Genomic DNA, 72,089 nt, shown 5'->3' with positions numbered 1-72,089 from the left:
CTCTCCTAATTTAAGGGAGAGCCCAGTCGTCTGCGTCATTTCCAAGCACGTAATCTACTTTTAACGTCGATACATCACATCGAAGGCTCCGCAATCTCTTTGAGAGGCCTTCCTTGACAAACGACGATCGTATCGCCCACTCTGTTACGTGAAACATGATTTGGTGAAGTTCAAATTGAAAAAGTTACTCTGTTAAGTGCGTTACAGTGATAGCCGATAGACTCAAAAGCCACGAGATGGAATCGCTTTTGCTGAAAATAGAGGTGTTAAGCTTGTTGATGCTAGCCGGAAGATTTAAATTTGCCGAACTCGAGCAATTCTGCTTTCCTGAAAATATGCATAGATGTAAGTGTTAGAAAAACTATTCTATTAAATGGGTACATTATATTAGATACCCTGAAATAGGATCGAGTAAAGAGGCCTCTATTCAAAGTTGACCAGTCGCAGCTCGGGCAAAATCTTCCTTCCGAACCAAACACATCAGGGACTTTAGTATTTTCCTTTACCTAAGGCGCACCAAAGCATTTATTGTTACGCATCAATTATAAAAGCTGGCTAGTAAAAGTGCCGGGGCACGAACCAATAGCAGCTGGGTTCGCCAGCCTTAGCTTCCACAGTAACAGCATACGTGTGACCCTGTTTACTTTGATAAGAGATTTTGAGACTAGATCGGAGTACATTAAGAGTCATGAATCAACAACCTTTGCTTCCCAAGTATATAGCTTCCCACTTACAAACAAAAATACCATCATCACATTATTACGAATAACGTAACTAAACGTAATTTCTGAGAAACGTCGTTTCACATTGACAAAGACATTGACCTTTTTCAGCTTTGTAGAAGAACGCATACTGTAACTAGCCTGTTTATGTTGTTAAAAAAAGAAAAGACCTTTCTAAAAGATGTTTTCTGGGACGACACTTAGAGGAGTTGACGCTCTGGAACAACGAAGACGATTACCACATTATCTATTTCCGATAAGTAAATTCCGCAAATGTATCGAACATTAGAAAATCTTCGGCAAAATATCAAAGAATGTAGGTTTTTAAGTCAGCACGTACCCTTTACGTATCCCGCACTTCGGATACATAATTTAAAAGGCCATTAAGACAATTCAAAGTATTTCAGTTTAACCTACTACCCAAAACAAATTATCGATAGCCAATAGATATAATGTATAAATAATTCATATATTATATCTTATATATATACATTATAGCATCTACGAAATTTCTGTACCAAAACTTCTAATTTTTCAACTACATGCATGCCAGATCTATATGAATTGGGCAACTTCAAATGTAACGTTAACACCTTTTACGATCTAGCCAGAAGCGCAAACATTCAAATTAGTAGAAAATAGTTTTAATTATACGCATCGTCTGGCCCGACTATGGAAAGTAAGCCTGATTTTATATCATAGCAACACTTTTGCAATTTCTGGGTATCGTTCATAGCAAACTGCGAGTCCGGTCCCGACGGCCCAGCGTATGTCTGGGTACCACAGGGCGAACTGATCCCATGTTCGCCCGTCTGTCAACTGAAATACCGTTTCACAAGTGAGAAATATCTTTCAGCTAGACGAATCTACGAGGTCTGCAAGTATCACCCGGAGAAAAGAATCTTCTACCACGCCATCGCAAATCGAGACAGGTCACGATTGCACGATGTCAACACAATAATATCACTTTAACATATCGCGACATATTTCCTTCTATTAGAAACTTCCTGCAGCAAGTCAAAGCAATGGGCAAGGTAGAAATTGCGCCAGTCCTGGCACTTTCACATTCTTATATGAAAAAAAAAACTTACTTATGGAAAAAATTGCTGCGTACGGAATTAACAGAGGAAGGTCTCTGTTCTGTTTTTGTCCCTTCATTTTTCTTGCACCAACACTAGGAGAATTGAAGTTCTAACTATTAACATTAACATTAACTATATAAATATTTGAAGCAAAAGGAAGATAATAACACTTTTTTTAGGTCACAGGTCATGTAGTATTATTCTTGTAACATAAAACAGTGCCTCAAAGGCATCTGAAGATAGGAAACAAATTCAGAGATATACGAAGTTTTGGGTTTTCATTGAATGATTGGAACAGTATTTTAGAATTCACTGTGTAGCTATCCAGGCATGGAGAAAGGACGCTTTTTAATACCGGACCAATTAATTGTTATTGAGGATGATTAACTATCAATTGGTCACGAAGACTTATCTATTGTCATCCTTTTTTTTTTTGTACGTAAGTTGTCTTCTAAACAAGATGAATGTTTGGCCATATGAACTCGTCGTAACTGGTTTTGATTTGCAGGTGCGCATGTCGCGATTGGGCCGCTTATGAGAGAAAAGAAGATCGTTGGATCAACCATTATAACGTGACATGGTTTTGCAACCCACAATGGGATATTAAACGTACTGAATTCGTAGGAGTCTACATGGTCGACTGTGATCGGCAGGACCATATGGCTGGCATCTGTGAACAGGAGTGCACAAATGAGACGAAATGGCCACCGAAGCTGGACAATATCCTTGAACATACTTTTATCAGACCAAAATGCCAGCCCACATTGACTTAAAATCTGATCGCCTTGCTTTCTCTACAACAAACATAGCAGAAAAAAAAAATCGTCCATATAGAACAGTTTATGATCACTCTTTTTCTCTCTCCCTAATGCAATTCATTAATTACAATAAACACCTACATATTATTAACGTTACCATCGAAATTCACGAGGTTTAAGGATTGTTTGTTTTTCTTCACCCTGTTATGTGATCCTATCAACAAACTACAAATACATATATGATCTATAGTGTCACATAGAGAAAGAACTGAGGCTTAGCTGAGATAGTTCCACGAACTGACGACTCGGCTAGAATCACTACAACATATTATTTAATTTAAGACAGAAAAGAGGCGTAGGCTTGCCTCTTACGATGCCCTTCTTAAACATCGAACACATCAGTAAAGCTAACATCAAATACAGTTACCTAAATCTGTGCGTTAGGAACGAAGTTCAAAGAGTCAATAGATTGATAAATCCGACCCAGAGGCTAAATATAAATAACAATAATTAGTAACTACATGTCAACACCAATAAGGCTGAATAGATGCTACATCACTGCGCGCCGCAAGGGAACCTCGAATCTTTGAAGAATTAAGCTTGTCAGTTCAGGTGGCTCAACTCACATCGTCATGGCTAAACAACTTTTATTTTAGTTCATTACGGTGTGTATATATATATAAGTTCGTAATGACTTTTTCTTATATTCAAACCTTTGCGAACAGTTCTAGATAACGCACACACTCATCATTTGGACAGCATAGAACGAATTTCTACTGCTAGTTCCGTTGAGCTGATTCCCGTGGCCAATATTGTTACATGCTTATAGAAGCTTAGAACTAATCCCGTCACGAGTCATGCAGACACCCATCCTTCCTGAACGCTGCTGTCACGTCCGCGTTGACAGGATGGACCCAAGAACCTCCTGGTTCGGCAGTGGCTCATTGTTCTGAGAAATCCCGCACTGACTAGCTCTCCCAGCCGTTATTACTGTCACTGGAATAGGAAACGCTAAAAGTCACTCGAACAAACTATAATGCTGCACTTTGTGGGCTAAGCACAGGATACGTTATAGTTAGATTGTATAATTGGTATATTTTTATTAGACGATATATTATTCGTCTAGTTGGTACCCGAAACGTATAACGGCGACTCGCATAGCCAAATAAGCGTGAAAGACAATAACGGAGCTTATATATATATCGTTAGGCATTACTGCATAAAAAAAAAAAACAATTTATGTTGGTTACTTCTGTTTTCTATTTTTTGTTTAGTCATAATCAAGCCTTTGTGGTAAACATTGCCAGACTTTAGTTCAGATAACGAAGTTTTCGATCGAGCTTCAACGGTGGATATAGCACGCTAAAAAAAAGCTCAACCAAAAAACTATTTGGATTCTATGTCGATGCCCACAGGCTGCAGAGGTAGCCCAGTAATTAGCTCTCTATAATTAAGAGCTCTCCTAATCGATTGTTATCGTTTCCTCCAGAACGAGCTACATATTGCAACAAAGATGAATATGCCAGCAATAAACCTGCCTAATTTTACATACCTTTTTTTATGTCAAATAGCTTCGTAAAGAACGTAGGATCTTTGTCACGGACGATGAGGATTTTATGTGTAGCTAGGAAATGTAGGTTTACTTACCTGACAATCGTGGTCTCTGCTCAAAAGTGCCTTAGCGCGGGCTTCGACGATCTTAAAGGGCGTAGCGGAGTGCGTTTTTAGATCAAAAAAGCCATTTTTGAACAACATTGCGACAGGCCACTTTTAAATATTAATCTCGGCTATAAAGCCTTCATAAAGGGCATCATATCCTTCGCAAATATGTCGGTATCTCTTTGATCAAGATGTGTTCAAGACGCTGTATTGTTATTTAGTATCGTCATATCAGTACCTCAAAATATATGCAACCTGAGGTAATATCCTATGACCCGAATCGGATGATCATAGATGAGAAATAGGTTTTTTCAACGATATATAAGGGTCGGTCATTAGCAGACGAATGCATTTTTTTTTTTAAGTGAGAGACATGGTAGTGACGAGAAGATGTTTTGAGAGTCGAAGACTGTCGATTTGTACATTGCAAACCTATGTAGAGCAACAAAAACGGTAAATACTGCTATGCATATAAGATATTTACAGATGATAGCTGGCATGACGATAAAGAATAACATTAAAAGTTACATTTGGTGTTAGCTTCATATAGTAAATGTGGAGCTTCTTCTACCTTTACTCACGATGCTATGGCATATCCTGGTGACGTGATAGCGTGACCTCCATGGTCTTTCTGAGGTCTCCTCTGTAAACGGCCTTTCGAGCGTAATAATCACGTTACTCCATTCAAGCGACTTCATTTGAACTATTATCTAATTTAGAGGTGTAATTTCGTCAATAGATATTTGCCTTGTCAGTGATCGAGCGTCTAAACGGAAATATAGATGGGCATTTACATGAATACATTTAAGCATAGATATGAATGGCCTTTACATTGTGGCGTAGTACGTAACAGTAAGTCAAATGTCATAATTTCATAACGTATTCTACATTGCTATTCCTTGTTATGAATTATATTCCAAGACGTAGACGTATTTCATGACTGGCAGAAAGTGTTCAATGTGTATTCAGTTGTAGCCTTTCCCATTACGTATTAAACGACTGCTTGACCAGCGCGACCAAATGCGAAATCCACCGAGATGACAAACAATACGTTATATTTTTCCACATATATTTCTTTGTACACCTTTTCAGCCTCATCGTAGTTCTCTTTTTGCTACGTCGGTCAGCATCTTTAACCGTGAGACCGCCCTTTGGGGCTAACCTAATCAGAGAAGTCCTCAGATTCTCGAAAGGGTCAATTTCTTATAAATAGTTCACCATGTAGACTGTCCAGTAGCCAAACGATCAAAAATTTCTATTGAACTATATAAAATAAACACAGATATAAAGAGACTTTCCGAAAGATGACATAAAGTCACACGCAACGCTTCATAGCAAATGTTTGTTTTGATTCTACGAACTTTTATGCCAGGATCGAATGGGATGTATCCTTGAAAAATAACTTACTGTCACATGTGCAGATGTCAGAAATTATCCGTCAGTCAACTTTGACTGGCCTAAAATTTTGGCTAAAATTATTCAAGCAAAATAATTTCCAATGCTTAATAATTATAAAAAAAACAAGTTGCTGTTATACGATGTGTTACTTAATGTTAAACCTAATTTAAGGTCGTCTTCATGGCACCAAGGGAAGTGATTGGTAATGTATTATATTTACAATAGTGGTTTATGGAATGCTCGTATTAACAGTAGTTCTATGTTAGCCTAACTATACACTTTCTCAAGTGTCAAACTCTAGCCGATTTACCTTTTCTTTCGGACCATTCCTAGCGCCTTTCCGCTGCGGAAAGCATGTCCTCAAGCGCCAACGTAATATCCGATGAGATTATAGGGGCCTATATCAAACGTACGATGGTCTGCCTTAAACTTAGATATAGGCTAACATATCTGAAGGTAAATCTTCGAATCTTTTCGATAGCATTGCCAAAGATGATCGAAGAGCGAGCCGACACATTTATGTACGCAGCAAGCAACGTTAGGTTAGAAGAACGTATAAGTTAGTTGTATACGAATACTTTTTTTTCGTATGCTTAGTAAGCGTCGGGAACGCGTAGTCAGCATATAGTTCCTCCTATCCTCTTAACACAGTCTTATTCATTCAAAACACCTTTAACGATCTTCGCGTAGGTAAAAAAAAAGTTATGAAACGGTCTGAAACGGTCTGTGACGGTCTAAACGTTGCAAACTAGCGAAATGACAAACAACGCGGAGGTTTACCTGAAACAGGGCAATAGGAGAACTATCGTAGGGCGAATAGTTAACACAACAACAGAGCCGAACTTACGCCTAGGTTATGATGAAGTCAATCTGGATTGAGTTCGTTCGCAAAAGGTCACTACTTCATACGACTGACACGAAATGCATTTATCTACGAATAAAAAACATCAACAGCTTATCACTGCGCATCATCACGGAAACTAACATTGTAGACTTACTTTTTGTTTGCTTTAGGAACTTCGTGTTCTCGTAGTGAATTTCCAGACACAAAGTCTGATTCCTTATTTTAAGAAAGACTGGTCGTGCACCTTAAACCAATTGAGTGTTGTGTATATATATATATATATATATATATATATCAGATTTTTATCTTTGAATTTGAATAAATACTATTACTTCTGTACATTTCACATAGACTCTCTTTTTATTTTCAATACAGATATCGGATATAAGCAGTGGCAATACTTTGAGCGGGTTTCTTCAAGGGGCCACTTCAAAAGCTAAGGCGTTGTTTTTTTTTTTGTTTTTTGAGAAATCTGAGTGTGTATATTTTCGCAATAATCTAATTGGATCGTCAATACGTTAACCGCTACGTTTGGTAGACAATCACTATTAACATATTTCTTCAACAGTATAAAACTGTATTTCCACTGATGACGTTCTTAGAGATCCGCGTCAGCGCGGTCAAAAAAACCCCTGGCTTTCAGAGTTCACACGGAGAACATCGTGGACTACAAAAATGGGACAGACCTCATGGGAATCATATTTAATCCCACAAAATCATTTACTCGAACAAGCGAAACAGTTTATTAAAATAAGAATATCAGGCATAAAGGGGCGTTTCAGGCACAAGTAAGGTCGTCTTTCTGGCGGCACATTCTAGTTTGTCGAATGCCCTCGTGTTGTAAAAGGGGCAGACTGTTAGAAAGTCTTTTTATGAAAAGTCATTTTTCTATGTTACCATTCTATTTAGTAACAGTAAATAAACAATAACTCCTAAAAAAGGCTAATCCCTTTTTAGGGATTTTTGCTCTATTCTAGCCCCCAGCCAAAATACTTTAAGTTGTTTATAGTGCCTCAGAAAAAAAGTGATAACAACTGTGTTATTTAAGCCATAGCATCTTTTTCTTATTATAGTTTTAACTTTAAAAAATACATTAGAGGCGCTTAATTAAACTTAATAATTTGTCCTCTTTGATTTTGCTTATTGCTGGCGAGCAAATGGTTTGGAACTGTTCCCATAACCCCCATAACCCCAAGGCATTTAGGCCCAAAATTAAGTTCGCTATTATTCAAAAAAAAGCAAACTTAAAATCTCTACAACCACAGGTGATAAATTGTTACGGTTGACTGTTAGCTTGAACTTTGTTTCACTGGCATTACCTGAAAAGGAAACGTTTACGCCATTCCTAAAAAGAAAAAAACACTGCCATATAGTTTGTTGGAACATATCAGTATGCTATTATAAAGAATAATGCCCACGCAGTCATGGCGTCACCTTGTGCACGACGACGTTTAAAATTGCCCACCCTGATTTCATTTTTTTTTTGATACTCATAGTAATTTTGTTGACTGCACAAAATTACCGTTCCTGCTGCAGGAAAGCAGTTCCCTTTTATAAAACATTTGACTTCGATGAAGCTATTGTACTGACGATTTCATAAGGAAACAGTCTGCATATTGATAAATCTATTATAACTTTCACACGAATGGCTATAACAGATCATGCGTTACAGTTACATATCAGGATATCATTAGTACGAACTTCCGACCAATCGGAATAGAGAAGTCCTTTTTCTAATGTTGCTACTTCAGTAATTCCGCATAAGTAGCAGATCGTCATGTCCAAACTTAATAGAACTTACAATCTGAAGATAAGAGTCATTTTAACGAACGACCATAATACAATTGGTCTGTTAGGGAATCGCTGCCGTGGCGTCTCAATGAGGACAATTAAGGTTGCTTCAATAAGTGACGTTCGATATCACCTTCATTCTACAGGACTCTTGATTTAACTGATCCTGCAACCATTTTACTGCTGCTACGAGTGGATGACAGTATTCTAGACTATTTTTTTTTTTAACTTAAATTTAGAATACTGACGAACGAGATGTGTTTCAGCAACAATAAACAGAATTGATTTTAGGAAAAAAAATTAAGATGCAAATTTGTTATATATAGAAAAGACTGGGCAGCTTTATTAGATAAAACGTATGCATATCACTCATTTTTTTCATCGTTCACGTGTTATTTAAACGCTATAGATTTTACTAAAACACATCTTCTAACTGTTGTTCCTGTCATAGTAATATTAAATAACTTTGTAGGAATAAACGCCATTTCATCAACAATTTTAACACAGTTCTAAATAAATGTAATTTTAATTACATCCTCATTACAAACATTTTTACTATATATATATATAGATACTATAGTAGATGTAACGCATAAAGCTTTTCACAGAAGTTCCTATCGTTGGTTAGATTTGAACTCGGCACTGGCGTTGTGTGAACCGTGATTGCTTCAACACATATACGAGACAATTTCCCGTGGAAATTAAAATCCCTTAATTAAGTTCATTGAATACAGTTGACACGGGGGGCGTCATGTACGCCCCATGCTCTGAATATTTTAGAAAAGACAGCTGATGGCACCGATACCTTCAAAGGCATTCTGAGGCTATATTATAGTTTGTGTCGCATTTCTATGCCCGAGATATGAAGAGGCGTACTTTCCAACGAAGAATTGCAGGCCTAGCCTTTTGGTCAGCAGCAAGCCTTGTTGTATAATAGAGTTTTCTTGTGAATTATTTACTGGATTCTATATTTTTACGCTTCATGGTATCATCATAGGTATATTCAACTATGCAGACAAATTTCTACAGATACCTTTCTGCTTCTAGGCACAAGTTTTTTTTCACGTTACATACATAAAAAGTTTTCTTGCTGATAGTTCAAAAATAGTTGCTACAGCTCTTTTAACCCGTGTCTAAACATCCAAGCATGAATAGCGTCTATCACGTAAAGTACTTTACAGCGCTTAGTGTACCGGCGGAACAATGTAAACTAGCAAACACAGTTTAATTTATATGTTCAATCGTTAGTGCTTGAGATTCAGATCACTTGAAGCGACAGGAGCAGGAAATAACCTAAAGTAGATTTCCTGTTTTTAAGTTTTCTTTTGTAGAACTAATGAACATTTCCTATGAGACGGACCTAGATCTGTAATTTCTCATAAATTTTCTTTTCTATATATCAGATCAAGAAACGTGCACTATTGGGTGCTATCAGAAATCATATATTTCAATGTAATAATTTGTAGAATGAACGTTTAACTAAAGTAAAGGGCACAATTTTGACTATTAGCTGAGCGGTTCCGTCATCGGCGTGTCGAACATTGGCGTAACCCACGTCGGCTGCCCTATATATAAATACCGACCTAGGTTACAGTCACAAAGGAAAGGAAATACCACTAAAATTCCTGTCCTCAATTGTCCTGCTGCTTTTTACCAGGCAACGCAACATTTTACGCGACAGAAACAGGAAGAGGGATTTCCCTTAAATAGTAATATGTGTATATATACCTGTAACTACTCGCACAAAAACGCTATGTCTATAAAAATGCCCAATTCCATTGGGCAGATACCAGAAAGCTATCGTCGTTAACTGTTTGCTACATTTAACAATACTCCTAATCTGCGGCATGCAAGCGAGCAGGCAAAGGATGGCGTCCGTAAAAGGCGGTTAGTGATCTTCACCTTTTGCTCTCGGTCGATATTCAGCTTTCGATAACAGCTTTGTTGGATATTGTCCAAACAAAGCTCGTAAAGTCCGCCGTCTCTAGCGACATGATCCTTTAATGGCAACTTTTACAATGCCTCAACGCATATACATGGAATAATTATCGTTTTATGAGTACGTTGTGAACGTCGATAGGCGGCTCACTATTGGAATTTCGCGTAAGTACCTTAGGCCACTTTGATTACAGATTTAATAGAGGAGAATTTCATAAATCCGTAATTATTGCCATCACATGCAGCTAGCGTTTAAATATGCCATACTAAAATATCATGTTAGGTTCATCGAAAAAAATTACCACTTTTACCTACTGAAAAACACATAATATATCACTTGTATTCTATTAGAAAGTCTGCCATTTCGTACGCTTTTCTCTACCATTCATTTTAATGAATCTGTTTACTCAGCACAGCTAGAAATGTTGAATTTGTTTATATACTTTTCTAAGATCTTCTGCGTGTTCGTTCAATTCTGCAATTTCAACAATTAGCTCAATAGCAATCGGAAAATTAGTAATTTGTCGGCGAGACGCCTGGAGAATTTAGTGGATGTAAGATGACTTTTTATTCGAAGTTTTGCAAGATAGCCTTAACAGTCTTTGCCGTATATGGTCCGATTTTGTCGTGGAGAAGGACAGCTTTGCTTTATTTGCTGTTACTCTGTTGGCCAGTCCCACTTAACTGAGACGTTTTTCGTCGTCTATAGTATGTTTGTGCAGAAATCCGTCATCGTAGTTGCACGTTGCCGAGGTCACAAGAAAGAAACAATGAGTTATGCTTTCTCGCGTTTTCCACTCAATTTACGCGTCCCGAATCTTCATTCATCCATATTGAGTAAAGACGCTTGACGACGGTTAGGTGCTCTACTTTATCTTGTCGGCCAATTAACTAAATTTTCCATTTGAAGCCCTCATCGAATTTATACGACCTACCAGGACAGGGTGCCTCTTCCAGGCAAAGTACCTGTCCAAAAATCTTGACAAAAAAACAAGGACATTGTATTTTAGAATTGCCTACTCGTAGAAATATAAACCTTTATTAGCTTCGATATAACTTCACCACCATTGTACAATTCGACCCTTCATTATAAATTCGTGAGCTCTTGCACTGAACTTGCAACAAAGAAGTATTCATTCATTGGGCATTACAATGATCGGGTTTACTAAGTATGTTCACACCGGTCGAACCTGAGACTCCGAGTTTTACGGCCAGCTAAATATATACGATACTACGCTTACGCCAGTTACATCTGTTTGCGTTCACCACGAATCCCTTTCTTGTTTGCGCCAGATCTACCTAAGTATATCATAATATGCATCTGCTACTATGACTGCAAACAATGAATTTAATACTGCTACACCTGGACGTGACTGAAAACATTTTTAAGGAGTGCCTTTTCAAAGTTTTACAATGGAATTGTTGCGTTTTGTCCTTACTTCGGACTGCTATGATAGACGTGCCCCATATGCGTACGATCGTAAGCGTTAATTGGTACTATCGTGGCAAAGCCAATGCCTATCTACTTGCTCTAAAAAACACAATGTGCAATGCCATTGGGAATAGTACGACAGAGTACTTTCACCTGAAAGTCTTTGCATCTTTAAAACATTCGTTGATTTATTGGCGAAGCGAACGGCGTCTAATGTCAAGGAGATTTCGATTGTCTGGTGGGCTGACTTGAGCTGATCGTCTATCTCTAATGCACATTAGTACTTATTGTAGTTGAAAGCCCTAAGTAAACTCTCCTTAAGGTCACTATCTTTTTTTGTCTAGCTCATGACTAGCCTAAAATTTTGCAGGATTATTCTCAAATAGAAGACATTCAGCCTGTTCTGTAGAGAGCATTAGAAAAACTACAGGACTGCTAAAAGAGTCAGGACACTTCGGATTGATCATTGTCTCGCGGCATAATTAGTAATGATAAGCTACGTTATTGTCATCAATTCTGGAAAAGTTCAGTTGAAAGTGCTGACGGTAAACATGGTAAAGCCAGCAATGGACTTAAATCCGACAAGCGTACAAAGCACACCCCTTAGCTAGCTTATTCACTTGACCACATATCTAATTTTTACGTATAGTTTTCATGAACTGATCGTAATTTAAGACTCATTGCAACTTCAATACACACTATGCAAACAATAAACCATTACCGTTTTGCGAGATACGATTTTGTCAGGATCAGCCACGTGGGCTTACAATGGAGACCTTGCTCAAATACCGTTGCGCTATATGCTATGTATTGTACTTATTTATTCTGTTTTTACTATTAATATTCTATTTTGAAGGTTGTTTAATGTACTCTGAAATACAAAATACCTGATAACGTGGAAAGAAGTAAATGTGTCAGAGTGCAGTGACGCGTTCACAATGGAACATCTCAACACCTAAATAGAAATCACTGGAGAATGTTTCCCGCATATGACGACCGACGAGGTTGTTTCCATTACGCAAAAGCCCCTTCCCGCGTTTTATGATCGATGCGCCATTTTCCGGTGGGTAGTGCGCCACGTACCGTAAACCAGTCAACTGCTGATACCTAAAGTGGTACAAATAAATGGTGGACTACTAACCATCTGGTAGCGTTTCACAGTTTTTTGATGTAGATACTTGCATTTTGTAAGCCCCCTGCCAAAAATGGTGAGGCGTATTTGCAATGCTGACTGCTGTTTCGGGTAAACCACCGCTCTATACGAACGTGTGAGTAATGTCATCTTGTTATTACCCCGTCTTTAGTAAGCAAATGACCCAACAAAGCTGGCTTCTCTTCAGAGAAACAGTGTGTACGTTTAAGACTACAATCTTAGTCTAAGTACTTGTGACGGCATTACATAAACAATCAAAATCTACGAGAGTGTCGTTCACATCGTATTTTTTGCTGTGCCAAACATTTCATATCCTAATGACGAAGAGATTTCTACGCGTATTTACTCATACACAGTTTCACAAAATATTCATATAGACCCATTTGTTCAGCGGTTGAATGATGACAAGCTTAATACGCTAACAAAGACCGTATCACCCCCCCCCCCCTACTAGCTTATGACGAAAGTGTCCGAAATCAATGGCATATCAAAGCAACTAGTGTTGTAACTATTGTACTTGAATGATTTTCCTATATGAGCCTTTTCCCCTATAATTAATTATAAATTAAAATAAAATTATGATAATGGGGAAATCGTGCCGCATTTATGATTTCAAATTGACTACTGTTTCTATCAGTATTTACCGCAGTAATAGGAATAATGCAGAGTAAATGTTTGACGTCGTGAACTCTTGCTAGATAAAGCCTTTGACCATTCTGCTAATTTACCCAAGCACGTAAGACAGTGGAACTGTACCAATAATTTAACATCACCAACCATATTACAACATCGTAGGTAAAGCTCGTTTCTTTGTATTTCGGATTCTATGCCCGATATCGCCGTTAGGCAGCCGTCCATCAGACTGCTGGTTCCCAGCAGGCAAATACGTTACCCGCTAACTCGTCACGGGGACAAATGGAGTGCCTGACGGGGATGGCGGACTTAAAATTCGAAACGTAGAGATAAAGACCATCAACCAAAACATGTATAAATAGCGCACAGGCTGCTTCCAGTTGTTCAAATGTGGTCAGTTCTTGGTAAGAAACGTAGCAGTTCGACATATTGTAACCTTTTCATTGCAGTCATTTCAAGGCAGTGGGGGCATCTGGCTGATCAATGTGCACTTCTGAGGACGTTGTCATAGTAACTTTTCACAAATCTGCTTCAGACCTCAACGTTAGCAAGTAATAATAAAGGATTTGTGATAAAAAAAAAAAGGAAATAAAAGGTAAAAAAAGGTGAAAAATTACTTTTGATATTGCTACTTTTCCACATGATAATAGGGTTATCAAGGAAGCCCCAGGTAAACACTGTTGGCACTTTTTAATGCAGTACAGAAAGATGGTTTTAATGATCTGCCCAAGTAGAACTGTAGCTTAGGGTCCGCTCACATTCACATATCGTGAAATCATGGTTTCAGTCCGTAGTTTTCCAGGCGACAACTACATATCACGCGTCGAATTATCTTAGGAGATGTTCGAGATGAGCTTTTTATCAGAAGCATTAGTGAAACTTATGCGGAGAAAAGACGCTGATGGAGGGATTTTGACTACCAATCTTCGACGATGTCTTTCCACGCTCGACATCGCCTTCTTGGGTATCGGCAACATGCTTGGATCAGGTATGAAAAGCCATAGAGTTCGGTACAAACTAACAAGCAAGTTTAAACGTGGAAACGGCTGAATACCACTTTTGTTATTTGTTAGGTTTTGTTGTAGGCGTTTCGTAGTGGCCTGCAACATCCGTACTTATACGCGCCGCTATTTTTAGCTATAATTAGTAAATCGCGCTCACCTGCCCGATTAAGTGCACAGAATATAAGACCTCTTTATCCTGCTTCTATGCGAATCGACCGGATTGTCTAAATGTACGGTCCCTTCTATTTCAGGGGTATATATTCTTGCCCCCAATGTGGCTAATAAGTTAACGGGTCCTGCGATTGTACTGTCCTTTCTACTGGCTGGCATTGCTTCTCTTTTGGCTGCTTTAGCATACGCTGAATTCGGTGTTCGTTTTCCACGATCGGGCTCCGCTTACTCTTATACATACTTTGCTCTTGGAGAGATCCTCGCGTTCTTTGTGGGATGGAATCTTATCATGGAAAATGTGTTGTCTCTGGCAGTTGTTGGTATGTACACCGGCGCCATTAAAATTATTACAAATTATATCAATATTTAATTAAAAACTTGTAAATGTCGGCAAAATGCTAAGGGAAGCAATTTTTCGTATATACATATATATATAGATGTACATATGTTATGTAAAATAACACCATTGAAGGCACCATTATTTTCTATACCCTTATACCAGTTAAGATTTAAACGAAATTGAATAAAGCTCCTCCATTACTACTGGCTGCTTGATGTAGAGAGGAAGGCATAATTTCCCCCAATTGTTGACGGTTCACTCCAGCTTTAACCAAATGACCGAGGTATTTTTGCGTATATCAACTTCTAGTAATAACATCCGTACACCTCGTTATGAGTAGGCTTCAATTACAGCGAATAAGACTTCATTATTCATTCTTAAAGCGAGTCCCTTATGAGATTCATCTGAAAGCTGGGAAGTTCGCTCGCGGGAGTTTTTTCGAAGCAACAGTTCACAATGTTCTTAGTAGTAGAACCTTCCCTGAACACAAGATTTCTATGGCAAGCTACCTCCGCTGCTGTGATCTAAAGAACGACTGATATCTAGAGACTATTTGTTTTTTTTTTTTATTTTCGATGGCTCATTGAGACGGGCGTACTACAAGCCCGAGTGATGATATCTGAGCGTGCAATTTCAGCTTCAAATAGTGGAAGAGCGTTTCAAGCACGATAAAAAGCATCGTAAAACGTCGGCTTGAAGATGAATGTTTGTCGTGTTTGATACTAAGCTGTGTAACAGTTAAGAGTCCCGAAGTCAATTTGGCGCGCGCGCATTTATCTATTTTCAGGCCGAACATGCAGCGCCTACGCAAACTCGTTATCCAGGGGAATCATCGGTAATTTCACCGTTAACGTATTTGGATGGCTCACTGATAAACAAAATAGCTCGCTGTCGAAATATCCGGACGTACTCTCAGCCATTCTGTTGATTGCGTTTGTTCTTTTCATGTTACTAGGTGCTAAGGTAATCGCTTATCTATTTAATTTAATCTTAAATCAATGAGCCTTAATGTGCCATAGATTCAATATTTACACAGTAAACATTTGACGAACGTCTAATTATACTATCGCAATCGACTTTCACCAGAATGCACAGATTATCATTACGAAAATGCGTTCATTGGCACTTCCACCATCGCTACCGAGATATTCGCTTTTTCTAAATACTGCCAGACGAAGTAAATGAACTACACCTGCCGCTACGCCCTAACATACATGAATAGATTAACTACGTATGAAACATAAATTAGATTTTCGAATTGTGATAATGCTACAGTCACAAACGGGCTTCACTAGTTAGGATAAAATAGGTTTGTTGCGAAATATTGTCTGAATGTATCTATTTCTACTGCTCGTTTTCAGCAAACATCATGGCTAAACAATACTCTTGTCGTTGTCAATGTCATAGTAATGGCCATTATCTTTGGGGTTGGTGTCTTTCACGCCGACTTCTCTAACTGGCAGTACCATTGCGGCGACCACAAGCCCGATGGCTTTATCAGCGGTTTTCTTCCACACGGCTGGTCTGGAGTACTTTCTGTACGTTAGATGTAATTCTGAGTTTTCCTTAATATCGTTATTAAGCCTAATTCTGTACGGCTTTTCGACACCGTCAAGTTTCAACCGTCTTCGTTCCATTTGCGACAACCTAGTAGCTCAGATTTACTGCACGTGTCATACTTTGACTCGGAAGAGTATCTCCGCTACTGAGAAATGGTGATGTTTTTGAGATATTCTCTGGGGCTAAGAATACGTTATAGTATTATTGCTGCATATTCCTAAAGATCGAAATTCATTAGCATAATATAAATAATTTCCATAGCGACTAAACACAATATACCCTTAGATGATTGAATTAATGCCACATTTTAGTAATTTTTTTAGGGTTAATGACAAATACTACTTTATTTACATTCATTCATGTTTTTTTTTACATGCCAATGCAAATTCGGTCCTAAGAGTATCCTGCTCTTACGAATGATTTTTGGCAAAGAAATTACAGAATCCTTATTGTACTGTCGTATTTGAAGTATAAAAAATTTTGATGAAAATCTGCTCACACATGAAATGAAGTCAATAGGACTAATGCTAACTGTAGAGATAGATTTTTACTTTACTTATAAAACCTAGGTGCTTTTGTTGCAGAGCACGTGCGCCAACTGATTAATACGTAGAAACACTAACTTTTAAAAACTTACAGCACTAACGCCACAGAAACGGACGTTTTGGGACAATTTTTGGGTCGTTTAGCAATTAACAGGCAAAAGAATCCTTTCTGCTTTCACAGAAAAGTGCGATCTCTTTGGTTCGTTCGCCTTTCTAAAATTAAATCATGCTTGCCATTCTCCGGAAAGCGTTTTTGAATTCCTTTTTCGTTATTTTTTTAATTGTTTGCTTTATTGATATTCCATACCAAAAAACACGCATATATAACCCCCGTAATCACAGTACATCTATTTCTAGAAACTCGAGACAACTTGAATTAAAAGTTCAAAGGCCAATTGTCGAAGTAGAAGCCCCGAAGTCCACGGAGCAATCGCGGGATGAAAAGTCGCGAACTAACTCCGAACAATCAAATGTGCTATTCTTCAATACTAAATACATAGATACATTATACTCGTTGCAATTTGTAAGGGCAGAGTCGTACTCACTTGTTTGTAACTGTAGAAGCGCCCCATTCAGTCAGCACTTGGGTTCGATGTGAAGTAGCTGTTTCGTCTGCGTACATTATGTCTGTCTGTACGTGTGCATTAGGCGTGTGCCAAGTGTTTTTTTGCCTACGTTGGCTTTGACAGCATCGCGGCAGCCGGTGAAGAAGCGAGGAACCCTGGAAAGTCAATTCCGATCGCCACCCTTATGGCCATGTCTGTAGTTTCTGTCGTTTACATCTCGGTGTCTGGAGTTCTCACGCTTATGCTGCCATACTATGACATAAACACGGAAGCAGGTGAGCGATTTCAGCTAAAAGCCAAAACCACTAAATAGAAGATGACGACTCATGAGTAAGATGCTACCGATAGGATCGAGTTTATCGAGGTCATAGGGATTAGAAAGTTGAATGGACGCGTCTAACGGAACACAACGTTTTCATGGCAGGTATACCAGATGCCCTTAAGCATTACGACGCATACTGGGCTGTGTATATGGTCTCTGGGGGCGCCATTGCTAGTATGGTCACGGTTATCATGGGAACCATATTTGCAGTATCTCGAGTAATGTACGCTATGGCTGAAGATGGTCTACTACCAGCTATTTTCTGCTCCGTTTGCCGAAAGGTAGTATGCCGAAGTTTACATTGACTATAACGTAGTTACGGTAGGTGATCACTGCCCATTGTTGAAGTCAAAGAGGGACGAATGCAGGACATTTTTGACACGTGTCACACGCGTAAAATGGGAAAAAGCCGACAAGTCTGCTACTATAAGTGCGTTGCAGTGAGCAGCGATACACAGCTTTACCTCATTCAACAAATCAATGTTACGAGGCTTACATGCTGCACTGCCGTAAAGCACTAGTTCGGACGGCTGTCTCCTAGTACAAAATAAATCATGTTCATTATTATGAATCGTTGTGAATCTAGACTATCGCGTATTCATAGGTTTTAGAGGCAAACGTGTTTAAACTATACCGTCGTAGAAATTTTTCGCAAGAAATACATTTTCTATAAATCCCAAAAGTATCCATCGTGTGCATTATACTTGGTTCTAATCACGACTGTATTAAATCAATGAATATGGCCTTTGGTTTTATTTTGTGCTAACTTAATTTGCGCTGTATATAGCATTTAGTATGGGCGTCTTTTCAACTTCCATATTTACACCCTCAAAGAGCTCGCAAGTACTGCATGCCATACGAAGTTTTTATTTATTCTACAGGTTCCGTTCGTTTCGATGATCACATCTACGTTTGTCGCGGCAATTTTGGCTGTCTTTTTCGATACCGACGCCATCATTGAAATGCTTTCCATAGGAACGCTCTTTGCATATCTGATCATAGCGTTTGGTGTGGTTATCGTGCGATATTCACCAACGAAGGTGCACGCTAAGGTATATAGTCATTCATATCTCCAGTTTTGGCTAGTTGTCTCCTATTCTGATAGTCCTGTATATATTGAAACGACAAATATATGCGTAACCATTTACGGTAGACCCGTCATTTATATTTTAATTAGTAGAGATTCAAATGCTACCCGAAAGGCTACATAGGTTCCTTGAGAACTGCGTTTTACAAGTCGTTGGAGCGGACATCCCCCTTTAATGAAGCATAGGGCAATCTAGACGACGGAATAATAGTCACTTGAATAAAACTTTGGTGAAAGTACTTCGGAATCCGTGAGTTCAAGAGTTTGCTTATATGATGAGGTCAATTATAGCATACGACCATTATTTAGACGAGAACAGAGACGAGAACAGGACTATGTTTTTGCATGCATAAAGGTCGACTTGCCAATGACACAGCGTAACAGCAGACCATCTAGTTCAACGTTACTAATTCAATAGGAATAACAATATTTCAGGGTGAAATAGGCCCGCGAGTGACGCTACGAGTATGGGCAGCGTCATCCTTGTACTCTCTGTATCCATCTCGAATGTCTCATAAAACTCTCATCGTTATCACGCTAGCTCTAGCTACATTTTTTGCTTTCGCATTCGGCTTCTCGGTGAACGTCAAAGGAACTCCATGGGACGGACAGGTAAAGGTTATCCCTAGCAGAACCCTTGTGCTATGACAATTGGTCTAAGTCTCGTTATGTTATCCGTCCACTCAGTGATCCCTATTTTTGTACATACAATTCGCTCAACGCACTATCGTGCATTGCTACATAGAACATGATTTGTTCAGTTATGAATTTAACCAGATAATTAGATTTATATTCTTTATTAGATCAAATTTGTATGATCATATCGGGAAAATCAACTCCAAACAAAAGAAATGGCCTCAGATTGCAGAAGCTTATTTTTATGTGTCTTTGTTGTTGTAATTTATAGATCGGGCTTACTGTGGTGTGTGGATCTATGATTTTAGTGGCAGTGGCATATATCTATCCGCTCAAGGAGCTTCTCGACGACGAAAACTACACGGTGAGGGTAGTTAAATTCGCTTGCTGCATTTCCTCACACTAAGTTCTTATTGCATTGGGCGATTCGATAAGTTCGTAGCGTACTTGAAATTAATTCATGTATTCAAAGTTAGGCGAGGAGGAGCATTTTCTGTTTGACTTAACGTAGATTCCCAAAGGTAGAGATCTTAAGAGGGTATTTAAGGTGTTAAGGGCTGAAGTCTTGTTTGTAAAAAGGAGTGTAACCCAAACATGTAAAGAAGTTTGCTAAGTGCGGGAACCCAGTACTAGCGCCGATTACATGGTCAGAAAGTGATCCACTAGTTTTCGCTAAGCCCACCTTTCATTATAACATGATGGAAGGTGGTTTTAGCATCAAAGGGAAGGCCTGTGGTGCTCAGTCCTCTGACTATGAAAATACAGAAATTCCCATTATGTTTCCACCAAGGTCCACCTCCATCAGGTTGCAGAAAACAAAGGAAGATTCAACTAGATTCGACCGTTCAGAAATATTTAACAAGCAATGTTTAGGTCAATAGAAGAGGCATCTGAGTTTCTCATGACGTCAATCAGCGCAGATCGTGGTCGAAGCATGGTAGTGTTCCTTAGACAAGGCTTAAAGCCGTTTATAAACTTCTTCCGAATAACCAAACTTTTACCTCAGTTAAGTACTATGGATAATTAGCTGTCGGTATGCATCCGAGAAAAACGTTCGGCTAGGGCAAAGAAAGGGTCATGTTTCGTTACTTCGATGACGACCTTTTCCGATCGTTGCAGAATTCTCTTAATGGGAAAAATGTTGTGCCTTTAAATGGTGCAAAAAGCCATATTGACCAGTTTATCACAAATAACGATATTCACTTCTTAAGAGATAGAATTGATAAGCCATCTAAGAGATGGCCGGCCATCATCGATAGTAGTGACCAGCATACTACTGACTGAAATCATCAGGGCAGAAAATGACTTCGTACAACGTTAGGTAATACTCCGCTGCGAGTTTCCGAAATTAGCCAAGATACTTGTAATAACCACGCTTTCCAGCGAGTCACTTTACGATCAGACGTTCGAACGTGGTGACACCGCTTTGTGGACAGCCGCCTACTAACCTTAACTTACAGTTTTTTTTAATTCTGTACTACTATAGATTTTCGATTTATGTTAGTTGTGTTATATTTCTACATATAATAGTTCCAGATGCCGTTAATGCCTCTTCTGCCAGTTATCAGTATGAGCTTGAATGCTTTCCTCATGACGACAATGGAAGCGGTGACATGGTACCGATTCATAGTATGGCTTGTCTTGGGTGCCACGGTCTACTTCGCCAACGGCTACCGTTACAGTAAGCTGAACCAGGTTCAACTTAAAGAGAAGTTGGACCATAGCTAGATTTGACAGCGATCATATACGTTTACTGTCACCACAAAAGAACAAAGATTTTTTGGTAGTATAAAAGACAAGGTGCGTTACTTAAGATACCTTTACTCATGCTGCCACAGGTCATTTGTACATAAGAGCGACACATGTCATGTTGAAACATTCATAACACACGAAATATAACATTTTCATCGTGATAATAAAAAAAAAACGTCTTCTTTCTTTGGAGAAAACGGTGACCAAACATAGCAACTTTACGAAATTTTTCATTTCACCTATGTAACGCAATTACGGTATTCGTCGAGATATTCTTCAATCGAAAAACACATTTATATGATCCTTAACAAGACACTGCCCTCAAGGCTCTTGTTTGTGATTACCCATCAAAGCTATTACTAGTTATTGTATCCACTTGATTCTAATGTATTCTGTACTGTGCGTTTGTATAGGAAACTGAAAGCTCAAGTATTACTTGTTTGGAATTTCGGTTTGTATGGTTATCTTTGGCACTTCTTGACTTACCACTGGTAATTCACTGCTTCCCTTATGCAGAAAAATCGTCTCCATTTAATTATTGCTTTTTCTGCTTAGATCGAAAGAAAAAATTTTCTTCGATGCTGTAGCAATGTAAACAATACCAAGCCCGAGTTAATTAGAAAATTAGCCTGTGGCCTGTTACAATATAGGCTTAGTGAAGTCATGACTGCAGATGTTTGCGCGCCACGTTCCATGGGCGTATTCGTCGAATCGAACGAGTAAACGTGCCACAGTGGAAAACGTATACATGTTGACCAGCCGTATTGTTAAAGAGTGGTTGTACCCTATTGATACTTGTACTGCTACATACATTCAATTTCTTCGCCATATCGGGACTATCACATGGCAGTTTTGCTTCATTTACAGATACTTCTTATCTCGCAAATCATCTCTTCGACGCAGAAAATGTTGTTAAAAAGTACGCAACATTCAATTATTGTCATTATATTGATAGTAAACGCGGTTTTATTATTGTGTCGTTCAGCCTTCCACGGTGAACTTAGTATTCTGTCGGGTCCATCAGTCATTTTGTCGTTATGATTTGGAACAAAGTCAAATAAAGCTCTAACGCTATCACACTCACGATTCATCGATGGTGTGATAGTATTATGATATAGAAGTTAACAGTAACACAAAAAAACGAAAACGATACAACTTTAAAGTGCGCTTACGTCATATCCGGTTGACTAGATTAAGTTAGCCAAACCTTCTCCTAAATAGGGTAGCGCCAAATCGCTGGCGGATTCCTAAACGGCTCGCAGTCAATTACAAGAGGAAAAGGATCAAGTCAAAACGTATCAAAGGCGAAGTTTCGAAGATGTCGATATCGAAAAGATGCAAACGTAATATTGACGTGCCAATTCCTTGGCTATTTCCTAATATGTCTACTTTAAGCAGCTCATCCCTATCGACACTGAACACACAAGCTTACGTGGACACAAGCTGTAATTCGAAGAAATGCATCGTCTCAGTTCGAAGCAGTTGAAGTTCCACACCAGAAAAGCCATAATGAATGTTCCAGTTATTCCCTATCAATGGAATGGCAGTAAGCGAAAGCCTTAAGCACGAATTTCACAGTGCCAAGCGCGTGCTCTACACTGAAGACGGTTTAATACTGTCATAGGACATGGAAAATCTCACATACGCAATACCACAAAATCTCAACCCTTATCTTAAGCTAGAACCTTTGTTTTAGATTATGATATTACAAGTTTTAGCTGTACTAATATAACATCATCAAATCTGCCATCATCCTTAGCTCGTTTGTATTAAGTATTCTATGGATCACAGATCTTACGAAAGCGGCACATCCTGTTGAATCGTCACCTTTGATACCTACAGGCCGGTACATCCTACGAATAATTAGCTCACCAAAAAGATTTATGATGTTCACCGTTTGTGGTACATACTCTCCTAGGAATATGCATTCTCTCGACCGTAGAAGCAGGCTAAAAAACTGCTCCGCAGATTGTCTGATTATTCTCACAGTTGATGGTACGTAATTTAGAAAAGTTAACTTTTGACTAAATGTTCTACTAGAAGTGATGACATGTGTATACTGAAGCGCCACGGAGCTCTGCTTCATCAACCCCGAATACTACATTTCTATTTCGCGCATGCGCTGCACGTGCAAACTCTGTATCACAGAATGGGACCAAAAAAATTTACCATCAGCATCTTTGAAACGTTCTAAGATTCGAGGGATAGCTATTCCGCTAACCACCTGGATGTCTTACCTGTCATTATGTTATGTTTCTTTTTTCCTCACGCGGCTTGTGGCAAAGATTTTCTGCCATGAATCCCAATTCTGATAGTTTTTTTTGTTGTTGATAAAGCTGCGAGCTTCGCTCTGTTATACATCGCTTGTAGCGTGGCTATGATGCAACAACAAACCTGTCATCATTTCACAGTATATCCTAGGTCTTACCGGAAAAATGACTCTGTTACACATTTCGTTGAATGCAAGTATTGCCCAAATGTCAAAGCAGATGGTACAAAAATATCATGCTCTGTCTATAGAACACATCTCGACGCCGCCTCAATGACGCCCTCGTCGTCGTAGGTCTTTTTATAGTGTTAACTTTGCTCATCATCAGCGAAATCTCTACTAGCTTATTCAATTAGGAAATACGCTTCGAAAAAGACGATCCCGAAAAAAAAGGGATTTTTTGACGGTTGGCTACCACACGGCTGGTCTAATGCCTTAATTGTGTGTGTTACACAGCCATTTTTATATATATATGATTAAAATCTTATCATCTTTGGACCTTTTGTGACCGCCTTAATCTTTCTTCGTCATGTAAATAATCGAAAACTTGTTTTCGTAACTCGGGGAAGATTGGTACAATTTATCATAATTGCACGTGATACGTGTTCACCCATATCGCTGGGACAGTGTATATATTGCATTCAGTCACTAAAAGATATTTGGACGCTAATTAAGTAAATCAGACAAGATCAAGGAGATCGTACCAACAAGACTAAAAAGATCACGTTCGGTTTTATAAGACACCGCAAGGTAATGTCAATAGCACCGCTCGCTAACGATAAGTCCAATTTTCAGGCATGTATTTAGTTTTTATTATTTAAAAGTTGTGGCAGTTGGTGAGAAAACACAAACCCCACGAAAAAAGATTCTAATTGTAACGTTGATAACAATAACCGTTGTATCATCAAGCGTCTTCGTATCAGTGGCGTATGCTTATTCTGATGGAGCCCTATTATAAACTTAACTCTGAATGAAGTACCTACATCAGCATAAGATCACTAACGAAGAGCCGAACTTATTGTGTCGCTAGGGCAGCGTAAGCCGGTGTGATTTTCATTTTTAAAATCAACTGTTTTAAATACTCAGCATTTTAAGATAGTATTTTTTTCACTTATTGATTGTTATTAAAGTTGTATTGATGTTTGAGTCTTGTTCGCGCTAGCATGCGGTACATTAGGTAATCCTCGCATATTTTGTGAAACAGGGAGAGAAGGTAAAGCAAAAACATAGCAGACAGAAAAACAAATACACACATGAACGATTTCTCGTTTCCGGCCAGGCATCGTTCCCGATGAACTTCGTTACCGCGAAATGTATTGATACAAGTAGATAGGATCCGGAGGTTCTATAGCCAGTATGGTCGCATTCATCAAGAAAGCCATCTTTTCCATATTCAAAATCATGTTCAAGCGGCAGAGAACGGTTTGCTTCTTCCGATATTCCAATTCACTATTCAGCAAATAACGAATAAGACTGCGCTTCTGTTACTCGCCGTAGTGGGAAGCATAGTTGTCAGATGACAGCGATGCCGCAAAAAATGTGCTTATTTTTTCGTGCCTATTTCGTATTCGCTAGGCTAATCAATACATATTTCAATGTATGTCTGCTACAAATACGCAACATTTTAACTGTTCAGTTTAGAGAACTCAGCGTTGTTTTCTCAGAGAGTTAACACACTCCGGTCAATCTAAACATACATTAATATATTCCATTCATCTTCATGAACCTCCGTGAACATTGACCATTTTTCGAAATGAAAACACTATCACGAGATGCCCTTCACTGGAGCTCCTTTTACTTATTTCAGTATTTCAATTATTTCGGCTTACGGTGTAGTAGTCATCAGACATTCGTTGTCTGACCGATAACCGGAAACAGTAGTACGCGTTAAAGTCGCTCATGTACGAATCAGCTGGAACCTTTAACATAATTGATTATTTTATTGAAATGTCTTTTGAGGAAAAGTCGTTTATGCCCTTATCTAACTTGAGCTTTTATTAGGTGTAAGTGAAACCTAAACTTTAGGCCCTGTTATAAAAAATATCGTTATGGTCAATAAGGATAGTTAATGGTCCAAGAAGAGAGCTGTTATATAGTTCAACCGACTGCCTATTCCTATAGAAATATTTTAATACATGGGATACAAAAACAGCGTATATACATTTGTTTTTGTCGTGTATACGGTTAGCCATTCGCGGACTGTGCGACTTTATTATCGCATTGTTGTTTTTCTATATAGAGGCGCTCGAAAAACTGCTTAAGGATAACAGCTATCAGGTAACTTATTAACTTGACGTTCTTTTGAGGGTCAAAAGCCAAATTCCTGCTGAACAAAAGTGTTATCAAAATACTTGTTTGCCCAAAAAAACTTCATTACGTTTTTAACGGTACGAAAAAGTATTGAGAACTAAGCAAACTGGCAGAATTTTCATATTATATCTAAGTATAATTCATTTAGTGGTATATAAAACAAATAACAACTTGATCAGCATAGTAAAGACTCGTTTGAAAAAAGAAGCATGTACTCTTGAGCGTACATCAGATTCGAAGCTGTGACGGTATGATAACCCCTTCTTGTTGCAATGTATTAAAATCAAACGTATGTATTGTTCAAAGTTTCAAAGTAATACAAGTTTACATATATAGCTGTATATACGAACTTTCTTGAATTGAAAAAATATCACTAACGTTTGGGTACCATTGCCACAAGACTAGCATGGTACTGGACATAATCACTGAATTTATTTGAGCTTTCACATATGCCATTCGCGCCTTTGCTAGCTGTCCTCAGTATGTTTTCGAACGCCTTTCAAATGATTTCTTTCAATGAAATTGGTTACACAGTACTATTTTCTGGTAGGGCTATTTATTGAGTTGATTATCTATTTCGTACATAACCTTCAAAATAGCAGGCTGACTTTGAGGCCAACCCGGCACAACTGTAGCAGCTCCGCTGTCCTTTTCCACGAATGAGTGTATATCAAAAAAATTTGCAAACATGCTTGTTTAATCGGCCCTGCCTTAACGTACTCTGTTGTTATTTTACCGTAGATAAAACAGCTTGATGCGTAAGGCATTAACATATAAATATATGATATGATCCTATATACCTTGGCCATGCAGCACAAATGTTAGGTGATTGGTGCTTTCTATAATTATAATTAAATAAACATATGGTGGTCCTTATAAAATAAATCCTAATTTTTTTTATGTTGCGTGTTTTAAAGATAGCCTTCGTCACATTGAATGTAGAAAGTCAATACGCGTAAAAAGTTGTATGCGCTTAAACATATAACAAGAGCAATTTTTGCAGTGTTGACACGGGTCAATGCATCTTAAGTATATCTAACAGATAAGAAATTGATTTGTATGAAATGCCTACTCTGTAGTTATTGCCATTATTTATAGTAGGAAAGTCAGCACCATCCTACCAAAACTTGTCCAACTTTCTTGTCCGAATATGCAATGCAATAATGCAAAGGCACAATTATTATGCTGAAAAAATGAAAAGAAAAAATACAAAAATAAAAGTATTTTTTAATTCAGAGGTAGTCCGTTCGTACATCGTAGCTAATCAATGTTATTCTTAAACATTAAATATTGATTATATTGCCTCGATGTAAAAATGTAAGGGTTTATGCAGTCGATTAGGTTGGCGTTCGCCACAAACTTACGGTATCGAGTAATCTGAATTTCGAAGTTGATATGAGGGCCTGTTCTTAAGTAAAGGCTGTTTCCAACATTTTCTTATGGCAGTTTCTTCATATTAAAACTACTATCGTTCCCTCTTTAGTAGAAAGTGATGTAAATCCAAATAATAATCTTCTTTTAAAATCTAATACCTGTATCCTGTACGTCAAAATGGTCAATTCGAATTTACGCGCTCTAAACTGACATGCATGACGTATAACAGCAAGTATGCACTGTTTAGAAATCGTCTCTGGCAGCAAATACTGCAACAAGTTCTATGTGTCCAAAATTAGCAGCTATTTATCAAGTGTTTGCCCCCTTTAGAATTCGTTAAAAGGTCCTAAACATATTAGGCTCGTTGCTTTATGTTAATTCGGAATACAACTCTGATGTCAAAAATATAACTAAAAAGTTTTAGCACCAGAAAACATTGAGGGGCGAACCCCATTTCAGGTCCTACAATTGTCTAGCGGGCCAAAAAGTGCGAGGCTTTCTCTGGACGAAAAACAAACCTTGGGACTTCCATCATGGGATGGAAGATACTTGTTGGCAACCAAAAAGCTACGTATCAAGAGCTTCGACGGAAATAATATGCCCGTAATTTGACTTTAATGAAAACATGTATAAAAAATTCTAAATCTAACTTGGGGAATCATAACCAACAAGAAAAAGTCGTGTGCTGCATTCTTTCCGTTACTAATGAGCATGATATACATCGACTTACGGAAATATCCTGAAAGAGGCTTAGTTCAACTACGGCGTCACCAAGATGGAACTTCCAGTTTAATAACAGTACAAATATGCTTATGGCCAAAACAAGCATGTTTTATAGGTCGTCATAAACGCTAAAAAAGTTGGGTCGACGTAGCTAACCAAAGCTAGTTGATGGTTTTATTTCATTTGTACATTCGTTGTTTCTGTGATGGTGTAGTAATAACGTGCTTATCGGCTACGTTTAGGAACGCGAGGCGGTCTATGTTTGAAATCGGTCACAAACACACCCCGTTTTTTGCTGAAAGCCAGCCGTTTGAGGCCATTAACAGGCGTAGGCCTGGAAACATTTATTTGCACACTTGTGTGCATTTGCATAGGACCTTTCCATAAATTCGAACAGTGTCTTACCACTGCCCCAATAACAATATCGGTGGCTGGGCCATCATGTTGGTAAACAGCTGCGTTCCGTTCGTCGAATGAACAACCTCTTTATGTAGTATTCCAGCGACAACAAACGGCCTCCGTTTGGTTAAAAGGACAAATCGTACAAAAAGGCACCACATACAACTGGCTCACTTCGGCCGCTATAACTCAGTCAGCGTTGTAACGGCCGAAGTAACGTTCACCGACCGCTGCTCATCACTCTTTCTGCAGTTACAATGACGATTACCATCTGTACTGTTTTGTTGTTCATACAACAATAATTAGCTATACACTGATTAGCGAAGAAAATCGTAGCACTAATCTGCAGAGTTCAATTAAATACGTACGAGAATTATCGTGGTTGTCGTTATATGCAACAGCCATGTGGCCCTGGAGCCATGGCCTTAAATGTCGTTGGCGTTATTGAATAGGAAGCGCTATTATCGTCGCTTTTCTCACGCTCTCTAAATGTATTTAGATATACAAAAATGATAATTATTTGATCTCCTCTCATTGTGAGTTTTCAATAGGTTCCAAGATCGATCCTCTATGAAAAAAGGATACCGGTTGGTCAAGGAAACAAACCCTGGACACGGACTCGCATAAAAAGATGGCCCACGGTAATAACTACAACTTTGCACATACACCTTTAATAATTAACGATTTCCAAAACGGGTTTTATAATAAATATAGTTAGTAAATAATAATAATAAACTTTTTCAAGAACGATATACGGATCAAATTTAGTATGCGTGTATCTGATAAAAAATTTTACCAATGTATATGAACAACAAACGAATAGCAGCGGTAATCGGGGTTAAACAACTTAAAAATTCAGCCTGCCTCGTTCGTCTAAAGTAATCGAAATGAGTCATGAAGGCAGTATTCTGTTAAAACATATGTATACTATTCGCTTTAACTCGCCTAGAAAGTATCAAGTCTGTTTAGTCTCCCGTAAATTTTCATTGAACAATAATGATTAGGCGATAAAGTATTAACATCTTTATAACCATTTATAATTATAGCGTTATATAATTATATAAATAGGCGTTATATAATTTTGTTTTATTTGCTGACATGATTTTTTATGTTAAATAGTTTGTTAAACATTTTGATTAAAGTATCAGATCTTTCACCATTCCTCCCACATTCAATACTAGTATTGCAGCAAGTAAGTAAACTACAGAAATGAAAATATAGTTTACCTTAATAGTCAATTATATCGATGAGATAATTGAATTATTTAATTCATAAATCAGATTTAGTATATACTTGCATTAATTATGTAAATAAAGCACTTTGATCTTCTAATACAGATTATATGACACCGATATAGTCCTTTGGCGCTCTGCGCCACAAATCGTCTGCCGTCCAAAGTTGTCTGCTAGAAATTGCATTAATGTAAATAAAAACATCTTTTTTGTCAAAGTGAATCATATTGTGTTGGCACTTTGCAATTGACGTACATTTGATTCTATTCTTGCTCTTTTGGATAAAAACTCTAACTATTGGAAACGAAACCACTTATTTGTTGTTTTAGCTCTGAAATTCTAGCTCGTTTTGAAATCAGCGACAAGCAGTTATCATCCTGCCTTACAATGTTACAAAACTGGGAAGGTATGTCATTGTTCTACTACATCGATACACCTTGGGTTTCATTCGATTATATCATGGTGAATACTAAGATTAATACGGTGCTTTTTGTACTTATATATATATATATATATATATAATATATATATATATAATAATCAACAATTTTTATAATAATGACATCTCATTTTAACGGCGCGTATGTAGTAGTTGTTCTAAAGTTTTATCATAACCTTAACCAGTGGTGCATTAAACAGTGTCGCATTCGCACATGAATAGGAGAGTTTGTTACACACTGAACAGACCACAATGTGAGATGTGAAACAAAATTCGAAAAAAACAATAGTTTATTATTATTATTATTTCCCATTTCATTAAATATTGTGAGTCTTGATTGTATTGAACAATTTACTCCACAGAAACAAAAATATAACTTAGTAACTTCAATAAGTAATTGCATAGAACTTACTGTAACCAATCATAGTAATACAGGCTAATGGGGCAATAACTGAGTGATAGCTTATTTTTGAATCACACATTCATCTTTCTTCACTATCACCAATGGATATATTTACTTTCGTCAATATTACTATAATTCTAAAGATTCTCATTATTTTTATTATTACTCTCAAATCAAAAAAGTTTAGTTGCTTCAGTTACTGACAATTTTTACCGTATATTACATAAGTATGCATTTACATTATTTAAGATACCGTTAGAGAACTTAGTCTGAAAGGATTAATTTTATTAAGCTACATTCAAGTCTTGACATCAGTTAAAATTGTGGTCCGGAAAAGTTTTTCCTACGAAATTTTCGAGTGAGGTTAAAACAAGCTTGCTCATCTTGCTTGTACTGCTTTTTAAATGAGTAGATTTCAAAATTCCTAAACTCCTCGAGCAATAATACGATGATATGCTTTGACATGACATAGTCCTTTTCCATTATAGAATTACGGAAGCAAGCCCGACATCTTGAAAATGAAATCGACCTAAAGCTGGTGTCTTTTAGTAAGGTGGGAACGTCATTGGGGTCGCGGGATTTCACCCACGAGAATAGCGATACAGTTCCACTGCTAAGCAGCGCCGCCTCCGGCCATGTGGTAGATTCGATGACTGAGGAAATCGAACATCTGCTGTCGCTCGTGAGTATCTTTAATTTTGAATATCGATACCCCACAGAAATATTTTCAAGATAATTACGCGCCTGTACTCGAAAAATAGAAACAATAAACAGTTAATAAGCTACAAATAAGACATATTGTTATCCAAAAACTGCATTATTAACTTTGTATCGTCCTCTGCTGCTTTGGCCCGATGACTTATATGTAATATTACGATTAGTATGAATGCCAAGTACGTATTTTGTGATAAAGCAGTTCATGCATAAACTGCAAAATTACTCGACTTACGTTTTCGCATTATAAAATTATTTATTGCAGTTACAGCAATTGAACGATGACATGTCTGAGTGTGAAGGAGGCGGCAGCTCCCGCCAGCACACGTTACAACGACACAGAGATATTCTTAAAGACTATACTGCAGGTATCACAAACCCCTAAGAACTCTTTCTGAACATTTTTCATTATGCGAGAGACGTCGTCGCTGTTTGAAATTAATACTTAAGGTCAAATGTTAGGCTTAAAGGGAATTAATTCGAACCGGCTAATACTATCCTGGTCAGCATCTCAAACTGGAACATATTTGACTAAATTACAAACTGTGCTTTAAACTAATCGAATCCGCTCTTGTTTTTCTATGATAAAATTATATGCCGTATTTCTCTGTCCAAAAAGCATTCTACTATTGTGGCTGCATTAATATAAGGCTGTTACAAGCGAATCCGGTAGATTTTGAAATTAAAAAACTTTTGAGCCACGCCGTGAGCAGACGATGTTAGGCTAATAAATACTTCAGTTATCTTAAATTTTGCGAGTGAAAATCGGTTGAGTCTACTCTAGGACAAATGAGCATAAAAAGAAAAATATCGTTTAGTATTGATAATCGGAGCCAGCGTGAAGGTGAGCAGATGTTATCTCCAGAGCAAATGCTGTCTCCAGTTCTTCAAACGACCGTTGGCATGGCAATCGAAAGCACGCACTCTAAGGACTTAATTCCAACGTCAGACTGAAAAGCAATATTCGGGATTGCATTCAACTCGTTTATTCTCCCGATCTAAATCCCTCTGATTACGGGGCTGTCTATACCCTAAAAAGAGCACTTGGTGGGAGTATATCCCGCTACCATTTACTTTGAGAAGCCATAAAGAGAGAAATTATATATGGAAACGCAAGTAGGTATGTAGTTGTTTAAAAGCCAACAGAGCGCCCGGACATATATGTAAAAAATTAAATGAGAGTACCTATAATATAGCTTAAAAAACCATCGTTGTAGCCTAACTGGTTTAAAAGTTCCGAAGCCCGCCGGATTGTTTTCTACGTTGTATTTGTCGTATGGGGAAAAATCTACGAACGAAAGCTATGATGATCAACTGCTGGATCAAAAAGTACACTCTTCAGTTCTTTTTTTATATCTAGTTTTATTTTATGTACACGTATGTCACACTCGAGTGTAAGGTCCTTTTTCTATAATAGAAAGCAATGACTTCTGCATGTATGAAGGTGCTTGTATATAAATATGATAGCTTAGAAATAATAATAATGGTATTGCCTTGAAAGCGCTCGTAGCTAAACAACAGACAGTCAACAGGCGTTGACCATGTATTATTTTCATATATGGTGCGTACCTGCAGTGAACCTTCAGGCTCTGTCAGTGACATTATACTACACGACAGGCGTAATTTAATTAAAAAACAATTGCTTCTGTCCAGTTGCTTCTGCTATTGGGTATCATTTTTAGAGTTCAATAAGACAAGAAATAATATCGAAAGTCGGCGTCAGCGGGAAGAGCTTTTGGGTACGTCAGGCCGCGGGGATAGCGCCTCCACGGACCACAAGATGAAAGGTGCCGCTGCCAGCGGTGGCGGCGTCAATCGGAGGGCAGACTTCTACCTAAAAGAACATGAACACATACGCAAGTACGGTATCGTTCACATATGTATCTCGCGCATAACCCAAACAAGACACAATACGTTCACGTTTCGACATTTGATACAAATACTGTATAATTGTATTACTCTTGCTCTTCCTGAGCAGTGGCCCTGCACACTATAATATGCTAACTATATCGACAATTGGGATTTTACACTGAATGTCATTGTTTCAATAGTTCCGAACGTTTAGTCAGTGACCAGATCAACATAGCCATTCGGACTCGTGAGGAGCTTCGAAACCAACGAGGAACCTTGAAATCAATGCAAACCCGAGTGACGACTCTTGCAAACCGCTTTCCCGTTCTCAATTCACTCTTGCAAGTACGTTAAAAAATCTTTTCGGATTCCATTTCCATGTTCCGTGCTTTTATCTGATAGTAAGGTATGTGGGCACAGAGTTTTTTTTTGCCGCTGTAGGTTTTTTGTTTGATGTATCATTGACTTTGATTAGATTATAAGATATTTAGAATGGGTGCAACGTTAGTTGGTTGGCTTTCTATTTTCTAGAGTTGACTCCAGCAGTATAAAATGCTTGACAGTGACCGAAGCAGATGGCGTTGGATAGAAATGCACAATACATTTTAACTAAACCGCGTTAATTTGAAATCTATTTAATTATCAAATAACCCTGTTTAAGTATCGCAAAATGTAGCTGCGGCAGTGGATTATACCCTTACACCGACAATACAAAAGCTAGCGACATTAATTACTATTTACCTGGCTAATAAATCTTTTTGTTTGTGTTCTGTTTTCAGCGTATCCATATCCGTAAGCGAAGAGACTCGATCATTCTTGGTCTCGTAATTGGCACATGCACTTTGCTACTACTATTGTACACGTTTCGCTAAAAATATATAAAGGTTTTCGATATAGGTTTGTAACTCAAAGAGCAGAAATATTTTGCCAATAGGTCTGACTTTATTAAGTCCCACATGAAAATGGAACATTAATGACCAATATTTTTCTGGACCTTGTTAAGTTCTATGGAAGGATCACTCGAATGCAAAACAACCCATTAAATACCATTTAATGTGCGTATGTTTGTAATGTATGTGGATTGTGGGCTCTCTGATGTATCTATGGGACAGGTACATAAAGATAGAAAGTGGTTTCCTTGAATTTAGTTGGTGTTGGCTTTACACTTTGATAGTGAATCGCTTCAAATGGTCACTAAGAAGCGAACAGGGCATTCCAGTAGAACAACTGGTGCTGCCAAGTAATATCAAATCATCACTAAGCACGGCCGTCGGCAGTGCAGAGGAACCTCTTTTTTTGTATCCTTTTCTTTTTTCATATATATTTTTTTGTAACCACTGCAAGTGTAGTGTTTATCACAACATAACAAGAGTCGAATTTTTGTGAGATCATTCGAATCAAGTAGCAACTAAGGGATATAGAACATTTCGTTAATATAACAAGAGCTCGCTATAAATCAAAAGTGAGTGATACGGATTTTTCACTCGTCATTGGTTTAAGGAAATACAAACTAAAATGTACATAACTTAACTAAGTAGTATGTGTTAATGACGGAAAAATCGTTATTCAATTTAATCTTGCACCTAAACGCATCTCTCACATAAACCTCTTCTACAGGCTTGTGTCGCCTCAGGTGTTTGATATTAAAACAAGCAAAAGTATTCATTAATATATGCCTTAATGTTGCAAAAAACAAAAAAAAAGGTCCTTGTTCCTAACTGCTTTTCAAACATTTTAGCGCATTTCAGCAAGTAGTTATTTTGTATTTTAATGACAAGGTTGATTTTTTCCGACTCAGTCTTTCACTTCAGTACTGCTTAAAAAGATACTAGGCGTCTATCACGACTCGTATTGGGGCAGTTTATTGAAGCGTGTCCATTGCAACCAAATTCGGTCTTCAAGGCAGAACTGTAGCATGACCACGATAGTTATATTATTTACGTCTTTTTAGTTCAGCAAGAACATTTGAGTTAAAAAAAATAGCTCCATTTTATCTAAGATGTAACGGTATATTGTAAACTGCATTTAACATAGTCTGAGATCAGACTGACGCACGTCGTGGCAGCTAACCCATATATAATCAAAATTTGTTAAATTTATTCCCAATATAATAAGATGCCTTTTCTCGGTAATTAATTATTAAATGCAAAAAATATATAAGTAACTCTTTTCAATAGTTCTCGGATGGCTCGTTTAAATGGCTATTTGTCCCTTTTTATGTTGTACAGGAAGGTCTAAAGATGCGAATTTTGGCCGACCTACGGCTGCACTATCAATGCTATTTCACGGCACATTTCCCTCATTTCCTAGCACTATAGCAACCAGACTTTGGGCTTAATGTATCTGACATTATGAGACGATGAGTCATGGTATATACAAGGTTTACTTGTATAGTATGTAAAAACAAACGTTAAGAGCTTAACGTGGATTTGTTGCATTTATCAAGAGTTGGAATTACTGATAGGAACTCTACATAGTAAATCACCCACAGTATAGGCAAACCCGACCCGTGGCAGTCAGAACAAGCACTGTCGTTAGTTATCGGTCGTTCTGTGCTGCAGAACGAACGCGTTCCCGATGTTGCTTTGCTATCGTCATAAAGAAACTGCGTAACATCCAAGGAGCGGCACAGATAATCTAAATGACTGTTATACTAAAAGTGGTCATTTGACTTGTTATAACTAAAATTAACGATATGTGATGATATTAATAAAAATATGACATACAATACCAGTTGAAATTTGTTTCTATTATTACGCCAGCAGGTATTTAAACTTATGAATCAAACGCGTCAAAATTTTGAAAGTGATTGGTTATTTATATTTCTACTGACATAGCCTAAATTCGGTTCTCAGCTAAATCCAGGATTTCTAATAATGCTACAGTTGTATTTTTTAAATCAGAAATATATGTTTTATACTATACATTTGTTAAAATCCTCACTTTGAAGCCAAAATTGAGTTTGGTGTCTTTAAAATATCCGCATTGTAGATAGCCTCACATATTTTCGCAAGTTACGATAACTGATGTTATCTTTATGTCGTTATTTAGTTCCCAACTCCGGTCTACGGTGGCAGCCTGGATATTTGAGTATCGTACACATTGCTGCGTAGAATTCTATCATTTTTATTCACACCAACTGAAGTTTTTTTTGCTGGGTGCGTAAAGAATTGATTGTAAATTCGTAAAAAAAATGTGAAGTAAATAGAAATTCAGAACGAATAGTGATGAATATTTAGTACGTTGTAATCGAATTTTCGTCCTATTTTAACTATCATATTATAAAAGCCCTGACTGAATGCTTACAAAAGAGATTTCTCTGCATTTTCTGCATCCCCGTATTGGTTCTGCTTCCTAATAGTTTGGACAGCACTGTTCCTGACACAAAAATTTAGCTTTCGGTAATTTGGGCTTCACTAAAAACATCTTATTTATTATTCGTGAGCAGTGTAAGCATAAAAGAAACATTTGTTACGATGAACTTGTTTTCGCCCGGGTTGTTTTTGGCCTTCCGAGCAGACGGCAATTGCGTCATAGAAGTACTTGTTTACGCTTGGCTCCTGTGTGGGATATGTGAGCACTATTTGCCATTTTTTCTGTGCGCAGTTGTCAGAAGGAGTTCGATCGATCATTTGTGATTACTTTGTTAACGCAATTAACCACGAACGCAATGGAAGACACTAAGTACGACGGAGTGCTGTTAGATGTACTCAGCAGTTGTGGAAGACCTGAACGATTTCTGGATATAGTGTTTGGATTTCTGTACCGCAGGTGAACCGACGTATACATCTGTAGTGTATGCTTGGCGCGCACACGTCCTCAGAATTACACAGGAATATATTTTCCATTTAAAAAATAGATTGAACATGCTATCACTGAACTTATTTTCAAGTTTATTTTATCATGACGACTTAGTTGTGTGTCCAGCTGATTTGAGCTTTTTCCCGAATATTGACCTGTTGTGTAATAAATTATATATAATACAAAATTATACGAAATAATTTTATCTATCCTGTTGTACACATGATATAAATCTTTAGGAAATGTATTTAAAAAAATTGCACTTAATAACCATCAATAATATTTTTGTGTTTAAAAAAGCTCTATTTGTATGTATTTCCGCAAGCTTAGTTAGAGAAATCTCAATACTATGATAATAGAGACTTCACTGTGTCTGTCTGAATACTGTTAATATAGAAGTTCTACTGTCGTTAGCTAGTTACTTTTGTATAACAGTTACCTCTTATTTTATTGAGCCTTTATTACAACTATAAATTTAATGATGTACTTTATTAATCTCGCAGAACGGATTTTTATCGAATAATCGATTCTACGCAAGCAACTAAGGGATTTCCTCCTGGCTACGCAAATAAGGTGGCATATCAAGCGTTCGAAAAGTACCAGAAAAGAGCGACCAGTGACACCGCTAAGGTACTATCTTTCATTTGCTTCACTCCTTTTTAATACACACGAACTTGTAGAATTTGGAACACTGTGGATTTTGACTCAGAGCTGGAACCATAGATAGCTATAGCTTGGAAGCCATGCATCGTGAAAGATTCACGTTGACGTATACAATAACCTGCTCAAAAAATATTGGCACTTTCTGGCGATCTTAGTTCGACTCGAAAGCACCGCAAAACGAACCTAATAGGGCTTACGGTTTATTATTTTCGTTTTTGCCAATGCATTTGTAGTAAGGCTAGCGTTACATATACGCACTTACATGTTGATTTTCATGTGCCCTTTGGTATTCAGCGGTTTCCGATTGCAATTAACGATTTCCCCATGCTTGCATGCGTTCTCAGAAAGATGCTCTGGAATTGGTCGCGAAGCCTGCGCCTCCCGTTTCAGCCGGCATCCGTGAAGAAATGGTGGACATTGGCGGTGAGCAGGTCAGCATTAGTTGCTTGCAGCCCTTCTATGGAAGCATATGTATGTCACATAACCACAAAAGACCTGTATCATTCAAGGTCTAACTGTTCATTTTATTCACTTCGCTCGATTAATTTTCATCTTTTTGGAGGAGCATTGCTATAGCCATTCCATCTAAAAATTGTTTAAGTGCGTGAGTTAAATGAGTCATACATATTCATAAATGACCGGTCTCTGCGGCTTCTTTATATCAATATATTAATGACTCGCATGCTACTAATATCTTTGTCAATCCTGTTATTCTAGATGACTCTGCAGCGTTGTGAAGATGAAATTGTTGTTCAAGCTGATGGGGTTAGGTCCAAAAAAGGAATGGCCAATTTTGTTGCAGGGAATGCGCCACACGACAGGTTAGTATATATATAATATAAAGAACGTACCTCCTGGACCGTGTGGTCTTTTTATTAGTATTTGAGCATTATCTTACAAAAATATTATTTTGCAAGAGTTGCGGCTTTAATTAACATTTCATGTTTTTCAAACAATTTGATGAACATGGATATTCCATTAGTTCGGACTCATTCAATGGTGCTGCTCGCGATAACTACAGTTGGACTCAGAGTCATGACGACATTGACGTTAGAGTGAAAATTACGAAGGACCATCGAAAGTTTGCTGTCAGTTGTCCCGAAGGAATGAAACTTAAAGGTATAGAGTGTAAAATTCGTTAAAAAATCATTGTTTGTCGGTTATTCTTGTCTTGCGAACTTTGTCTTCTCGGTTTATCGATCATTAAGTAGGCCTTTGTAGGAAATTTCTATATACTCGAGTAGGAAACCATATTGAGTAATAAATTAAATGCCGTCACGTCAGATAAGGATAGAAAAATGCAGTTGAGCTGAAAAAACCTTTACCTTCATTAGCGAATGGCGTTGTCACATTATTTTTAAAACCATCCGGACGCCTAATAAATGTTCTTCTCTGTTCAGTAACTGCCTATGAAAAAGATGTTCCAGTAACACTTGTCGAGGGGGATCTTTCACACAAAATTAAAGAATCTGAAATGGTATGGACCTCGTCCCCTGGAGAATTCATTCATGTAAGTTGCCTGCTTTAATGTATACATTATAATAGGCATATATGATTACTTAAAATTTTAAGTTGCCTTGCGAATATCTACAACGCGGATACAATCTATATATAAGCACTGCCATTATGTTCGATCTATATATATAATCTATAAGAGGGTCCTGCATTTGTTTAGCATTTCATAAATATGTAATTACTTAAAAATGTAATAATTACATGAGCATGCGCTTTACAATAACAATTTCAGATTTCGTTGGAAAAAATTGGTAGTAAGTGGTGGGACAGCTTATTAACAAACGAAGTAAAAATTAGCTTGAACGAACTGGAGGTAACAAAACCATTTGATGAATTGGATTCCGAAGAGCAGATGAAGATTCGACAACTTCAGCAGGAGCACCTCGACAAGTTAAAAGGAACTAGAGAGACCAAAAAACAGGTAAAATTTATTCGCGGAGCGAATTCTCACATCGCTTCCATGTAGAGCGGGATAACCTAGGAATACTGTCTAGCAGCCCAGAATAACACAGTCGTCAAATCTGATCCCCCTGCAGCATATAAAAATATAAACTGTATAAGCCGCTGGTTGGTGTAGTGTATTTTCATTATTTGTTATATTCAGTAGACAAGCTTTGCAGATATGGGTGACCTATGTAAAGGTCGTTGTATGACTCGATATGGCTATTTATTTCTTCAAAATGTAGAACGAATGAAAGAAAAACTACAGTTCTTTTTACTTAGGAATAGTGCCTAATTCTAGTTAACTGAGCTAAATAGCTCATTTTATGATATTTTTTTTGTGATGTTTAAAAAACCTAATTATTAAGACCTATACTTCCCACAGTGTAGTTACTATGCTCGCATGTTTATTTAATCAATCGATTTTTGTGAAATTCCCAGTTCAGTTTTCTTACTAAATATTACATGATTTCGTGTCACTAAGAATTCAGTTGTGGTATTCATATTTGCAGAATATTGAAGAAATGTTAAAAAAAGCATGGAACGCCGAAGGCTCTCCGTTCAAAGGAACTCCATACGATCCTTCCATGGTAAACATGAATAATGGTACGACTGACCTAAATAATTCGATTTAGACTAGAGTTGCCTAATCTGCCAATCTTAACTTGTCAAAAGTATACAGTTTTCTCAGTTAACTGCTCCTGAAACTGAAGCGTACTCGTGGAACAGTAAATCATTGTTTTCACTAAAATGGACGAAGAAGGGCGAGGAATGACTCTACTATAGGACATTTATTTCATTGTAAATTGGTCTCGAACATCATATGCATTTTAAAATAGGCAAATCTTTATATATGTATTGACGTCATAATATTGTATGCACTAGGCGAGCGAAAGAGATCAGTGTAACAATAATCATTAAGCAACATTGAGGTATTAGTGTTGTTCTGTAAATATGATATCTGATTTGAAAATGACTACATCAAACTTCTACGATAACGTTCTCGCGCTATAAAGAGTACTTGTTTTTAGGTAAAACAAGTTACCCTACCTACTTACTACTGTGTGAACTGTTTGTCATAAAAAAAACATCAAGACAAATATATAAAAGAATCATTATTGTCGCTATTTTTTGTGTATATGTTTCATCAGCATTGCTATGCACACCAGTCCAAACTGTAAGTGACATAAATCGAGTTTATGTACACGTATTGAAGGCCACCCAACTAGCGAAGTCTTCTTTTTAATTGATAACATTTATAATGATTAAGTGTTGAACTAATGTAACTGCTTCACAAGCCACCTACGCTACGGCCGAATCCAGTGCATGGATGGACTGGCATTAGTTTTTCTCAGAGAGGAAAATATGAAAGCTTCGTCGAACGAAAACTAACAGACAGTTACTTATATGTGGTTTGGTCTAGGTTACAGGGCTTAAAAGTAGAGCATAACAACGTTAGATTTTAGTTGCATTTTTTATTAAAACTACACAAAAAACCTTTAATATTTTTCAAACGCAATAGCCTATGCCGGGCTTGAATTATTTTGTCGTCATATCTTCGTCTTCCATGAGACAACCGATAAGATAAATTACGTGTTTATGTAAGTGGCTTTCGTTACAGTCACTTTTTAGGAAAAAAATATGATCTCAGTAAGAGCATCTATTACATAATAATCAGTGTGGAACGAATGTAAAATAGCTTGTATAGATTAACAAGTACCATGAACTAAGCAACATCCGTATTTATAAATATTGCATGAGCTAATAGCGCTGGAAAATAGATAGTGGGTATAAGATAGCTATTTTAGAGTCTCTGGATGATTAGGACGCGGTAGTGGAGTATCTAAATAAGGGTAACAGAATAACTAACCAACTGCAAAACTGAAGTTTAAGCAGAGTGAGTCGTATTCATAAGTGGGTCTTTCGTTCCTCAAAAAGCTGCGTATTGTTGGGACAAAAAGGAATATTCCGGGAAACCAAAATAACGACTTAATATGAAGAAACTACTGTATAGAAAAGATTGCAGTATCTAAAGTGAGCTAAATTACTCTCTGGTATATCTAATACATGTATATATATATATATATATATATATATTTTTTTTTTTTTTAAGTTTATCTAAGTTGAATTGTACAAGGCACAAAACTCCTGGTAAGTCCCGAATTCATTTTAAGTGGCTTAATTACCAAAAAGATATTTTTCAAGTTCCATATTTGAAACAATTTTAGCATTCCATTAAACGAACAACTTTCATCTCCAAGAAACGATTGTTTTCCGTATTTAGAGCCGATATTCGTAGGTGCCTAAGTATCGCAAAGATGTTGTCATTGTGTTTTTGCGGAAACTTGTAGTTACTCAGCTATGGCTAAAGCGTCTACTTCAACAGCGCAGGTATTTCGCCGGGTACACGAGTCGTCCGTTAGCGTTGTGCTGTTTCCGAGGGCAGAACTATAACTATTATTGCCGTGTCGCATTATTATTATTAATAAAGTAAAAGTTATTAAGTTAGACAGATGGAAAGATCTACAGAGGCGCCGACAGCATCATCAGAATATAGAATATCTTGCCCGAGGTTTGAATATGCCCAGTCCGGTCATATAAGTCACCACCAATTTTGCAACCATGTTGTTGGTATAAATTCTGAAGGAATATATACGAGGTCATACAAAAAGGAAGAGCCTAACTAGCAGATATAGAATTTTCCAACTGGATCTAATAGAAATTACTGCCATTTATTTAATGAAAAAACGCCACTTCGTGTTTGGTAACTGTCTACTTGATAAGAAATAATTATAGTTCAAATTTTTTTTTAGACGTTGCTAGAGGAGGACACAACGGACAATTATATTTAGTATAGTTGGAATTCCTTAGAGATTTTCTTTACCTGTTACCTCTGAAACCTGTTAAAGTATATTTCGAAAATGCGTTCCCTCAGTTAGCTAAGGTCTACTCCGAATATATTTTATACCAAAAATTGTAACATCTTCATTTTCAATTAAGAATTGAAAAATTGAAAGAAAACTGACAGAGAATTATAATAGAACTGAACTTATGAACTGATCATTATATCGCGATTACATAAATCACTAAGCTAAGTCAACCCACAACAATTTATCTAACTATGAGGAGCGTGGAAGTTGATGACTAACAAAAAACGAACGAAGTTGGAAACAAATAATGAATCCATTCTTGTAGATGTTTGTTATAATTAATTAATTTGGCCATTTGGCATTTATGTAGGCGCTCAAAATCATTATATGTCACCTCTGATTTGCGTACTGGCAAAAATGCCCTCTAAACGGCTCGAAACGACGTAGGTGGCACCCCAGTGACACCACGGTAGCGAACTTAATGCAACAAATGACGATACGTTAATGTTCAAAAGCTGGTCAATAGCTCATTTTTCAAAATTACTTTTAAGTGGAAAATAATCGATAAATAAATTTAAAACGAAAGTTGTATATTATTTTACAGTACCTATTGGTTTTAGTAATGTAAGTGTATATTTAGAAAAGTTAGTTAATTCTATGGCTGGTTAATTCTAAGATCCTATAAGTGAGCCTATCTTAGAAATATTAATAACTTATCTAGGATCATTTGCAGCTTAAGAATCATTTTCGTTTATCCAATGATATTTTAAAGAACAACAGACAGATTGGGAATAAATAACGCTTTTTGTTCGACGCATGCACGTTAATACCTTCTTCCGAAACGCCCATATGTAAAGTTCTCGCGAAAGTTCTCTTTTTTTGGTTGGAAACCGATACAGTGTTATATTGTAGTGTTTACTGTATAAACACTACAATTTATTGTATAAAGCGCATGGATCCTGTCTTGGTACTCATGGGTAGGTTCCATAGAGTTGCTCCAAGCTTTCGGGTCAAATGTATTATACATTTACATAGCGCGCCGCTTTCGAAATGGTCAGGGAAAACTAGATTTAAAGGGAAATCGAAGAATATCTTGGCGAAGGTTGAAAGAACAATCGACTGAAAAATAGGCATATGCGACGCTAATTGAGCGCCACCTGGTGCTTCAAAAAAGCTATCCATAAAAAAAAATTTGCCCAAACCAAGTGTTAGAATCGACGAGGTCCCTTAGTACATAACAAATTTTCCCCGGGTCACTCCTAATTTTTCAAGAAACAAAATAATGGGAACCTGATGGACAAAAAAAAAGTTCAAAAATGAAAACAGTTGCGACGAGAAAAGGCCTCCATTAATGGGCATCGACAATGGTAGCTTAACGAGATAAAGGATTCCGAAGGTATGTCATATTTGGGACTTGTTTATAGCTTTTTCTTTACGTGCGGCGACGTTAAGCATCACATTAAGGCAAATGCAACGGTATATTGGGTATGTAGCTTTCTCTAAACAAGGTTGGCTACGCAGGAATAAAATTATCTACAGATAATTAACAGTTGTTTTTAGCAAAACTAGCAAAGATTAAGCGGGATTATTCTTTATCTTGCCCCTGATAAGTCATAAGAGCCATTAAAGTGACATCGATTACTCGCCGTTCGGGAGCCCAGTTTGCTCGGTCGCAATCATATTTTTTGACACAACAGTGCTACAAAACATACCGCTATTCAAGGTGAGATCAAATCCATCAGATTCTAAACTAGTTAAGACTCACCGTACTAAACTGGGTTGTCGAAACAAATAGGTAATTGTAGTAAAAGATCTCTTCGCAAATGGAAAGCAATTGATTATGAAGGTAAAATAAAAAATCACTATTGTAGCATTATAAGAATCACCTGCAAGTGTTAAAAGCGAACTAATAAGGACATAATACTAGACAGTTTTCTCAATGTGGCTATGTTATTATCGAACATCCGAAAGGCTTATGCTTGATAGATAAATATGGATGGCTCCTAATAACCTTAAATTTCTATCGGTCTATTGTGCAAATAAGTGTTTAGTTATGGTAAACCTCGGATTTCTTTTTAAGGTTGAGGGGGGGTTCTTTGCACCAACCGCTTAGCAACATGAAAATGATGTCCATCAGCTTTATCGATAGTCACATGACATTAACTACTGCTACGACTGATCCAGTTAAAGCTATTATCAATGGCATTGTCTTGTGTCAAGCGGACAGTGGGTGCCAATGGTGGTTGACATGCTATGGAGTGTAACGCCTGTCTGTGCCTATGTTTGCGCTCTTTTTGCGCTATTGGCTGTCTTTGTTGTCGAGTTACAGAGCGTACAATGGGGATTGGTTGATTGATGTAAACTTTAAACTTTCGCTTTCCATTTGCGAAGACATCTTTTACTACAATTACTTATTTGTTTCGACAACCCAGTCTAATACGTGAGCCTTATCTAAACGTAACTAAAACAGCAATAGGCGGACCATATAAGGTCATACGAGGTCGCCAACCCGCTTTCCACTTTAATGAAAGCTTAGATATAATTTAGAGGCAGTTTACGGTGAAATAAATTAATTCAAAGTAAATTGGAATGCTTTTACTATCATCATCTTATTAACTTCGTGGACTCTATAATGCAGACTTCTGTGTTCTTTACCGTCTTTTATTAATTCTTTCTACCGTTCCCCCGGCAATCAGCCACTTTGCCTTCGTCTATATCAATCTAAAAAAAAATAATCGCACCCAGCAACAAAAGACCGAATGAATAACAGTTTAGTTAAACGGGATGAAAATAGACATAGTTAGATGGCTCTAAAAATCCTGCTTGGCTTCAAGTGCGTTTGTGCTTCTTAAGACGTAACAATGTATAATTAGAGTGCTTGTCTCGAAATGTCATGAAGTTAGAAATCATTCAAAGTGCGAAGAACTGAAATGGTCCAAGTGACCTATAAGCCCCGAACTTCCACTCAGTCAGCAAAAGCCAAAACAAACGCTTTCTCTACCGCTTTTCTGCTGCTATGCAAAAAGCTACTCCGTCGACGTTAGTACTACGGCCGGTTCCTATTGCCATGTGTGCCATCTCCGTTTGTGACACCAGATGCGTATCTCCAGTTTCCGTCACTTTGACAATTTAGTGAAGGAGCAAAAAGTAGAAAATAGTGTGGAAGAATACTTTGAGACGTTCGGCAAGAACGTCGGTACTGGTCAGGACAGTCCGGATAGGGCGCACCGAATAATGCAATTGGGCAAACCCTTTGCCACTAGGAGGCGAGAACAAGTCGGTGGCGACGACTCCATCGCCGCATCTGAGGCAGTGGCATTTTCGCCTTCTTCGAGCCGCGCGATTTTCAAAAAGTCACGCATTTATGGGGCGTGGTCGAGTATGGTCGTCCTAGCAATGCGAACGAAAAAAGCAAAACGGGCTTCGAGAACTGTGGAAGTAAAGTTGACGGCGTGCAGGGGGAGGGGGCAGCTGTGTAGGGCAAAAAGGGAAATATGAAGAAATTGAATCTCACGGCCAGTGGGTGGATTTGTCGAATGTGAAAATTTGAAAAACTGCAAAGAGGAGGGCTAAGAAAGAGGAAAAGGAAAAATGTGGAAAAAAGCACAGGGGCATCGAAGAAACTGTAGAAGCACGAGAGGTAGATGGCGCGTGGAGCTGGTTGAGGAGATAAAGAGAAAAGGATGGAAGGAAGCAAGAAAAAAGAGTGAAACAACGAGTAGAAAGAGGATTCTGGATGTAGCGGTCGTTTTCGTCGTGACATCGTTGTGGCAACTTGTGAAGTTGGCGATAGCGGCGACGCGTTGATAAAAACGACAGTAGTGGGGGTACGAACGCAACCCCGTGGCGGAGACGCCTCTCTTCTCGGTAGGCAGAGAACAGAACGAAGAAGAAGCAGACAATGATAGACGAAACGAGAACTGTAGCCATACTGGTAGTGCTATCAGTTGTAGTAGTAAGAGGAGCAGGATATCCTTGTGGTTCACTTCCAGGAATGCGTTAAAGGCTGGGTCTACGACGTCATTGACGAGAATAGTGGCGGCGGCAATGCTGGTAGCGCAGTGGAAAGGGCGCGCGACGTTTGAGTCTGCGATTGGGGTATTTTTTCTTCTTTCGGACGAACGGACGTGCAGAAAGGAACGAAGAGAATGCGGGCTTTTTTTTTCAGTTCTTTTGCGTTAGAAGCGTTGCCGGCAAAATAGAGAGATAGAAAAAGTAGAGAATAGAGGGATCTCAGGGATCGAGCGGACTAAGTAGGCGGGTGGAATGCAAGCGACAAAGAAGAAGCAACAAGAGATTGACGGACTTGTTTTTTGAACTCAGAAATGTGTACGTCTAAATAGCACATACTTGTAATCCAGATTGTAATCTAAATGTAAACCTAAACATCCTTAATCATATGGTCTACGATAAAAGTGGGGCAGTTTAACACTAAAAATGTGTACGCTTATCGTCCAATCCAGCACTACCCATTTCCTACCTCACCTCTTTCACAAGGCTCAATCCTTGTATCACATCAACCATATAAATAATATATCTTAATAAGGCAGAGATCAACATTTAATAGCCACAGAGTCTGATAAAAGCAATACTTTTTGAGCACTTCGAGAAGTTAAGAGAGGATAACAGTCAAACGGAAAACCTTAAAATTAATCTAAACGATTGGGTATCTACAGTTCACAGTGAATTGCGGTTTGTTAAGTCATAAGAGCTTCTCACTATATATTCACGGTACACCCTTCTGAAATAACCACAGGATGCTTGAAGTTAAAAGAACCGGAAATAACCTATTGTCAGGGTGATTGCTACAGAGAAATTTCAGTTTTTGAGACAGGATAGAAAGGCAAACACGTTTTCAATAATAACTTGTGCTTTAGCTTTTCCCTTTAGCATAAAAAAGTTCTAGCATAGAACTTTTTTGCATAATTCATGCGTAACCTTTATCATTGTTTAGTTGACGATGTATTTAGTTACACTTGAGATACTGACTTCATCAAATGTTTACGATCCGATGTATTGATACCAAATTATAAAAAATTTGTCCATCACAATCGCTATGACATATGGCAGAATTAATTTAACATTTTTTTAAATTAATTAATAATCAATTAAATTAACAGTTTTTATTGGTACACTAAGGAGCTATTTTCTTTCTCTAACTAGGTTATATAATTGTCTTAATGATTCCGTTGTTCGTTTCCAAATATTAAGTTTTCGTTACATGAGTCTTTTACCAAATTAAGTTCTTCTAAACCCCACTGAGCAGAGGAGTTATTCATGAATAAGCCTCGTATCGCTTTCAGATAATTGTTTTTGACTAGATACATGTGCTGTTATTAGAATTTGGACGTCATAATATGCGTAGTCAATAGTATCGCCTTGCGTTTTTGACCCAACTGAAAGCTTTTAGAAAATTATTGCATAAACCGGAAATAGAACTTGGATGTATATTGGGTAAGAATTAAGTTCAACATGTTTATTTCTATTGCTTTTCTTCAGGACTGGAAACCTGTGATTTTCGTCGGTTGGATGAGGGATAGCCATTCCAAAACAATGTATTCGGAGTTTATCATCGGCTCAAAAAAAAACCTTTCCTATTATCATAAGTGGAACAAACTGAATAGAAAAAGTAGGACAATGAATAGAAGAGAAAGAGATAATGACACTTTATTATAGCAATACATCAGGCAAGTCAATTCTGTAATCAAATTGGTTGTCTCACTATGGCGATGTAGTGCAAGGTTGTTATTGCTATTGGTACTGTCTTCATTTTATCGTAAAGTATCTTTATCCATGTTTTTTTTTTTTTGCTGTTTTCGCCCTAGTAGTGGTAGAAGAATAGCCAATGGAACGATGCATTAGTCGCAGTAGTAAGATATTCAAGCGATCCATTGCTGGTCATAGAGCTGTCTTACAGGCCGCGAACGTGAGCGTCGTTCAGAAAGATTCAGCTAAATTTGACATCGGAGACGTCATCTGTAAATGGATAGATAGCTATCTAGATGTTGTCTGTAATTTAACGAAGCATCGAAGCGGTTCCTCCGGCGACGGGCGGATGAACGGAGTGGGATTGTTGCGTTCGCGATCGAGGCACAAGGCGACACGGGTCGCGAGCAGATCGCAAAAACCCAAAACTAAAATAGTGAAAAAAAAAAACTGAAAAGCCATAGCGTCGCACCAGTATATGTGGTTGTGTAATTATTGTGTTCTATGAAGCCCATCGATGTTCACGAACGCGCACTGTAATTCCATGCAAGACTAACACATTTTACAATCTTTGGTAAGGACGTGTTTCGTTAGCGATGAAACGCGTGTTTATTAGGGTATTATAAATATTTGTCAAGTTTAAACTAATGTGAAAGTGTTCGCCACACAGAAAAAAAATATGCTTTGAGTGAATTTGATTGTCTCCAAGAAATTTCCAGCTTTACGGCAAACGACGGTCAAACATTAGCATGTAAGCTGTACGCATGCTATAGGATACGTTTATAGAGATTAGCGATCGCCATTATATTTAGAGAGGAAACACTGGTAAATGGCATACGTATTTTGATTTTACTCTGGCTAACGGAACATCCCCGTTAAGTAAATTATATAATTTGAACGATTAGCTCACACAAATTATCAGTAACTTTTTAAGCCGTTGGAAAATAAAAGTTGCTCCGCCATTTTTAGGTAATAGGAATGTGTAAAGAACACTCTAAGTTCATTAATAAATACATAGCACAGCCAGCTAAATAATGTACTGAAGTTTATGAGTGTAGATATAAAATCACACGTATGGCTAAATTTTTCTTCAGAGTATCAATGATTTTCAAGCCTAAAAATAATAATCATCATGGTGAAAAGTTAGTTCTCTAATTTTTATGTTATTTGTGGACACATGTATCGTTTACCACTGTGATATGTCCTTACCACACCGAAGGAGCGCAGCAACATTCAACATCTCAGCTACATTCATCGTTTTACATGTTCCAGTTCGTATTTGTCATACTTCCTTCCTCCATGTAAAAATAGGTCTCTCACGTTTTATTTGAGTTGGTCGCAAGTACCATCTGTGCATTTGGCCTACGTAGCTTTATAGGGTGCCGTAGGCAAATACAGCCTCCAAACGAATGGAACAGTGCTGCTGCACCGACCCTTGCCATAACTCTGCCGGTCTGCTGTTTGACCAGGAAAGTGATGCTGCTGCCGCCGTCACTACGTAAACGGAACGGCATCCTCTTATTCTCTCTTTTTTTTTCTTTCTCCAAGGAGAGTCGACGCCCACTTGGGTGGCAACCGACCGGCCGATCGGACCGGCGCCAACCGTGCGCCTTGCTTGGGCTCAATGGGCTAATGCCTTCAAGAAGGAGTGTCGTTGAACGTGCGTCTGTAATACGTGGGGACCTTACCGCACAAACATAAACCTACAAAGACACGGACTGTGTTCGTGTGTCAACCACGGCCATTTGACTTCCGAAAAGAAAAACAGGATTCGCAGGATTGCCTGGAAGGACGAACCTACCGGCCAACGAACCAATACGAAGGAGTTAGTAGGTAGAATAGGCAGAAAAAGAAGGAGCTCAATATAGGGGTAGGGCGGCAGAACCTGCGGTCAGGATAAGGTACCTAATATACTTAGGTACGTACAATGAGATAGAACTTTTTTGGGCTTTCGACCCTACCTGTTTCTGTTGATTTTTTATTCTATAGCCATCTGACAGACTTGGCGGATAAATTGCTTCGCGACGGAGAACAGGCCGCCGACAGAGTTCATACCGGAGCCATCGAACAGGACGGACGATGAGCAAACGGAACAGACCAAACCTCTTTTTTCTTTTGCACCTAAATTGGGCAGAAAAATGTCCCTGCTGTAATGGCCCCAGTGTGCAAACGTAGTAGAAAGGAGATAAATGGGCTCTGGTAAGTGAGCGACTCTCTTCTTTCGCTTGCAATGGAAAAAGCGTCCCACACCGTCGATGAAAATACATCTTGATAAAATGTTCATTCTAATTCGGTAACCAAACCAGATAGTAATTATAACCACATATAATAGTTATTTTAATAAGCGATCCGGCCACCTGCGGACAAGTTCTAGGCCACATGGTCGAGTTTCTATGTTTAATGTAATAATAATTAACGTCATTTTTTACTGCAATATTATGTAGAACCTTACTAGAATACTAAATTATCTACAGATAAAAGCAGCATAATGCTAATCTTCGTTTCGGGCTATAAGCGATCAGGATTTGGGCCTGACTCTCTGGTCTAGTACCTGTCGCGAGAGGTATCAATGATAAACTGATACTCTTATAATATGAACAGAATACGTTATGTTTACACCGGTACGTGTCGAGTTCTGTCTAACATGACAATTTTTAATCTTATCTTATTGACGCCTTTGATGTGTATTACGCAAACTCGAACCTGAGACTTTTTACATTTGGACTCTGCATACTATTAGTGCATTTTTGGACAATTAAGTCTGCTTAAAATTACTTTAAGTACACATTGGTTTTTAATAGTACAGTTTGAACGTTCGAACTGAACGTGTGTATGCGAGACAGATCTATACTCATTTCGTAATTACCGGAGTCTTCCTGGTCTAACCAAAAGCGTCTTGGTCTTGATCGGCAGATCGAAACCCCGTGCTTCTCTCTGCAAGTCTTTAAACTGTGCGTGCCAAGCGCAAGCAGAATCAGCAGTGTACTTACACACGAATTCATCAAACTTGATCCGCGGGTCAAATTTTCGTAGTCTCTATTTCCGCCGGTTAACCGAAGCGTAACTTAGAAACCGTCTCTGGCTTCTGCTTGTAAACCTCGAAAGAATAGGTGGCGTGATCTTCGAATTGGAACAACAATGAAACACGACCACTGAAACAGCTGCGGTGAACATCACTGAGGACCGATTCTATCACCTAGATCCTCAGTTCTCAAATGGTCGAACGCAATATAAGAATCTCCTATATCGAAGGCTCTACGTTCAAAGCAAGCACGCGACGTGGTAAACGACTGGAGGGCTTCGGTTTATGTTGTTATAAGTGCAACGGACTGTTTTACGCTGTTGCCTAACGGCGGATGAGGCATGGCCGGAGATTAAGCCAGCCACGAAATGATCGTGTTGAGTGTACAACTTGCCTGCAATTAGCTTTTCGACTAAACTATTCATGAAATGTATAAGCACTACACCGCTGAAAAACGAAATCATTGCCTATATCACATTCTCACTGCACCGTGTTAAAGCTTACAAGAGTGAAGTGGAAATCCTCAAAAGTAAGCCAATGCACCCGTTAACTACGCTCCTAGAGGACGAAAAGAACGACATGTCCGAACAACAGTCACAACCCGTGTTGTGACTTCACCGACAATAACAAGGCTGGTTGAGCCCTCAGACCGGACTTGCGAGACCTTTATCCTGAAAAGCACGCATCACGGTACCTGCAACCATGAAAAAGATATGAATAGCGTGATAGCCGAAGTGGATAAGCTCTCTGAGATTTCAAATAGCTCAGTACCCATCTTTCCACAGGCAGGCTACTATGAGCGGTGCATGGAGTTCGAAAAGGACGAATTCATAGCCGCACTTGAGTCGCCTTTTATGAAGCTCAAAGAGCTCCAGCCAGGGTTCGAGTTGCATGTCCTATCTACACCTCTCTGTACGTCGAATTGTAAGGCCACTGGTGAAATACTTGCCAGTATAGTAGATTGGAAGAGTGCGCCTTTCGCTGTTCGCTCTTTATCACACATCGTCAGGTTGTTGAGAGACACTGACACAGCTATCAGGATGATATAACTAAGAAGATGACCTATATTATCGCATGGCTGGATCAAATATTTTTTCGAAACGCATAACTAAAGGACTCCAGAGGGAGATATACAGACGAGTCACCGGGACGCATCTGAAGCCCTTTAGTCCGCCGCGACGAGGCAACTATACCCTGCCGGTTGGCATTTAACAGGTACGACCGTCTATGAGTTTCATATGAAGCGCACCAGAGGATCGTCGTCTAGACCTTCGAAGAAAACTTCTCTTTATTCGGGTCAATTCAACGACGTATCGGCATCTACCGTAGGGCTGTAGTAGCTTCCGCCATCACCGACGATTGAAGATTACTTAGACCAGGCCCTGATTGCGCTGAACAGGATTCAGTTAGTCGCAAGCACGCTCTTAGAGCGGAGGTTAGGACGAAAGCCACAGGGAACACTAAAAATCATTCAGTGGAACTGCCTCTACATTAACGCTACTCACACCACAAGCCTGGGACACAATCGATATTCTTCCGCTCCCGGGAACTTAAGCAACCGTTTCATTCGCCTCACTGGGATTGTACTCTGTACACTGCTCTGCGTAGATGGATAGGGGCGCAGTTGCTTTAGCGGCGGAGTCTCAGCGTTTTACAATCCTTGGGCTGAGAATTTCATCCCGCGCCGTGTAGAAGGCAACAGCGTGGCCTCGTGTGGCCCCAAAATATGGCCCGTCGTAGTATATGTACGACCAAGTGACAAAGAGTGCACTCTGACTCTCATGGAAAAGATTGTGACGATAAAATGAAATATGTCAATGGTTTCACCATTATGCAGAAGACCTCGATGTGCGTCTGAACTAGTCCGACCTCAAGCCGGTCGTTAGCACTTCGAGGCACATTGACGGAACATTATCGCGTGACACTTAAACACAGCAAAGTACCAACGTTTGTAGGTCCTGTAAGAAGCTATGTCATAAATATCTTTTGCAATAAACACAAGTGGCGATAAGGCGAAATATGTCAATGCTAATCATTCTTTTTCGTGAAGGGGGACAGCTCCAGATGTGCATTTTTGCCAGATTAAATTGCAAAGTCTTCTTAGGGCTATCGCTCGTCCAGAGGAATAAAGCTTTACCGCGTGAAGTAGACTTCAAGGATATACTGAAATGGGCTTATGAAACTCCCACAGTGTTAGATTAGTTTGATGTTGAGATATGTTCGCGTCATCTCGTCGATGTCCTGTAATCTTCGCTTCGTCCAACCCGCCCCAGGAAACATCGGCAATGGTCTGATCGGAACTACCAACTTGTTCGCTGTGCCTAAAATGTCTTTAGGTTACTGGTAGCACCCTCTCCGGGAGCGGGGCCGCTTGCCACAGCGTTTAAAGTGATTTGCCGGAAGACATATGTCACCCAGCGGACGAAATATTTAAAAGAGTAGGACGCTATTCTCATAAGAAAGGCCAAGCATCAGGCATATAAATGGCTTGGCTTCCGCAGGCCTGCGTCGCATCCCATTGCTTCATCAGTGCTTATCGACGTTTTCATTGGAATGCCCTCATCTAATGATACTGTACCTCAGAGAATCTTCCTGCTTAGCGCACTATCGTACGAACTGATAACGGGCCAACGTGAAACGCTCGACCAAAAGTTCTCCGTTTTGGAAGTCGCCTAGGCGCTTGACAGCTTACGCCCAAAAAAGGTAGCGGGGCCGGGCAGGATTCGAAATGAGTACCTCAGAACTGTCATGCTGGATTGCTTTGTTCAATAAATGTCTCCATTCCGGACTGCTTCCTCCTTATCGGCGGGATATAACGCTTCTCGTTACTTTAAAAGACAAAGGCGATTTAATTCAAAGACATCGTGGCATAGGATTGCAAAAAAAGAAAAAGCGAGTGCTGTAAACTTCCTTCGTATTGCCGGCAGAAAGACTGAACGTGTTCTTGCTGGGTGCGACACCTACGATTCAACACGGATTGAGGAGAGAGCGTTTGGCTGAAATGGCAAGCAAGGTTCAACTTGCCGATCTCAAGCGAATCTTAAGTATCCTCGGGAATGTACGTACGCAAAGTTTGTAAATTTCAGTGCTGCTTTCGATTCCACCCCAAGAAATTTAGCGTTAAATATAATCGCCTAATTACTCTGCTTAACTTAGCAGTAAGCGATACTTCAGTAAGGCTAGGTTACAATCGATATCGAGACCTCGGAACTGCCAGCATTCTCCAACACTGAAGCTGTTATCCTGGATATTAACTTATGCCCTCTACTCTTCTCAGTTTTGCTTAAGAACCTTTTTGATGAGGATTCTTTTCTAAACAGACAATCTAGTTACTACGTTAGCAATTGCTTCTATGTGCGGTAGGCTCTCACCAAGTTAGATTCTGCTATCTCAGAATTGAAGTTGACTATTAACTTGACCATAATCGAAGCAATAAAATTCAGGAGAAGTAGCAAGGATGCGACCTGTGACATACTATATCTTTCTGGCCGACCGCTGATATATGTTTATCGATCTAGCTATCTAGGGTAGCTGTTCTCGTACAACGGCCAATGTTTTCTCCTGTAGATACAGAAAAGCCCTGCTAGCCTCGTCTTCAATACTTGGCCCCCACTGATTGTCCCTCTCAACGACTTTGACCTCAAAGCTGTGACAGTTGCTACATACCGCGTGAGCTTGATCTAGGATGATCTCATAGCGGACAATTTCGGGCATTTGAAACAGGCTTTCTCTATACATTGACGGCGATGATACTCCTTTCAAACCAACGGCAAGTTAAGAATTCTAAAAAAGTCTAGTATAACGCGATAGAAGATTTGTGGAGGTTGAGCTCGATGTCTGTCAAACGAGAACTATGACGGACGAGACCTGAAAAGGATTTCCATGACGAAAATCTTATTTGAAGATATGATGAATATCGTGTTTGCACTAAGTGTAAACGACCTTCTAAGTCGTCTCATGGATCTCACTGGCTGCAAGTTCGATCGCCTGGCTTGATGGCTAGCCGAAGAATAACAGTAACGTGGGGCATAGCGTGCAATATAATCGTTCCTAGCTTTTAACTAACCCAACGAATTTTAGGTATATCATTCCAGGAACTATCCTGTAGCTCTAACGCTTAGCCAGGCTGGTGGAGCATGTTATATGCTTTATATAAAATAGCATAGAAAGCTTAGCATGTTAATTTAGCAAGTGTTTGATATGCTTAAATACTATCTGACAAAAAGAAATTGTTTACTCTTTTATTACTTCGTCGATATTTTTAGTATGCTTAGTTAATATAATAATTATTGTACATTTATATTCTTAAACGATATTATTGACGCGTGACTTCATTAATTCAAGTATATATCACTGTAACGAAAAGACTACGGTGGGCAATACAATGTGCAACCGTATAATTCAAATAAAATAAAGGTTTCAGCCATACAAATCTACGAGTGACTTTTCTTTACAATATATAATCCTATTAGTCCGTTCCATATTGAATTATCTATCTCTATCTGGAACCAGAAAGCGATACGTATTATTTGTATTTCTTGTCAAATTAATAAGAAGTACAAATGTTTCCATATTTAACGACACTTTTTGTCTTCTTGTATTTCTGAGGTGTAGGATATTGATAGAAAGGGCCATTTTCTATCAACACCCTACACCTCAGAAATTCGGCCCCTAATACAAACACACTAAATTAATGCTACCTAAATTGTTATACGCTCAATTGTAATGCTCATTATCGTCCGCTTCCGTTGTCTGATCGATGAATATCTGTTTAAAGCTGTCGCAGACCAATGAGAGTTCTTCCCCTTGATACAGACGGTCATCGCGCGAGCTACGCCTTAATTAATCATTAAGCTATCTTCTGTCCTATAGACAGGACCGAATGCGGAAATGGGAACAACAGAATGCAGCACCTCATAACCTTTACAGTGTTCTGTAATGGAACCAAACCGGACAGCGGGTAAGGTAATTCCAGACGGCCGGAGCTATATCTGTGAGACGTTTTACTGAATAATAATAATATCGCCCTTTAGGCCGTGCTGCTTCGAGTTACCTAGTTCCGACCACTCAATTTCGTATAAACGTACTGTAAGTTTGCTGTGGATTGCCATATGATAAACTTTGTTATGCGTGCTTAATATATTATTATTATTATTATTATTGTTGTACTGACTGGACAATCATCGTAAGGAACGATGGCCTAGTAGGTCCGTTTATCTGACGCATTAATAGTAGTAATACGACGATTTATATTTGTGACACACCATGTACAATTCGTATGACCCGCTAATGGGTATTAAGTTGTTACGAAGTGTAATTTTGCAAAGGGGTACTATCACCCTACGGCGCAATTTTCGGAAGCATAAACGATCACCGTGTGAAGACTACGCAGAGCCGACCTCAGAAGCAGAACGTACGTTTTCAGCTAGAGATTAGTTACGTACGAAACTGTTCACCAGCCACGAAACCAGTTCATTGTCGCTAGTAAGTAGTAATTTGACAAACATCTGTTTCGCATCTCTCCACAAATTTTCATGGCGCCCTAACCACGACTGTTTAGCGGTAACCTTATCTTGCGCCTGTAGAAAAGCAGACGAAGCGGCTAAAAGTGTTGCAATTAACGATCGTTAAGATGTACCACTGTCCATATCCGCTTGACCGTTGCAGTCTATAGTGGTCGGATGGCGCTAAAATATCATTACACGAGCAGAACGCATACCGAACTCGGCCGGCGAAAAAGCTAAGGAAAGCCCCCTTATCTATTACGAGTGTTTGGTAGAAAAAGGCGCTGAAATGAGTATTAATTACTTTGATATTTCGTAACTGGAAGGATCTGTGAGCGTACGTCTGTATACATAGAAACACATAGTGAGCGTTCAGTGCAGCCATTAGAACCAGCAACCCAATAAGAAAGCAGCGTGTTAACAAACAAAGTGATCAAGCTCTGTGTCATTCGATGAGAGCGTCCAACACTCCAAAAGCTTGCCACGAAAGACGGAAGAAGAAAAATCTGTATCCAAGCCTGTTGGACCAATATAGGCTCGCGTGTCATCCACGCGGACTGCTGTTAGCAGCGACGCTGGCTCGTTTCACGGCAGCGGTAGCAACAGCGATCAAGAAAGAGACCCTCTTTGCCTCATCAGCGAATTTTCTTGTAGGCCGCTTGTCTGTTCTCCGTACAGCAGAAGAACCGTCTAACAATGTAGGACCTAGCTATCGCTTGTGGAAAACGTAATTCAACAACTGGATTTATAGATTAACCAGCGCCACCAGCTTGAACCATTTGATCTGCTGTCGAATTTTTGCGATCCTTCTAGAAATCTCCACACGGTGTTGCCCTACAGCTTCTTAATGATTGTTATGGTTAGCACAACGTTGAACACAAAAAGGTCGTAGTTCGTCTTATGAAGATTCGGAACCTGCGTACGCTGACAGATATAAGTTGCTTTTGCAACTTATTGAGCTGTGTCCAACATGCAATGATTTAAGTGAGGGTTATCTATCTCGAACCCTTGCAGTTCGCGCTTACATACGGAGCTGTTGTGTGTCATGGCGTACTCGAACGACGACAATTTGAGTTTGAAGATTGCATACGACACGATCAATGATTGCTCTTATTGCGTCACAGGGCAACGTGGCGGGGCATTGTTTGGAAGGACTGTTGGTGTCTCTCCAACGGTATACCAACCACGAGAACAGGTCTTGTTTTTGTATAACTATAGTCAGCACAAGACAGCGCAACTAAAGGCTATGTTTTTTTTTTTCTAGTAACGACGTGTTTTATATGTTTTCAGGATGTGGCAGTAAAATGAACTATTAACAACAACGACGAGTGGTGTTCGAATAAAGGCATTCGTGCTTGGCCTGTTTCGATCAACCATACGCCCAGAAATGAAACGTTCTTAGGTACTGAGGTCGCATGGCGCATGTGTCTGAGATGCAAGCACTAGACTACTATGCATTTTCTCAATAGTCGTCAAGGTCTTAGTCGACTTCAGCATCCGTTGTAATGAAATGAACAACATCTGTCTGTGCGCGACTCTCACGGGCAGTCGTTCATGACAGTTTACGCTGGTGCAAAGCTTTCTCGATATGAGTAGTGAGTTCAGCTTTGAATCACCAGTTTTTATTAACGAATTAGTTAGGATAGCGCTAGCAAGGCCAAATGATGGTTACCCGTCAAGGAGTTGTTCGGCAAGCACCGTAAGAGCCATAGGAGCCTTCGGCGCGTCACATGCGCTCGCCGATAAAGCCCAGGGTGGCGGGTTCAACTATGAAGCACCTGCAGTACCCATCTCTATGAATCAATACTGCAACATCGTGTCAATGAAACAGTGGTCGCAAAGGCTAAATTTAGATTGGGTCCTGCCTCGTCAAACTTCCAAAGAATAGAAATCTTTCCCCTGCATCCGGTCTGCTATGTTGCTTCACCCACGAAGTCAGCACGTGATAGGAAAACAACTGTCGTCGTTGAAGGCTATCGGTGTCAAGGTTTTGGTTGTGGACAGTTGAAGAGCGCGGTTCAATAAAACACTGGCTTAGTGTATGACAGTCAGTTATATACAGTCAGCATGCCAAAAAGGCCATTTCTCGTTCAACTGCCTAACGTCCTTAATATCCCATCAGGCCAATTGTTTGCCAAGCGACGCTCGTTACTCCACGATCTGGAAACTTTCGCCCCTCGGCACCACACAGAAATAACGTCTGTGAGTGAATCATACCAAGAGGTCATCAACTTCCACCGTCTTCAACCGGGCGTATATACGGGATGTACCATATCCCACATTGCTAAATAGTAACCCAAACGGTGAAAAATAGCGCATTGTATTTATTGCTTGCCTGCGGTACTAGGTCAGACCTATCTCAACGCCCCTAGGCTCGATTTCAATCCCAATTTATCCCAGTTGCTCATCGAGTTCCGGTTGCATCACGTAGCAGTATCGGCGGCCGCCAAGCGCACATGCATGAGGCTTAATGTTGCCGAATCCGCTATTCAGGTTCTTATGGCAAAATCCGAGTGATGGTAGAGTCCGATATTATCCGATGTAATGAAAAGGGCAACGTGCGGTGCGCGGCTGAATGACTCCGTAACAGCAACGCTCCGGAAAATATTCAAATGGATGGAGACGACCAACACCAGGGCCTCCGTTGGGTGACCTGCTATATCATGATGACATGTTATGCAGCTATGCCTCTGCGGAAGATGCCACCGGGTTCATTGATGAGGCAGTACTGTGGTATAAGCTAGCATGTAGCGCGCTAAATAGAAAACTAACTTGTTCGCCGTTGTAAATCATCTCACGCGCCGCTAAATTTCCTTAGTCGATGCATATTCTGCAGAAGGAGCACTTTTAAACGATTTTGGCGTAATATAGTTACCGAACGAAGATCACGCGCACGTCTAGACTGCAGTGCGGGCAAGAAAAGCGGTCTCATATTATAAAGCATACGATGCTGTGTTTCGTAGTATCTTTTGTTCGATCCCATAGCCTGGCTGCAGCTATGTATTTCCCGTTGCAAGCGGGTGATCACGTAGACATGGACGTGGTACCTCCGATAAAATAAGCTTATTTCTAGGTCGTTACTTGAAGCTGATAGAGGGAACTTAAATGCTTGTACGAACTGCGGTTAACACGGCATTACCGTTCTCGTGGGATACCAATCAGCACGAAATCTTCATGTATTTGACAACGCTTCCGAGGCCGCAGTTACCAATCTATTTACACAATACTTACGCGGTTGTTATGTCTCTTGCATTGTGCAAGGTATCTGAACGACCTTGGCTGGAGATCATAGAGTCGCTACTAGTTGTTCCCTTATGGTCATTTATTGTTAAATGAAAAAAAAGTAATAAAAAATTAACAGTGTCTACCATTATGTATATAAGACTTCCGTAACCTATTACTGGCGCGCATCTGAGCGTCCAAAGCGATAAAAAAACGTTTATCAGTGGGGGAAAGTTGATTGCCGTCTGAGAAGGACACGTGACAAAAAAAAGGTGTTACTAAGGCTAGGGAAGTGTGTGAATTAACATCGAGTTGTTATCATATTTGATGTTTAAGCAGCGTCTCTCACCAACCTTGGAAAATTTAACAGTTCGGAGAAAATCATTTAGGTAATGGGTGCGGCCGCCACGTTTACCCATAGGTTTCGCCGTCAACCGAGTTCAACGACTAACCGATATGCACTAGAGAACGGAAAGCTACCTCATGAAGTAATGACAAATCAAATACTACATATAAGATACATCAAGGGTGAGCGACCGAGACGCAGGTCGCTCTTCGCATAATTCATAATTTTTGGTAGATCAGAACGGTTTGTTAAGAGCAAAGAAAAAAATTATCGAAAAGTCCGTAATTAAGTTCCGATGAGACAAATCCACTTTATGACTCTCGCCTCTCCGGCTTTCGCGTGATGCATTGCCACTGCGTCGACGCACACTTCGGTGCGCCGAAATTTTGTCAATTCCGTTTACGTTCAGAAATCGTTTCTAGATAATGGCGTTACCGGCAAATTATAAGGTCGCTTGTGCATCGTTACTTTGCTGACCAGGTTCAGGCCCACACGAAAGAACTGCACGGCTACATCTGTGTGTATCAACAGAAGTATATATTAGCGGCACTTTTATGCTTGTTATGAAGGCAAGACGGCCAGCAGTTACATCACTCTCCTTATATGCGCTACTAATCGCGTTGTACACCTAGAACTTGAAGGCGAGATGAGTGTCGACATTCGTCTCGCTCTCTGCCACATATTATTCATGATGTAAGCCTTGAGATTTGACAATGCTTGCTCGTTCATCAAAGCCGACAGCTACAAAAAGCACTTTTTTAATTCAACCCGCGACCCAGACGCCCGTAAATTCTAGGCCCACAACCCAACAGAATGTTCATCAATTGTCTTCGGTCTTCAAGGCACGGAAAGCACTTCAAGAGGCTTGTCTAAATTGTTAAAGTAACGCTCTTAAAAACCTCTGTAAGGAGCCTTCTTATTTTCAAAGGACTCCATACCATAATCAGCGAAATCGTTGCTGTCGTCAACAGTCGGCCACTTACGCACGTCCCCAGAGCCTTAGGTGTACGGCAAGCTCTTAGACCCGCGCAATTGTCCCCCATTGATCCGATAGAATTCGCTGTTGTGAGCATGACGTTATCGAACAGTTTCTGTTTCAATGGCAAAACATCTACAGAATCAATGTAACCAACTAAGATTCGTTCAGAGGCTGCTCCTACATACGAATTACTCAAGGTATTTCTGTGTGCTATCGTATCGGAAGTGCTTTCTGCAGTCACAAACGGCGAATTTAAATGATAAAAACGGTCAAAGCGATTGGTGTCAGGTCCGATCAAAGAAAACGTTCTACCCAGTATCAAATAGAACTTCGCCCGTGTAGAAAGATGTGCATAATTCGTATAGCCCGTTAGTACGTGTCAAATTGTCCCAAAATGTAGTATTACGAAAAGAGCTTAGTGCCGCATATGACGGACAAACGACTAGTCATTATGTGTAAAAAGTCAAACTGTCGGCTAGTCGATCATAACTTAGAGTCAGTACGAGGTAGTCATTGAACAAATGGCTACTCAAATACGTCATGAATGATGTCGTTACTGCATCTTTCGTCGTATACGTGCAGCAGGAAACGTAAATCGGGTAACAATAGTTTAATATAGTGTCATTTGGACGTGACATTGCTTCTGGCCATAAATATGTGATACTGTCTTATTCCATGCTTCGTTCGCGATCTCTAGCATGGTATGTGGCATTCTATTCCATATGTGATCTCGATCGCCTCTACTTTTATCCTGATGCACAAGGACATTGTTCTATTAGCCTAGACTAGCCAGCGTTCACTACTTTTGCTGCGGCCTTTTATTATTGGTTAAAGTTCCACTAAATCCGATCATCGTCGTTTTTCTCGATATGTCTTCCTCTTGGCCCAGCGATAGACCGTTGGTCAAACAGTCATATTCAAAACAGCACGTCATAGAGAAGAGCTTGCAAAAAAGCAAACGCGAGAGACGGCCTGACTGATGGACGGACGAGCGCAAGCAGCGAGGCAAGGCGGGGGCTAATGTACATACTGGCAGTCGTAGAGATTCAGACATCAAGGAGAAGAAGTAGTGGATAGTCGCGACCAGGCGTTATCAGTGGCGGCAGTGTCGACGCCCTCGTCGTCTTCGTGGATGGCTTTGTGCCGTCATTGCCGGCGGCAATGGGAGATATGGAGTTTGCATGAAGGAAATAACGACGGTAAAACAGGAACTGAGAAGTTCACGAGTATTGGCCGGTCAAAGGAGTAACGTATGCAGGGCCGACCATGGATTTGTGCACGGAGTTCGGTCTCCCGGGAGCGTGCTTATATTTTCTGATTTTTATTCCCGCTTGTTCCTAGCTTGTCCGTGCTAGCTTGTTTTACTCTCAACGCTATGTCCTCCGTCTGCTTGTTCGATATCCTCCTTATTGGCGATATCGTGGCTGCGCTGTCGCTCTCTGGGCGTCGTCTGCGCTACCCTCGTCATCAACAGCAGCATCGACTGGTGCCGCCTTTTTTGCTTGAAACTCGCGACGTTGGAAATAGAAGGGTAGAGTTGAGGTTGGGAACACATTTCACGACGGCTCGTTGGTACTGAGAGAAGTATCTACGGGATTTAAGAAGGGCGGATTAGAAGGGATGGGAAGAGAACGAAAAGTCAAAGGGGAGCGCACTGGCTAGACAGTAAGTGAGCCCAATGATTCAGCCAAATGACGGGCCAGCTAGTGGCCTGAATAAGACACGGTGGCGCCTGGGAAATTGGTACGCGGCGGGATTTGGGCGTCGCTTAAGCAGCTTTGACCGTTTTGCCTTCGAGGTGGTAAAGGCTGGGGCTCTTGGCAACAAATGATGCATCATACGTTTGCTCCTTCGTTCGAGTCGAAGAGCCAACTCGTTCGGTAGTGAAAGGAAAAGATATGATTTTCCGCCTTCCGCGTTTGCTCATCTGAATTGTTTTCATCGCCACTCCCTATTCTCATTCGGTGTTCGTCCCTTCTTCGCTGCCTTTCTGAGTAGACCGATTGCTCCTCTTTAACGTCATGTTCTCTTCACGCTCGCTGTCTAAGAAAATAGTGGTCCCACGTCATTGGCCGTACCGATTGAACGCACGATTCTAATTTTAAGCCCGCGCACGTCAAATCTTTCTCGTCTTCCATCTTTTTCTGCTTCTCGCCTATGGTTCACGTGTGTATGTGTGTGTCAGCGTGTGCGCAGGAATATCCGTGTGTGCATGAGCTAGACAGTTTGTCTGTAGGTGAGAATGTGCGTGCGTGTCTTTGAAGGGGAAAAGTCGGGCCTCCAAAATGACAGGTCTAATCACCGCCACGTGGCGCTGAGGTCACATTTCCTGTGCAAACCGGAAGTCACTGAGTCATTGTTACTAATAGAGAAGTATTCAATGCTCTTGGAGCCATAATCAACTTAATGCGTTGAAAGAAATGAGCACTCAGGGCTCGTTAGGCCGGTTCCTATTTTTCGGCCACATATGATATGCGGTCTAGATTGTAGGAATCCTTTTGAGAAGTCTGATCATAAAATATTTTTTCTGGGTCTTTTATCGGCCTCAGACCTTATTGAGACCAACTTGAATGTCAGCTTTCGTCAGCTAGCTTGCACGCGTAATTGTGGCTCGCAGTCGTCGTCAGATCAATGAAAACTGCGTGCAATGCTAACCCTAGCAATCTCCCGCACTTATTTCATTTTGCAGCAATAGTGCGTCTATAGAAGATTTCGAAAACGACGGCGAGTAGTACCGTATCTCACATTCCACCAACTATGCGTCTCTTTAACTATGTAACAGTGCTGTATTGCCCACGGACCAGCCATAGGCATTACCACCGGAGGCAACGATAGGGCGCCATAGGGATCAGCTTATCATTAAAGCGCGGATCTTGGGCACAGGCTGTTGCTTGCTGGCCCATCCGGAAGCTGTAGCAGATACGCTTCACATTGTCACAACCATTGTACTATGTGGATCACCGTCTTTGTGTGCGTTGTCTTCGGGTTCTGTGGTGCCGCCTAAGCCTCCACAATCGTGCGGCTTGGAGAGGCAGGGGAGTAAGTGAGGGCCGATGTTAGTCGCCGTTGAAGCGAATGGACATGGAAACGGGTCAGGGTGCTGCTGCTGCCGTAGCTGGATCGGCCCACAGTCCGCAATAGTTCATCTTTTCGAGCCGATTCGATAGTTGGTACGATAGACAGTAGAGCGATCTTTCCTCGGCCATTGAAGTTCATTAGGTCGCGATTCGTCCTTCCGCTTGGAAGGAGCCGAGAGAATGCCTGCACTAGTCCTACAGCCGGCGGTTCTCTTTTACTTCCCTTTCTCGCTTCTTCGACCACGCCACCGTTACTGCCGTCACTTTCGCCGCCGATCAGAGATCGGTTCATCCTGATCTTGATCGAGACCACTAACGGAGGCGAGATAGCCCTTTTTCTGATCACCAAGCGCAGCTGTTCTTCTCGGTCCACTCTCGTCTCATCCTATCCTTTCTCTTTTAAGGTCCTCCTGACTTCTAATAGAGATTTATAGACATTCGACTTCCCAAAGATAGTTAGACGCGTTCCTTGTTGAAGGGCCATTGCCATGGACAAGTTAATAGAAAGGGTAACGGACGAACTATTACACGAGGACTCGAGTCGAACATTAAAGTAGAATGAAGCTGAAAGGTGGATGCAATTTAACGGCGAAACTGGGTGCGCAATGATTCTCTTGCATTTTGAGCGTTGTTAGCTAAGAATGAACGCAGCAGTGCAGTGCGTTCATGCGATTCGTAATAAAAAAAAAAACTATGTGTGTTACGTGCATCGTTAAAGTTAGTGCCTTTGATGCACGCGCGGCGCTTCGCAAGTCGACGTGCAGCCCGGAGTGCTTATGTTGTTACTGGTGAGGCGATGGTAGCGACGGCTGTTAGTGCTGCCGCCTCTACTTCAGAACTTTTCTAAACTATGTTCATCAGGGCAAAGGGCTGCTGGGGACGACGAACAAGAACAAGGGAAGGAACGCCATAATACATTAAACATCAAAGCCATTAACAGCTTAGATTAACCTATCAGTGATTTACGTACAAGCGTGTGGGCTCCTGCAATAATTGGATTTCCTGCTTGCCAAGCGTAGTGATGTGTCAGGGCGCACGGGGACGAAGGATAGGAAGACTGCCTTTAAATTTAAGTTATTTGCCCACACAGGCTGTGCTTCCGGAAGTGGTGGGGTGGCGTTTCCTGCTGGACGCTGGTCGGTATAGTCATTGTATGGTCGTGCTGTTTTAAGGGAGAACTCGAGAGTAGCTTCTAGTGCACTCATACCGAACAAGATAATGTCCACCGTTTGAAAGTTACGAATGGTGAACTATATCCGTTGTTCTAAAACAGACGTTTTAAATATCTTTTCGTTGAGTAGAAAAGCAGCTGTTCGTCTGACATGATGGATGCTACGATGAAATACCAGACAGCACCAATACTCCCTTCATTAGTACAGGAACAATATAATACACTGAGGCAGCCATATTTATGAGTATAACTGGAAGTCGAGGCCTAGGAAACATTATGCCGACTGCGAGGTGATCTTGGCACTTCTAGCCTTTGCTACTTTACCACTTAATTTAATCATTCGATCTGGAATTTTTGAGATACGCTACCCTGCATTTGCTTCACCGTTCATAGCTCTCTGCGTTTATATATAACATTTTTCGGTCATATAATTTTATCAAATTATATGACCGAAAAATTGCACAATTAACATACTGTTCTTTACTGATCTCCTTGGGAGATATGCAATGAAAACTGTGCAGGAGATCAGACGCGCAATAGCATTTGTCGAAAATTCTTCATATGGTTTTAAGTTTTAGCCTTATAGAGTTGATGATTTCTATCTAAGTCATTGGGCACGAAGCTGCAAGAAGCAGTTAATTACAGGCTTGGCTTAATTGCTTAAAAATTTGATCCAGCCAATTGGAAAGTTGCCTCTAAATCACCGGCACACACAAGTGAACATAATTGAAAGTAAGTAGGTGAAGTCTACCTAAAGTCAGTGGAAGTATCATTGCGAAACGTTTTACCATTACATATAATTGCTTACACAGTAGGCGAAAGCCACTGCTGCACCACACCCGTGCTGGGAATGATTACAAGACCCTTCACAACAACCCTCAGCGTAAAAAGAGTAGTATACGCAATATATATATATATATATATATATACCTAAATTTAAGTCCCGACATGAATAACATGATTTTATGGACAATAAAAACGGAATGTGTGGGAAACTCGTGAGACAGATGACGAAGGTACACTGCGACTCGACTCGACTTGGCTTGCTGAATTTAGTTAACATTGACAGTATATTAAGTGATAATGCCGATGTTGAAGGAGAAAAATGTTTTTGCTCTATAACAATATTTGGCTCCATGTAGTTTCGTTTAAATAAAAGAAACTGGTAGACCTCGCAAAATAATCCTTTTGTGCGCAAATTATAGGTCAGACCTTGCTCCACCGGATCATGAGTGTTTGGATGTTTCCGGCACGGACTAAAGAACAAGCTATTTAGGAAAATTGGTAGACAGTAAAAACGGGTCTATTAGCGGGTTACGTTTATAGATACCTGTTCCGTTGACGAATCGATAGTGTCAAAAGGTCACAAATAACAAATGAATTATTTAAATAAGTCAGCCTCTTTTAAGAATTGGCATAACAAAGTGAGCTAAAAAAACCTACCTAATTCTACAAATACTTTATTTCCTAATGGTGCTTTATTTTGCATACATAATATTTATTAGGGTTTCGAACTATCAGAAACATTCTTAGTTAACTGGATTTCAGATGTTGGGTCATACTTCTAACCAATATGTGCCAATACATTTGCACCTCTTGATCGATCGATTGGCCGTCACGACGAAATGGGTAGTAGGTCCCTCCTAAGTATCGCTAAAACTTTTAAATTCTTGTTACTAACGTCAACATCCATTCAAGTCAAAGACATTCATCCAGTGAGATCAAAAAGTTACTGAAAATTTTGTATTTATGTAGCTATTTATAAATTGTTGTAGGCCATAATAATTTAGCTGATATCTTTGGATCTGTAGATTCCATCGACCTAGTTATTACGACTACCGGAGTTGTTAAAAAGGCCCTATTTTTTTTTTGTAGTCTCTCATTTTTTCGTCTTTTCTTTTTATTTCCAATTGCTAGCTGTGCTTTCTAAACTTCTGATTATAACATGGACACAACCATACAATATATTTCGGAGCATATTTCCGGTTCCCTATTGATCAGTTTTTTTTCTTCTTCTAGTCTTCGGACCAATTTCGCCTCCTCCAATCGCGATCTCTTCCGTTTCCTTAGAGGATAATCCGATCTTGGTTCCTCCTCATGCGATTTAGTATCTTGAATCTACTTCGCACACCAAACGGTGTCGTAAAGACATGCCCTTTGCTCAGCTAACGAAGGCCAGTGGTCTGACCAGCCAAAAAGTCGCTCCCTTGACTCATCTTTCCAAAAATAACCGTTCATCAGGGCAAGAGGCTCTTACTCCAGTTGCCCACGCTCCCTGTTCCTCAAACAGAGAATAAGAAAAGCAGGCAGAAACAGCAACAACAACAACGATGATAAGAAATAGGATAAATATTATATATACACACAGTGCATACGAAGAGGAGATCTAGGATCTAGCATGATCCAGAAGACGACGATGGTGAGGATGGTCATGGCGAAGAGAAAAGCCAAGTGTAATCCGAGGCAAAATCGACATCAGTAGTAGCAGTCTTGAGTCGTTGAGGATACAGGGATAATCACATCGCGTGTCTCGTAGAGGACAGAATCCGTCATAGTTCTCTGCCCTCTTTAACCGTTGTAGACTCAGCGGCCACTTGACAATACTCGTTCTCTATTATGATGCACCGCCATTGACCAAAGAAGTCAACGAAGGCCTCCTTACAATCCTCACAGGCATGAGAACCAAGGAGAGGAAAGGTTAGTATAGGACTATTATTAGCATCTAGGTTTTTGTCTAGGTTTTTGTACTAACTAGCTTCTGGACTAAAAACTACTAACAGGATCCGTTAGGACGAGCACGACAAGAAGCAGATTGCTGTTAAAAAAAAAAAAATCGTTTAAGCGCGTAACTCGTTTGTTTGTCAAATGTTAGAAACAATTAGAGTGCAAAAAGATCGATATAGAACAGCGAAACGATCGAGCTAAATTGGTTGGGTTGCTGTAAACTTCCCATACTAACATCCTTCATCCTTTTTTCATTCAGATATTTTCCCTTTTATCCTCCTAAAATTGGTCGAGTGTTGACTGTTTCTTATGAAATCGTCGTTCAGTTTATTAGAGGCAGGAATGAGGCCACATCTTTGAGGAGTGAATATAGAAGCAGTCACTCAGCAGGAATGAATTCATCTCCAGTGTAGAAAGAAAAACTAAGCGCCGATACCAGTGGCTACGACCGCGGCTACGATTGACGGCCAAATTCAAACTTCAGAAAGAGCAAAAAAAAGCAACCGTTGAAGTCTTCGGATCCGGTGGTATTTCTTGGCATTGCTCCCACCCTTTCGTTCTTCACGTTATGGGCAACGCCTGGAAAGCAACGTGGCCGTTCTCCCCATTCCGCTATTAGCTCATACCCCTCAGCGGTCATTGCGCTTCTCATCAGGCGAATTCGACGAGTTCTTCGTTCGTTCGACTGGCCTTTCGACGGCGAGGCCATCTTCTTCTTCTTCTTCTCCGTTATGTTGCCCACAGTTGTTTAATGCGGGACATTAAACTTGGAAGGAACTGCTGGGCGCTGTTACCGGCTGGCTAAGGGGTTTGATGTGCACATCGAAAAAGGCGGGACTGGCCTGCAAAAGATAGAGAAATCAAGGAGAAATAACGCTTGGCGCAAAGCACGACATCAGCAAGTAAGCCGCAGTAGCACAGTAGGATGTGCTCAGACTTACCAAGTATCTTTGTGATATAGTATTTACAGTACCTAATTAAGCTTAATTACTAACTATTAAAGCAAACAAATTAAAAGTCCCAACATACGAAAGTTCGTGAACATATATATATATATATATACGTGCATCGATTGCCAGGCTAGCGCGGATAACAGAGCATTCAATTTTTAGAATGAAAATCGCTGATTTGAGCGCCTCCGTACGATAAGTACGTTACATCGTCAAACCAAACTCCATATAATTACACGGCGATTGAACGCTTCATGAACAAGGAATCATGTCACAAGCTTTCCGAGCAATTAATAACAGAACTAGTAACTTTTTCAAAATAACTATAATTACTTATCATGTTATCACGCAATATATTATTCTTAGGGGTATCTACAAACGAAACGGTGACCAATAAGTATTGTAAAATAGTTACTCCTCAACAATGCGTATAATTTTTAATATTTATTATTTTTCATACACATAACCCTACAAATGTTCTTACGAGCTTATATGCAAATATTATGTTCATAGGCATAAACAATTCAGATTTGTAATATCCATTATAGGTAACGTTATAAAAATTGGAATGAATCAGTAAATAAGAATAGCCAAAATGTCCAGAATGATACCATACTAAACCTTACAATTCTTATCCTAGACCTTAATATAGCTTTTGTTTTGTTATGAGTCTTCCAACTGACTAAAAAAAGAAAGCCCGACGAGTAGGGCGTGTTTCCCTCGACCCTTCTTACTGCCTTGATTGAAACTACTTCCTGATACGTAGACAAAGATGCACAGAGGCTGTGGCAGACACTGGCACATTCAGATGGGTTGCCCTGCGGATGACACGTCCGGGCGTGACTCATTCACATACGTCATACGATCTCACTGTTCGGCACAGAGCACCATCATTGGCATCATCGTTCTGTTTGGGTTCTTTGGACACATCGGTCTATCCCCCAGGCCACTGGCTCACGGGCTTTGCGGTACCTTTACTATGTAGCAGAAGGCGTGGACCCGGGGCAAGGAATTCATGTCCTTCTCACCGCAGGAGAATGGGAAAAACAGTATCGAAGGCGGCGTGTCTCAATGGAAGACTGATTACTGGAGAAACTTACGCGAACTGATGACAGCTACTTTGAAATGCCGAAAGCCTGCAAAAGGCGGGGCTCACCCAAACTGATTGAAAGAGGCAAAAGGACAGAAAATTAGCCTTCCGCATACAGAAGCTATTACCATGGGGTAATCGTGCATACTTGAGCACTATATTATACGTCACATTTGACAGCAAAGGTGGAAAACGCAAGCAACATAAAAAAAAGTATTCGCGTTTTGGTACTGCTAAGGAAAGAAAGCACTGCGAGCTGAGAAATTGGCTCAATGGCATCGATATGATTTGCAATGAATGTTAGGTGGTGATGTTTTGCAAAATTGTGCCTGGGTGCAACCCGCTAAGATAAATCTTGTGTTGTAATTTTAGTCAACCTGTCAATAGGTTCTGAAGGCAAACCAACCGAACTTCCGTATTCTCGGTATTTTTTTCCAAACAAGTAGAATCACCTGTATGTATATAACCCACATTACAAGTGATGATCTCCTAAACTACACAAACAATACCTTACAAAAACTTGACCTATGCCTTCGGTGATGGACACTTACCGAAACGACATGGCAATCATTGTGCATTAGTTGGGCTTTTTAGGACGCCGTATTGACTCTCCTATACCCATTTTTCCTACGTCCCTAATATCATCATCAATGACAAAACGTTCGGATCATCAGATCGGTGGCGTATGTTGCAATACAAAATGTGCGACATTCATTGTTTGACTAGATTAGAAATGATTGATTTTGTAGAATCTATCTAGCGTCTATGCGTTTTCAACGATCGGTTGAGGTATGTTTAGGAATAATTAAGACGTATATTATACAAGGTTTGATTATTATAGGTCATTTGGTCAAGGTGTTAGTTGGAAAACTGATATCATTTAGTGCTCTATTATCTTGTAACGCAACGAGCATTAGTTTAATACATGCAGACATGCTCTTGCCTGTCCAACCGGTTTTTGTTCCAGGGTTTGCCAGCCGACTCCTTTATCTAACAATTTCCCGAACTGTTTCGGATAACTGCGTAACAGCTTAAGTGTAACAGAGTTAGAGATGACATCGCATGAGAAAGCAGGATCATCCTTTCGACTTATAGTTATTACAATTGAAGCCATCAGTCAAAGTCCAAGCAAGCCCTTTGTTTCTCTGGGAACGTCGTTAATGTTCATCAAAATGAGCGCTTGTCATAACTCATTATAGCTTCCCTTTTACCCGTATGGTAAACCCCTTTTAGTCTCCTTTCTAGCAAGGACTGGCCGCTTGTAGACCATGTCGCTTTGTATTATCTCTTCGAAAGGAATTCTGCGCGGCTGCTGTGTCTTATTTTCAATGTGGGCCAAATGCCCTCGGGCTTGGCATGAACGACACATGACAGTGCCGAAAAGATCTGTATGGCAGGACAGAGCCAAGGACGAGGCGTAGATTCGTAGCTGTTCAACAGGAGGAAAAGACAGCCCACAACTGTACGAAGGGGTAACGTATTCGAGAAGGAAAGGCCGTGAGAAAAAGTGGTACTAGTTTTAGTGTAACTATAACCTCCGAACCGAGAAAGATATGGACAGAGAACTATCGCGCAGGTAATCGTTTAGAGTGCTGCAAGGGTGATGGCGGAGGTAGCGGCTGTAAGAGTGGCGCTAGTGTTACTACGGGCATGCTATGATGCGATCGTAAGAAGGCGAAACAACTCTTTGAATTAAGGATTTGTTTCGGCAAGGTGCTCCCAGCTGGCTGGTTTCCGCTAGAGCGGGAACGGCCGTCGCCTAGCCTCCTCAATGCAGCGAAGCTTCTGCTGTGCAAGCGAGAGCATCATCAGCGGAGTGGCTAAGACAGAGGGAGAAAGAAAGCGAGAACTAACGTAGGACAACCTCAGCCGGGTGAAAGGCAGGTGGCCCCCAGGCTATA

General features: G+C 39.7%; 4 protein-coding genes and 1 long non-coding RNA gene across 13 annotated transcripts in view; 4 read left to right on the top strand and 1 right to left on the bottom strand.

The window, feature by feature from the left end:
* Positions 1–2,741, top strand: part of LOC111247067 (uncharacterized) — a 2,786-nt gene extending 45 nt beyond the window's left edge. The window contains exons 1-3 of the mRNA XM_022797612.2: positions 1–345; positions 1,459–1,654; positions 2,313–2,741. The exon at positions 1–345 is cut by the window's left edge and continues 45 nt beyond it. Coding sequence (XP_022653347.1) covers positions 237–345; positions 1,459–1,654; positions 2,313–2,577 — 570 coding nt within the window. The 5' untranslated portion in view covers positions 1–236 and the 3' untranslated portion in view covers positions 2,578–2,741. The remainder of the gene's footprint in view (positions 346–1,458; positions 1,655–2,312) is intronic.
* Positions 2,742–3,420: 679 nt separating this feature from the next.
* Positions 3,421–5,433, bottom strand: LOC147757086 (uncharacterized). Its single transcript, XR_015323182.1, has 3 exons — positions 4,803–5,433; positions 4,210–4,260; positions 3,421–3,558 (listed from the first exon to the last, which is right to left on the bottom strand). It is a non-coding gene; the product is annotated as an uncharacterized LOC147757086 (long non-coding RNA).
* A 7,239-nt stretch (positions 5,434–12,672) lies between these two features.
* Positions 12,673–29,157, top strand: LOC111247186 (cationic amino acid transporter 4-like). Of its 7 annotated transcripts, none has more exons than XM_086982783.1 (12): positions 12,673–12,892; positions 13,860–14,005; positions 14,205–14,398; positions 14,666–14,905; positions 15,713–15,888; positions 16,287–16,463; positions 17,679–17,871; positions 18,021–18,199; positions 18,800–18,970; positions 19,441–19,617; positions 19,913–20,005; positions 29,020–29,157. In XM_086982783.1, exons 3-12 carry the CDS (start codon positions 14,251–14,253, stop codon positions 29,140–29,142), a joined length of 1,677 nt encoding a protein of 558 aa, XP_086838909.1. In that variant the 5' UTR covers positions 12,673–12,892; positions 13,860–14,005; positions 14,205–14,250; the 3' UTR covers positions 29,143–29,157. The 7 variants fall into 7 exon arrangements, with proteins under 7 accessions (XP_086838909.1, XP_086838908.1, XP_022653568.1 ...); XM_086982782.1 differs by lacking the exon at positions 29,020–29,157 and adding an exon at positions 21,178–21,609 and having other exon boundaries at positions 12,675–12,892; XM_022797833.2 differs by lacking the exon at positions 29,020–29,157 and adding an exon at positions 21,172–21,609 and having other exon boundaries at positions 12,676–12,892.
* A 746-nt stretch (positions 29,158–29,903) lies between these two features.
* Gos28 (golgi SNAP receptor complex member Gos28) lies at positions 29,904–34,250 on the top strand. The gene is made up of 6 exons (XM_022797992.2): positions 29,904–30,106; positions 31,031–31,224; positions 31,522–31,624; positions 32,939–33,116; positions 33,308–33,452; positions 33,887–34,250. Exons 1-6 carry the CDS (start codon positions 30,088–30,090, stop codon positions 33,977–33,979), a joined length of 732 nt encoding a protein of 243 aa, XP_022653727.1. The 5' UTR covers positions 29,904–30,087; the 3' UTR covers positions 33,980–34,250.
* Positions 34,251–36,589: 2,339 nt separating this feature from the next.
* LOC111247276 (nudC domain-containing protein 3) lies at positions 36,590–48,580 on the top strand. Of its 3 annotated transcripts, XM_086982784.1 has the most exons (10): positions 36,599–36,878; positions 37,412–37,538; positions 37,916–38,002; positions 38,289–38,392; positions 38,554–38,690; positions 38,972–39,081; positions 39,319–39,507; positions 40,040–40,133; positions 41,641–41,678; positions 41,879–43,003. In XM_086982784.1, exons 1-9 carry the CDS (start codon positions 36,778–36,780, stop codon positions 41,652–41,654), a joined length of 963 nt encoding a protein of 320 aa, XP_086838910.1. In that variant the 5' UTR covers positions 36,599–36,777; the 3' UTR covers positions 41,655–41,678; positions 41,879–43,003. The 3 variants fall into 3 exon arrangements, with proteins under 3 accessions (XP_022653724.1, XP_086838910.1, XP_022653725.1); XM_022797989.2 differs by lacking the exons at positions 41,641–41,678; positions 41,879–43,003 and adding an exon at positions 47,897–48,580 and having other exon boundaries at positions 36,590–36,878; XM_022797990.2 differs by having other exon boundaries at positions 41,641–43,003.
* The last annotated feature ends 23,509 nt before the right edge of the window (positions 48,581–72,089 follow it).

The sequence above is a fragment of the Varroa destructor genome, unplaced genomic scaffold (genome assembly GCF_002443255.2).
Source record: "Varroa destructor unplaced genomic scaffold, Vdes_3.0 BEIS01000003.1, whole genome shotgun sequence".
NCBI classification, from domain to species: domain Eukaryota; kingdom Metazoa; phylum Arthropoda; class Arachnida; order Mesostigmata; family Varroidae; genus Varroa; species Varroa destructor.
This window is presented reverse-complemented; position numbering and strand designations above follow the sequence as displayed.

Bases quoted from the DNA above. Each gene is read 5' to 3' on its own strand.
- LOC111247186 (XM_022797836.2), top strand. From the start codon at position 14,251: ATGTTCGAGATGAGCTTTTTATCAGAAGCATTAGTGAAACTTATGCGG. The intron at 14,399-14,665 runs GTATGAAAAGCC...CTTCTATTTCAG, and splicing joins CGGCAACATGCTTGGATCAG to GGGTATATATTCTTGCCCCC. The intron at 16,464-17,678 runs GTACGTTAGATG...CGTGTGCATTAG, and splicing joins GCTGGTCTGGAGTACTTTCT to GCGTGTGCCAAGTGTTTTTT.
- Gos28 (XM_022797992.2), top strand. The intron at 31,625-32,938 runs GTATCACAAACC...TATCATTTTTAG, and splicing joins TCTTAAAGACTATACTGCAG to AGTTCAATAAGACAAGAAAT. The intron at 33,117-33,307 runs GTACGGTATCGT...TTGTTTCAATAG, and splicing joins GAACATGAACACATACGCAA to TTCCGAACGTTTAGTCAGTG.
- LOC111247276 (XM_022797989.2), top strand. From the start codon at position 36,778: ATGGAAGACACTAAGTACGACGGAGTGCTGTTAGATGTACTCAGCAGT. The intron at 36,879-37,411 runs GTGAACCGACGT...TTAATCTCGCAG, and splicing joins TTTGGATTTCTGTACCGCAG to AACGGATTTTTATCGAATAA. The intron at 37,539-37,915 runs GTACTATCTTTC...ATGCGTTCTCAG, and splicing joins CGACCAGTGACACCGCTAAG to AAAGATGCTCTGGAATTGGT.